Genomic DNA, 68,098 nt, shown 5'->3' with positions numbered 1-68,098 from the left:
TTATATTTTACAGTGTTTTTTACATATGTTGCTATAGTGATAACAGTAAATTATGCAAAATTACATGCAATTAACCCTAAATCCAACCCTAATCCTATAGTAAGTACATGATGCTATAATCATGTTATAAATATAAAGATGGTTTACAGTTATTTAAGTGGATGTGGCGCAGTTGTCTGGTCCCGTGTAGAGATGGTGTAATGGGCTTTGTTGTCTTTTGTCGTGTTGCGTCACCCCACTCACGTCCAGTGTAGACACACTGCTACACTGCATTACTCAATAACATTCAAGTAAGTTGCAAAACACAATCTTTCCGATTTAATGATCCATTCAATTTACATTTAAAAATGCAACAAGTGTGTTCAAGTACAATGTGAAACAAGCACTTGGATCATGTATCTGTTTCTGTCACATTTATCAGGTAAAACATCACTAAGCCCAGTGATAGTCGTACAGTAGATTACAGTAGTCATACAGTGTATTTTGTTCAAGTTTAGTTCAGTCAAACATAATGTTTAAAACGTTTGATGATCAAATCCACAATTAGAGTGTTATTTTCTATAAACGTAATTTTTAATGGCAATACCAATAAATAAATAACAAATAATTGAGTGAAGCATTAATACAATACTTCAAGTATATGCAATATGGTTTATGTACTTTGCTGTTGTTGAGTTTTGAGGGAAAAAAAAACTCAAATATTGTGTAAACAGCACATGACTTTGTTTGGCTAAATGTGTTTACAGTATGACTAAAATAAAGACTGACTACTAATAAATCCAACATTTTTAGTTTGTAAAACAGGTTACTTTATTGGTAATATCTTAAAAGCATCACGTGTGTGAGGAAAAACTAATATTTCTTTCATTATTCTCTGAACATTAGCATTATAACGTACAGAGATGATTTTATGAGAAATTAACCGGAGATTTACAGGCAAGAGACATCCTACCATACAAATTGTAATGAGATGTTAGTGGCATACAGCTATTGCAGGTGGACATCGCACACATTGGCACTTTTAGACATTTGCACTGGTAATCACTGTATTATTGCTGTTTCACCGGTTAAAACACTCAATCTTTCATTTCTCTATGGACATCTAATGAAAGCTCAGAAGCCACGGCTGCGCATTAACTACACACATAACCAGAAAAACACATATTCCCAGTGACGCTTTGTCTCTGCTTCTCTGCGGGAGAAAGAGCCACTTAAGCGTCCCGCTCGCAATGTTTTAAGTGTGTTTCTCTGTCTAATTGGGCAATTTGCTCCCTCAATATTGCCTCTATAATTGAACCCTGCTCACAGAAAATGAAGTTTGATGCTGTATGTCACCCTTAATAGTCTTCACCCTGACTCATGCAAAACAGAAAGAAACAGAAGCAGACATAATAGGAAATAACACAAATGAAAGCAAGTAAGGGCCTGCAAAACGTTTTCTAGGAAGAAATTCCTGGACTCTTAACAGGACAGATTACTTCAGAATGAAACATTTGTAACCCTTGTGTCCATCAAATCACACAAATGTGTGTGTGTGTGTGTGTGTGTGTGTGCGTGCGTGCGTGCGTGCGTTGCGTACATGTGTGTGTGTCATGATTATGAATGTGTCATGTCAGTCAATCTTATGAACACCCCTTCAAGTAAAGTTTTACCAAACACATTTATTTTAAATGACCTGAGACCAGATGTCGCTATTATTATACCCGACCCGTGTCCGAGGCACACATGAAACTTTTAGACCTGAACTCGCTGGGGTCTCGGGTTGGACCTCGTGAGGACCTCAAGTGTGCACTACTGAGTTTATTGAGACACAAACAAACATTATTGTTAATAAACAATACATAGCAGGTGTTTCACTTACAGCTGATGCACTGAGCAGCATTTTGAATTCTAAAGTGATGGTTTGGTAGATTAGAATAGATCTTGTATTGTTCAATAGGGAGGGTTACTGCATTACGTTTTAACTGCATAGTTAAAATTTCCTGGGAGATTGGATTATTATACTTGTGAGTACAAGTTAAATGAATTGCTATAGTGACATAAGAGTCAGTGAATAATGAATACATTTTCATTTTTAGGTGAACTACTCCTTTTATTTCAACATCGGTCTCACCGATTTTGAGCTAAACTATGTTGACAGTGCTTTTCCCCTGCCACAGGCGCCTTTGTAACCTCACTGATTGATTTTTGGCAAATGTCAGGGTTTTCTTAAAATGACTTAACACTTTCCATCAGGTGGTTATAAATCAAGAGGGCAAAAGTGAACGTCATACATTTCCTAAAGATACATAACCTTCAAAGACATCCCAGGAAGTTTGATTGCGCTGTAGAAATTTATCATCCTCTAGGGTTTCTTTTACACTCGGAGATCCGCATAGCCATCAGGTTGATGCATTATTTATCTGTCCCTGTCATTAAGGGACATATTTCAAATCCTTTATGACAAATTGTAAAACACTGGGAAAAGGAATCGTACATTGCAGATTACTAAGAGCCATAATTCGTTCTATTTTGTACCTAAAAAATGTAAATTAAATGTTCACAGCTTTTATCACAAGGGGCTGCGTCCTTGAAAATCTATACTTGTGAAATATGTGTTCCATTAAGTAGACAAATAGAGTGCAAAGACTCTTTCTTAATTACCACCTTGATGCAACTCTTTGGCTATCTTCTCTTAAATTGTACTTGTGTTTTGTGTGAACCTGACAATGCATTATATCCTGCTTTATAGATTGCACCGGGGTGGTAGAAAAGCGCTTTGTCTTGTCGTAATAACCCGAGTAAGCACAATCCAGTATAATACAGCTGTAGGCGAGTATTTTACTCTTTAACCATCGCCTGAAAATAATGTTTCCTGCATAAAGCGATAACATGGAACAATATGTTTAAGTTTGTGGGCTAATAGCATTCTGTAAATATGTACAGTGACAGCTTTTTATCTACCACAACACCAGCTGTAGTCATGAGTGGGCACTGGCATCATTTATGTTTTTTAATTAAGAGGTGGTACTTATAACCACAAAAGAAAGCATGTATATGTACATTCATGCACTGTCAGAAAAAAAATGGTTAAACTATGTACCCCAGCTGTCACTGCGGCTGTAGCCTTTAAATAAAATACAGCTATGCACCTGAAGAGTTAGTACCCTGGAGGCAGTGCCGTGTTTACCCACCACCCAAAGCACACAATTGCATAGGGCCCCGCAGGCTTGGGGGGGGCTCCTGTCCACAAGCGGTTAAGTCATATACTGTAAGGGCAGTTTCCCAGACAGGGTTTAGATTAAGCCAGGACTAGGCCTTAGAAAAACATTACTGATTGAGACAAAACAATGGCAGTAATATATTTTAAGTTATGTCAGTGCAAGTTGTTTTAAGTTAAGACATGTCAAATATGCATTTTAGTCTGGGACTAGTTTTAAGATTTCTTTTGACATCAAAATGTCACGACTGGGAACAGGAGGAAGGACACAATTGCAGAGTTTTACGATTAGATGGCAACATTTATTAACTGAACGAGAAACAAAACACGAGGAGTATAAATAACAGGCAGGTAGGTAACACAGGAATGTTAAACAAGGACCAGGTACAGACATGGTAGTAACGAGACTGATACAGTGGTGAGCAAACAGAAGACAGAGGTATATATACACACAGACTAAATGACAAACAGGTGTGATGAGGCAGGTAATTAATCAGTGAATGTCCAGGTGACAACAATCGGAACAGAGACAAGACATGACACGGGTTAACTGTGACATTACCCCCCCTTAAGGAGTGGCTCCCAGACTTTTGTTTGTTTACGTTGGAGTGTCTGGATGCCACTCCTTAAGGAGGGGTAATGTTACAGTTAATCCGTGTCATGTCTTGTCTCTGTTCCGATTGGGAGGATCTGGGGGAGGGAGACCAAGGTGGAGCTGGCGGAAGCCGGGGTGAAGTTGGTAGGGCAGGGAGCTGCAATGAAGTCGGCAGGGCACGAAGCCGGGACGGACCTGGCAGTGCAGGGAGCCGGGGTGAAACCGGCAGGGCAGGAAGCTGGGACGAAGCTGGAAAACCAGAGCAACCATCTCGGGAACCGAGGCAGACGATTCGACCCTCCTAGGAATCGACGGGGATCCGATCCCCCCGGAAGTCACCTCCCAACATCTCGGGGAAACGGGCTCGCACACAGTGGCGACCAGCCCGGGGAAACAATCAGGCATGGCGTCCGTTCCGAACCCCGAATCGACCACGGCGGTGGACCTCCCAGGAATCAGAGCAGATGATTTGACCAGCAAGGGAACCAACTGGAACGATTCAAGCCTCGAAGGAACAAGCTCGTGTGTTACGGGCACCACCCCGGAGAATTAATCGGGCATGGCGACCGCTCGCTTGAGCCCGTCCTGGAGTTCCTAGCGATCCCTATCGGTCAGCTACACGGGACATCGGGACTATGCAGCTTGCGGGACCCGATGTTCACTACTCCCGCTCAAAAAAATATTAGGGGAAGCACTCCTTTATGAACTTACTGCATCCTTTGAATGCTGGATCATTGTCATTACTAGTCCTGTGTTGGATGTTCCTGTTTGACTTACCTGTTCATTGTTTTATTCCTTCGTGTTTTTGTTTCTTATTTATTATAAAATGTTATTTATTCATTGTGAACTCTGCGTATGCGTCCTGATTCATGTTCCCGGTCGTGACACACAATGGCCCTCATTTATCATTCTTGCGTAGAAACGGGTGTATATGTTGGTGTAAGATTATGCTTACACTCCTCTCACCGCCTGATTTATGAAACTGTGCGTACCGATGATATTCAGGTGTACGCAATATCTGCCCTTCATAAATGCCGCGGCTGAAAACGATCGTCATTAGAATAACAAGCGCATATAAATTCAAGTCTCCACCTCCCCCACGCCCTCATTTTACGACATTGACACATGGAAGATGGCAAGGAAGACAAACCGGGGAAGTGGAAAGAAACAAAATTTTGTTTTATTTGGGAGTTTAAAGAGCGGTATTAAAGACACATTAATAATTGCATGCCATTTTGTAATATTTGTATTATTATTTGTATTATTAATGACGCTTAATTGATATTTAGAATGATAATTATTTATTATTATTATTATTATTATTATTATTATTTACTGTTGCCTACATCTAAATTATATGTCTGCTTAATGGTTCGGTTAAGTTTTTTAAAAATAATATTTTAAAATGATGTAGTAACTTTTATAGTGTGTTTTTCTGTATTTACATACAGTTGTTTAGCTAAAATCCAGTTTCATACGGAGCTCCGGATATAATTCAAATTAACAATTTGTTTCCACGACATCCACATGTTTTACTAGGCTAATTCATAATTTGAAGTAATAATAATTGTAATAGTAATGACGAAATATTATAATAATTAATCCCAAGGAACAAACTGTTGAATATTGGGAACGAATTTTATATTTATGGCCATACTTTAGACTTAATAAGAAAAAGAAGTGTCCATAATGTAGCATAAAAGATAATTCGTGGCCATGATTTTGGCCGCTAACATGCTCGCTCTGAAACGTCAGGTAAAGCGCCCAGGCTCTCAACTGAAGGAATACATATGCATACAAATCAAATGCTTTGGTAAATTCTCTCAAATTAAACATTGAAGTCCATGTTGCATAAAAATAAACACTGAAGTTTGTAAGTAGTATGTTTTTTTTACAGTGGGTCATAATATATCATATATTTTAGTTTGTCAGTGCGTTTTGTGGTGTTAGGAAGTGTTTGCGCATTTCTGCACTAACTCAAAATGTGCGTACACCACCTCCTGAGCAGGTGTAGGATTTGAGCGTGCCGTACGCCAACGTCCATATTGATAAATCTCAAAGTCACCGTGGTTTTGGGTGTACGCCATGTGTACGCTGGAATTTTGGTGTACGCACTTTTGATAAATGAGGGCCAATGTGTAGTGAAAAAAGTCAACCAGACAACGGACTAAAAGAAGACTCAAGACTTGCTTAAGGCAGTGGTTAAAGGCGGAGTCCACGATGTTTGAAAGCTAATGTTGATATTTGAAATCACCTAAACAAACACGCCCCTACCCCAATAGAAACTGGACCTTCTGTTGATAGACCCGCCCCACACATACGCAACCCGGCAAGGATGTCGGTTAGTAGACACGCTCCTTACTGCTGATTGGCTATAAGTGTGTTTTGGTAGTCGGCCCGTCTCCTTTTCCAAAGCGTTTTTCAAACATCGTGGACTCCGCCTTTAACTTTAATGCTGAGTTTAGACCGAATGATTTTAGTCCTGATTTTGACTCGCGATAGGTTTGGAGAAATCGTCGACAAACACGTGATCTGAGAGGATCGCTGACAAGTCGCTGACACCCATGAGATATCTGGCATGCTAGATTCAAATTCATGCCGTATGAAATGTGTTCTGACTGGAAATAACACTGATTTTCAACGTGATGCAAAGCCGATGTACCGGCCTACCGAACGCCACCATTTACCTATTCACATATATTATTTTAAATGTTTTAAATCCCATACAATTGTATAATATAGTATCTAATATATAGTATTTCCTCTATAAAATCAGCTATGTCTGTCTCTCTCTCAAGGTTTTTTTTCTTTATAGGCTCTCTCCTCTCAAGTAAGTCAGGTTTAGGGCGTCACCCTAGGGAGTCAGCTGACTTTGGCTTAACTTAGCACCCCCTTCTATAGGTTACATTATTACTACGCTTTCTAGTACGATTTAATCTTAGCTGCTGTACTCTGCTTCTTATGTTGTCCACCAATTTATCTGTGTTTTCCCCTCCTTCTATTCATGTAAAGCTGCTTTGAAACCATTAAACCTTTGTGAAAAGTGCTATAGAAATAAAATTGAATTAAATTGGTTGGTTCCCAAACTAATGGGCGTTATTAAAATAGGGGCATGGTAAGCATAGCTTCAAAAATATGTTGCGTTTATTCAGGCCCAAATCTAAGTCAAATCTAAGCCAGAACGCCTATCGACCACCGCTACTGTAAAATATGCACGTATGTCCATTTAAACTCAATTTTGGTCAAATGTGGATTACAACATTACACTGGCAAGAATATGGTTACATGTAAAGATGCCGTACCAAGTATGACAACGCTACATTCAACTGCTTTTGAAATACTGTGTTTTTTTCACTTCCTGTAAAGTAACCGTTTTGAACATACGTGAGTTTCATCGGGCAGCGACGATATGCTTGTTTTATCTCACAGTAATTTTGTTTCTGCAATATGAACAGAGACTTATGTGATTCCCATTATAAATTCAAGCAATAACCAACTTACAACGTCGTTTGCTGGTGTTTATTAGTCCAGTTTGTTAGATCAGTCTGAATCATAATCTAATGCTTTCCCATTGTTTTTCATTTAGTTTTTTTAGTAAGATTACACACTGAAGATGTAGTACTGTATTACACTGTTTTAAATACATCCGATAAGGAGTTTGCATGCAAAGGATATATCTGAGAAGGGCTTGAAAATATTTTTCTGTACAAAAGGGTGGATAAAGTTTGACCTTAATTCTGTATAATTTTGAATAAGATAATGAATACTATTTTTTTAAACCAAGAATGTTTTGTCTTATAGCCTACCAAACTTTACCAATTTTGTGTTATGTTAAGCAGATCAAAATTAAATAAATCCAATCTATATATGTCTAACTTAATTCTATATACTCAGTATTACTGTACTGCAATTCACAGGAAAACCTTAGGCAATGTTGGGGCAGGGGGGTCCCATGCAGGTCCTTGGACTTTGCTTAGGGCCCCCAAAACACGTCACAAGAGAGATTATTAGTATCTCAAAGGTACATATGGTACCAAATGTATACATATGTATACATTTTAAAGAATACATCCCCAGTGACACCTGGGGTACATTTGAAGAGTTTGTTTCCAAAATGCAATAAATCCATTTTAACTAATTTGGGCAAAAATGTGTTTTCTACACAAAGAAAGTGACAAGAAGAAAAACACAAATTTTCTGTTACAAACTTTCACATAGCATCTTTAGGTTATAATAACATTTAAAATTTAAACCCATAATTTGATTTTCAACGATTTATTATAACTGATTATTTTTCTGCAAAATGCAATAAATCCATGACAAGTTAATGTTTACGATGTTAATATGCATACTTGCTTGCTAGAATTGAATACTCCCGCTCGTCTTCACATGTATAAATATAGTAAAACATGTTTAACTACAGTAATGTTGTAGTAACTAAAAACATTACAGAATCTTCAGGTCACTGTGCTTCTTTATATTTTATCATGCAAAATGTAATGTGTGTACTAAAGTCCAATCTATAGTCCTGCGTAAGGTCTATGTCGTAGCTACGCCGGAGGTTATCCGTAGGTTATTTGTAGCCTCTGCGTAGCCTGACATGCAACTCGCCAAATTTTTAAAAGCATGTCAGTTCTACACGGACCACAAGCGCTGTGATTGGGCCACTAGAACCCCTCCGTCAGGTAAAAAATGTGTCATAGGTTTTTCAGTTTGCGACCGTGAGAACAAAGATGGGCCGAATTGAGGAGTGATTTAACTCAAACTGCAACAAAAGTCACTGTTTATTTACTTCCATCACCGCTGTTCTTTTCAAAACATACAAAACAAGCTGCTGTTTCTACTTCATTTGCGGGTTAACTGAGCAAGCTGCATTTTCATTGGCGGTTGAGCTGCTATTTTGGTTACAAGCGTGGATACTGACGTAGGACGTACGCACAATAATTATGAACCCTTAATGTGTGTGTATTAATATATGTATACTGTATATAGTGAAGGGAAGAGCTCAGGAACAATTAAACTGCAACTGTACATTTGAAAATGTTTTATTGCTAGCTTATTTTAAGGAAAGTGTAGTGCATGAGAGAGAACAACCAACCTTAGTTCACCTTCAAGAGACCAAGGTCCCTGGTCCTCCGCACAGTTTTTGCCAGGTAGGCAGATACATGTTGGATATGCTAATAGTATATAATCAGTTTAGTATAATTTTGATCCCTAATCTCCTATTTTCAATGACATACATAAACATGTTAACCAAATAATACAAATTAGCTCTGTGGAGAGATCCTTTTCAAAAATGAGGTTAATTAAGAACCAACTCTGAAGTCTCTGCTCAGATGAGAGACTCTCAGACTCTCTCCTCATAGCCATAGTAAGGGACATCCCAGTGGATCACAGTGAAGTCATAAACATCTTCAAGCACATGGCTCACAGAAGATTGCTGTTGTAATTAGTTTTAAAGAAGCCCTGAATAGTTATATATTATCTAGAACTGTCATTAATAGTGAATAAATATAAAGATTTTGAGACGATTATTATGTGCTATTTATTTATTTGGAAGGGTGGTTGCCCTTTTTCAGTTTCAGCACATGCCCCTCAAAAGGTCTGTGCACGGCCCTGGATGTGATAATTTTTTTGTGGAATTTTGAATTTTTCTCAAAATTAACTTTTGCTGACTCTGTCAACTTCAAACAGGTGTAGTTCTGTCATGTTTTGTCATATTCCAACAAATCATGCATTGTTTTGAAGTTTTTAAATATAAAATGTCAAAATATTATTCATTTTCATAAATTTGCTCATTCCGACTCAATTTGGCAGCACGGGTCACAAATAATGCAGCAGCAAACAGAAATGGAGAAAGAAAAGGGTCTTCTGAAAGGAAAATTCATATACGATGGTTCTGTCGAAAATGTAAACAAGCTGGTGTAAACATACATTTGCGTAAAGCATCTATCATATATTTGTCCACACCCATGATGATTAGAATATTAAAAACTTAAAGAAAGGTCAATTTAGAACAAATAAAAATGTGCAATTAATTTGCCATTAATCGCAAGTTAACTCATAACAATCATGCGATTAATCTAGATCTAATCTATTGACAGCCCTAATATATATACATACTGTAAACACTGTTGGAAAATGGTCAAAATATGTTAAATGTGAAGCACAGTATATAGTACAGTATTTCAACAAATCGTAAAAGTGTTTGGTTATTGGCCCGGCATACCTTAGACACACAACCCTAGAGGTAAGACATGTGCTTTTGATTTTAAATGGTCATTCACAGGCATTGCGTGTCCTTTCTGGGCTTTAATGGCAGTACATAAGGGCATAAATGTTTCTTGCATTTGAAAAAAATCTCACTTTTAACTCATTCCCCGCCAGCCATTTTTTAAAAAGTTGCCCGCCAGCATTTTTTGTGATTTTCACAAGTTTCACAAAATGCTTTCCAGGACAATTATTTTTCTAAAAATATATAAACAGATATATCAAATGAAAGAACAGACCCTCTTCAAACAAACATTAAACAAACAAACAAAACAGGGAATAAAACATTTCATCCTTCTATATTTTTTCTTAAATATGGGTATTTTTCTTTAAAAATATTTTTTTTGCAAAAAAGCTGAAATAATTGCATTTTTGTGAAGGAATTTGTTAGACATCAGATTCAGAACTATTAACAAAACATACACAGAGTTTAAAATGAGTAAATAACGTTTTGGCTTTAGTTTTTCTATAAATTTGGTAAGTAAGCTATCTAGTGGATAATTGCGATATTGCAGATTAAAATAAAATTTCTTCAGAAACACATTTTTTCCCAAATGTTTTCTCTTAAATGACGAGATAACTTGTCAATGGTGGGGAAAGAGTTAATTTATTTTACTCATCTTTTCTATGTGTTGATTGGGTAATTTCTTAGACGTGCAGGGTTTTGAAACAATAGACCCAATAATTATAACAGTTATACAGGTCTTATAGCATTTGAAGTTTTAAAATCATGTACATGCAGATGTTGACAAAAAGATAAGGTTATTTGAAGTTTCTGCTTTAATACAATTTTATAATTTAATAAAAATTCAGCTTTAGCATTTGTAACCTTCAATTTTGTTAATTGTCTCTTGTAGTGTAAATATTGTAAAATGTTTATTGTATGTATGTATGTTTATAGCACCAAAAGTGTTTCTTTGCTCGTAATCATAGAAGAACCATTTTTAGTGCCATATAGCACCGGTGAAGCACCTGTGTAGAACCATATAGGGGCCATATAGCACCACATATGGTTCTACATGACTATACACCTATACCCTGATGTTACATTCTCACATATGTGCTGGATTATTTTGACTTGATAATTAAACCTTGAAGGATTTGCCCTATGACTGATTTTCTGTCCCTGTCAGCAAGATCTCCAGGCTCCCTCCCTCTCTCTCTCTACATGCCCATCTCCCATCCTCACGTGTCCCATCCCCAGAGACCAGACACCGAAAAGACTCCCTCTCATCAAAAACACACAAATTGGCCAACAACACATCTCCTGAGACAAACTGAGTGAAGCTATCAAATCATCTTTCCAGCAAGCTTTCTATTACATTTACATGTATATGCACTTCGCAGACACTTATTTATATCTACTTAAAATGCATTCAGGGCTTACATATCATCATGCACAGTATTACAGTGCAAACATTCCTGGGATCCAAACCCATGACCTCCTTGGGGCCCTATTTTAACTATCTAAGCGCATTGTCTAAAGCGTACAGCCCAATGTCTAAATGGGCGTGTCCGACTCCACTTTTGCTAATTTAACGACAGGAAAAATGGTTTGTGCGCCGAGCGCATGGTCAAAAAGGGTTGGTCCTATTTTTTGATGAGTAATGGGAGTATTTTGGGCGTAACGTGCAATAAACCAATGAGAGTCTCAGCTCTCATCCCCTTTAAAAGGCAGTTGCGCTGGCGCTATGTCAAATCCCTATTTAGATGACGGACTTTGTAAACTGAAAAACTAAGCGGAGGAAGAAGATCCCCAGTTTAAGATTAATGTTAAATAATTGTGTTGTTTTTCACTTGTATTGAAATTGTTATTTTTTTCATTAAAACCTTTAAAACCCGTTTTCTTTTAGTCATGGAAGTAAAAAAGCAGGCTTATAATTGCTTTAAATGTATGGCTATCCAATATTATAAAAAAATAATTTACAAGTATGTAAGACAAGGTTTGTACTCTAAAAATACTTTATTTGAAACAAATAGGACATAAATAATTTACAAACGGCTCTCCGCAAGTTTCAGCACTTGGACAGCATCAGTTTTTTTAAGCATTATTTAAAAATGTTTCTCATCTCACCATATCCACAGGTACAGAGTCATCATATACAATAAATCCGTGAGGTAGCATTAAAAAAAAAAAACATTTAAAAACAGATGCATTTGTTTAAAGCAAAGCATTTATTTATTTACCAGGCTACAGGTGAAGCAGCTCTTTGCGCCTTCTAACGTCTCATAATCGGTCCTCATTTATGTCCAAGAGACTCAGTAATAATCTTTTACATTCAATCCTTTAATCTTTCATATTTAAAAGCATTTTTGTGCTGCTGCGCATTCATGTAGGCTATGTGATTAGCAAACCCGCTTTGTTGTCCCGTTTATAGGCGCATATTACTAATGCGCTCTTTAAATAACAAAAAACATATTGCGCCATTGACTTTAGACTTTAGACCAGGTTTTTGTTTTGTTTAAACAACGTGGCGCTAAACGTGAAAATTCTAATTGCGCAGGGTGGAAACTAGCAAAAGAAACTTTTTGTGCATTGCGCTGGGTGTAAGATAGAGCCCTTGGTGTTGCTTGTGCCTTGCTTTACTAGATGAGCTGTATATGTTTGAGATTCAAGTCATTTTAGTCTTACAATATATACAAATATTTTGGTTGAAGACATGCTGTGTTATGAAATTCCCCATCAGAAGAACACACTTGACTGGACGCTGCTGTAGAGAATATATTGAAATAGCACTCTGATATATAGAGATTGACTCAGCGAGATATTGTGTAGCCACCTACTGCACTTTTGGATTTGCTCAGTTTTAAAATCCGGAGCTGAAGGGAACATTACCATGGTCAAAATACAAATTGTGACATCCTTGTCGCCTTTGTGCTGCTGTTTCGCACAAGATTTAAACAAGACAAGCGTTTTGAAGAGAAAGTTCACTCTGTCGCATAACTCATTTGACAGTCAGGAAACAGCAGTACAGTATTTTAACAGTCTTGTACAACCACTTCCAATAATGAATAAAACAATATGAAGCTCTTCAGGAAAAGACAGTAAATAATTTCTCATTATGCAATAGCAGACAAAGAGGACGATGGGAACAGAGGAAGAGGTCAGAAAGAGAATTTGTCTATGAATAAAGGCCTAGAAGTAGCGCCTCTGCAAACCGGCAGCATTTTCCATCTGTTTGTTTGTGCCTGACAGGCTGTGATTAATTATGGTCCTGAAAATCTTACGGCTAACCTGGTTTCACTTCTTTAGTAGGAGACACAGAGACGCAAAAAGAGGTACATTATTTTCAAAATTGCATGTTCATAAAAAAGCAATATCTTGCAAAAATAGAAAACATTGTGACTGTATGCGGTTGCCTTAAGTGATGCTCTGAAACAAAGTTGGGCTTTGTTTAATTCCTTAAACCTAAATATGAGCAATAATAAATGTTCCTCGAGCACTTAGTGAGCATCATTACTTAGAAATCTGTTTAATTTCTTACCTATAATCTGTGTTACTCGCAAAGCAGACATCATGCATAATACTGTAGTATCTTATTAAATATGTATGTGAATAAATATATAATAGAACATCGCCACATCAAGCAAAGTTGTCTCTTTCATGCTGTCTCTTACTGAACATTCAAAGTGATATATGACATGGGGGTTATTAATGTTTCAGCAGATCACACACATACTGTGCTTGAGATGTCTCTTAAAACCTCCATAAAGAAATTTTCTAGCGACAGAGTTTGCATCATAGATACAGATCATGTTTTAGATGTGCTTCATTATTACAGTAAAAATGTCTGGTTTATATGCTTCACATGCTTTGCATGCCACCTAACCCCGTGGCATTTGGTATCTGGATTTAAATATGCATAAGTGCGGTATTATTTATAGTTTGTGAAAGTTGCCTACTTTCAAGTTTCAAGCTAGTTTTGTCAACAAGCCTAAGCATTAGGGTTGTGTCGAGATAAGCATAAAATCGAGTTTGTGGCAATACCTTTTACAGTGCATGCATTATATTGTCTTTTACGGCATGTGCATTTTTTGTTTATGTTTCCAATAATGTTAGTTTGTGAAGTCATTTAAAGTCTGTTTATCTGTTGATCATTCACTTGTGAAGTATCTTAGCAGATTAAACCCTGACTCTGAGTTTACATTGCTCAAGAATTACAGTGGGGCTATTTTTTCTATTGTAAAAAATTTGAGAAATATTAAAGATTTATAAGGATTTAAACATTGTTTGCCCAAGCGTTTTCGCAATCTTAAATGAAAGTAGAAATAACAATCGCGAATCGTGCTGGTTTTAATACATACTGTATAATGTTTTTGTTTTATAGTTGGATGCTCTAACAAGGACGCTAATGAGCTTTTAATGTCTGTGGCTAAAGCACTTCTTGAAGTTTAGAAGTGAGGTTTTCTTTTACATAAAGGTTTTCATCTGTTACAGAAACGTAATAAAACAATTACGGAGCCTGAACTTTAAATGCCCGAATGCATTCCTTCTTTATGTTTTGCGCCAGACATACAAAAACACTTGAAGAGTTTCGTTGCAAACCGAGATAACCACCGTTTTTTTAATTGTTCAGAAATCTCGTTTTTTGGTTGTGCATTCCAATTAATTTCAATGCTGCAGTTGGTTTGTTTTGATTTAAACCTTTATAACTTAAAAAATACAGCTAAGTAGCACCATAAAACAATAACATGATAACATAATAATAAACATGTTTTGACAAAAATGTAAAAAAATGGATTTATCTCGTTTTGCAACGAAACTCTTCACTTGTTTATATTGATATTATTACACAACATACTCTCAATGTCAGAAAATACTTTTGACTTTTTATACTTTCTGTGTTATTCTGGGAGTTCTTGTTTGTTTTGTGAGGGTCCAGTAAAATACGATTATATGCTGCTTGGAATAATTTATTATTTAGCTGTTTTCGCGCTGAAATAGACTTTTGGTGGTTGGCCACATTTGGACAATCCGTGCATGGATTAAAAAATGATCATAACACAACGTAGATGTGCTATCACTTATTTCACAGGAGCGGAAACACTGAAGTGCTATCTTGGCTGCGAATTACCACGCATCACTCGCGGATAACTGAAATTGGGTATAGAGGGGAGACGTGCGTGAAGCTGGGGTGGTTGGTTGCCGAAACCACGCCCACCTAGCTCGACTCTAGTGACAGCAGTGGCAGTTCACCTGTCACTCAAGTGACCACGCCCTTAATTATGCAGAACTTTATAATTTAAAGGATGAGTTACAAAAAAATTCACCCCCCTCACAGTTGTCATGAAGGGCTAAATTAGCTATACAGACCAAAAACACTTTTTGTACCAGGCTGTAAACATATGAAGAGTTTGGTTCCAAAACGCGATAAACGCCATTTTTGAAAAAAATGAGTTACTGCCAAAATCAGTATTATTTTAGGTCAGTAGTTAAAAGTAAATAATTAATTTTACGCAAAATCCAATATCCGCCGTGTTATTCTGTCATCTTTTCTCCCTTTTTTCCCAAAATGCGACAAACGCCACTCCTCCTTTTTTACAGAACGCAATAAATCCATTCCAGAAATTACAGCCCACCGTTCACGCAATGTAAACAAACAATGGCTGCGCGCTGAGTACATGGAGTCCTAGTTTTCCTCATCTACTTTGTACTTCGTGATCAACAAACAAAACAAAATAATACTTTAATGGCATTGATAAACCTGTGATGATTTCTGTGATGGGAAAAATTTTCATCAACATCTAATAATTTACGCGAAGCACTCGGGAGACTGGCGCTTATCTCCCGACAGCATCAAGTTTCTCATGCTAACACATTGACCCCAGAGGATCTTATGAAAAACTTTACATTATTTTACTCAAAGTCAACGAAAAATCGAGAAGGACCAAAACATTTTACAGCTGATCGCTGTGAAAAATGCTAAGCAACGGAATGACAGTGATATTAATATGACAAAGTAAGTGTTTTGATTAATGACATTAATGTTTATTTTTTTAGTCAGTGTGTACAACTAGTCAACTAAATGAATATAAATTGGCAAAGATGAATGCACATTTGTACATTGAATTAATAGATTTCTAGCATTTTGAAACAAAAACTGTCATGGATTTATTGCATTTTGTGGAAAAAATAATTTGTTTTTATAATAAATCTTTGAAAATCAAGTTATGGATTTGAATTTTTTATGTTTTTATAACCTAAAGATGCTATGTGAAAGTTTGTAACAGAAAATAGTGGTTTTCATCTTGTCACTTTCTTGTTATAGAAAACACGTTTTTTCCAAAATTTGTCAACATTGATTTATTGCGTTTTGGAACCAAACTCTTCATATTATTTTCTGCTGTAAAGTTGGGCATTTTAACATGAAGGTCTATGTGATTTGACTCCATTTTGGAGCAAACCTCTAGTGGCCAGTCTATAAATTGCAGTTTAAGTTACATCCGTATTGGCTTCATTAGAGAGATCGGAATGTTGTACCTTGACATATACATTAAACACCTGTATGGGTATGATTTATCATTTAAATTAAAAATTAAGCATACTATTTGCTAATTTGGAGTGGTTTATGTTTAAATGAGTTTGATTGGTTCTTCTGAAATGTTTAGTCATGGTTTTGGCTGACTGAAACATCCCTTCACACTCGCTGGAGTGGTACTCTTTTAAAAAGTACACATCTGTACCTAAAGACTCCATATTAGTACTTTAAAGATACATATTAGTAGCAAATGTATACATCTTTACCTAAATGGTACACATTAGGACCTTTTTAAAAGGGTACTACCCCTAGTTTCTACAATTATCTTTAAGAGTGTGGAGTTTATAAGTGACTGCTGTGAAAAAAAAAAACATCTCAGTGTTTTCTGCGTCATCGCACCACTAGAAAAAAAACGATAGGGGCATTTCTGGTGTCTACTGTACATAATAACATGCAGTGCTCCTGCGCAGGCGGCAGGCAGCATTTGACGCCTCACACTGGGAACGGGTTGTGCTTTGGCTTTCTGTAAAAATATGTTTGCTTGTTTTCAGAGAATCTCGAACATTCATTTAATTTTTCTTTTGTTTGGCAAGGTCTATAAACCACCCTTAGCTTGAAAGCCATAACCGACAATAACCGCTATCTAAATAAGAGTAAACGGTTTGAAGCAATCCAACATTCTGTCCTTTAAACCCACTGTCTGCTCTCCCAAGTCATTGCCAGGTGGTTGAATATAATAAGCCATTTGACAGCCAAGAAAACTTCCCCCCAGTGGCGCCTGCTGATGGCTGAACTCTTTAATTGTCACCCAGCTGTCATTTTTCAGCTATGTTATGCTTCTCAGGAAGAGGAGAGCTGCAGGAAAAGCTGAGTATAAGATGTTACTCTGTGAATTGCCAAGGGGCTTTTGCATCTCAAAATCATCTTTAAAACTCAAACCTGAGACTGATTGTATCTCTTGGAATGAACCACTTAATATCTTTCATTTAGCATCACTGCCATTGGTTGAAGATGCTTAAGCAACAACAGGTGGGTTATTTATCTAGAAGCATACTGTAAATTCATGTTTTTGCATTATTCATTTTGTGGTGGGCAACTTGCAGCAGTCAAACTTGGTTCCCAAGGTGAAGTAGCTGATGTGAGCCTGTCATTTCGGAATGAAGGTTAAGATATGCTTGAACTTTTCTCTTGAAGCTGTATTATTGATCCCATCAGTGTGTGAAGGGGAGTTGAAAGAGTCGTGCATTGGTATTTGTTCTCAAGAGACGGCTACAAAGACAGTAGTGTCTTTCACAGTAAACTGCTCCAAACGGCGGTGCTAGTGCTTATTGGATCTTATCTGTTAAGATATCATAGTCATGTTGTATTATTAAACAGTATATTAAAGTGATTTACCCAGATGTATCAACATTTCTATTAACCAATCAGATTTTATGGTTAGATGATTTCACTACATTTCCTATAAGCTCTATTTATTTTTTCATTTCAGGTGTATTAAAGGGATACTACAGGCAAATATCAAAATTACATCATGATTTACTCACCCTCAAGCAATCTGAAATACATGTGTCCATCATCTTTCAAATGAACACATTTGGAGTTATTTAGTAAATGTCCTTGTTTTTCCAAGCTTTAAAGCAACACCAAAGAGTTTTGGTTCTTTGCTCCCCCTACAGGTTAGAAGCGTAATTGTCCATTACCCACTGTCATAAATACTGAGGCATAGCTGGCTCTGATTGGATTGTAGGTCTGCCGTAAAGCAAGTTTTTGTAGTATTCACTCGGACTACAGGACCGCTACCCGACGGTTGGAAACTTCTTTAGTGCGGTTTTGGCCGATAGAGGGCTGCAAAGCGAATGTGAAAGTGCTGTTCACCCTGTTTAGAGTGGATGAACGACTGAAACTGTTTTGGAAGCGTTATTTTAAGGTAAAAAAAACTTTGGTGTTGCTTTAAAAAACGGGATCAGGGAACAACTTCTAACTTTGAAGCATCAAAAAAGTGCATCCATCCTTCACGCTGTAATGCACGCTGCCTTCTGCGGGTAATCCATGCAAACTTTATAAACTGTAATAACTAGCTTTTGGTAACAATGGCATCTTGGACTCACACGATTCACAAGAGAGTTTTACCGTAGTGAGCATTGGTTGCTATAAGTATGTCGCGCAGTGATCGTGTGAGTCAAAATCGCAACGATTACACGCAGATGACCTTTATTAACCCCTTGGAGCCATGTGGATTACCTCTTTGAAGGATTAATGCAAAAGTTTTTTCCTGATCCCTGTTTTCTACTATTATAGCTTGGAAGAGCAAGGACATTTAATGAAATAAATACAAATGTCTTAAAGATAATAAACATATGTATCTTGTATTGCTTTAGGGTGAGTAAATAATGAGATAATTTTGATATTTGAATGAAGTACCACTTTAAGTTGGTAAGAATCAAGGTAGGGCTACACTGTCAGAAAAATTGTTTAAAAATGGTTCCTATCTGTCACTGTGGTGGTCTCTTTTCAAAAAGTACACATTTGCGGTTAAGTATTAGGGGAGAGAGGGGTAAGATGTCACACTTTTCACGCTGTCTATCATTTACTGAGCACCATACATCACAGTGGTATAAATCTACCAAATGAAAGAAGGAAGTCACATATCTTGTGTTCATTCCATTTTCATATCTTATCTCAGTACAGAGTTGTAGACTGTTGAATAAAGAATGTTCACTTGTGGCAATTTGCCCCATCAGCGGGTAAGTTGTCACACTAGGAGGCGTTTTCCTGGACAGGGATTACTCCTAGACTAAAATAAATGTAAGAGCTGTCCAACCGGAAAACAACTTGCACTGACATATCTTAAAACCCATCAATGCCCTTTGTTTTGCCTCAAAATGCACACAAGTAATGTTTGTAGTAAAAGCATGTGACAACTTGCCCCAAACTGAAATGTGTGCAAATGTTGGCTAAATCTTAGGGTTAGCTCAACATAGCATGTCAGCTAAAGTATCAGAAGACACATTATTGTCTCAGATATCATGCAGACAGTTTACTAATTCTCTAAAGATTGGTAGTTGATAAGTAATTGCAATGTTACTTATAATTAGTAAAATGTCTAAAGTGGACTATCGAAATAAAGTGTTACCTGGAGGTATGATGAACAGTGTGACAACTTACCCCACTCTCCCCTACCTATTAGTACCTGAGAGGTACATATTGTATGTATGTATATATGTATATGTATAGGATATTTAAAGGGCACTGCCCCAGTGACAGCATGGACAATTTTTGTGTATAAATGTATGAAACATATGTCTTGATTTCTGTGGATCAAGAAAGTATTATTACCTGGGATCATGTCCTACTTGTGGGACTAAATAAAGAGTTATAAGAGTTAATTCACAACTTCTTTAGTCAGTTTCTAACATCTCATCCAAGTTTAAACGTTGCATCTTTATCTCCATAGCATGAAGAACAGTTGACGCTCTAGGCTACTGTCAGTTTGTTGAGTAAATCTACGAGTACGCTTAAAACCAAAAATATATGAATGCGCTCACTCTAGGCTTTTCTCTGCCATTTTAACTTAATTATGAGAAACAGTAATTTTAAGTTTTCCTTTTCTCTCGTTCAAATAGAAATAAAACATAACTTTCCCGGTTCCCCATGACTTTTATGACATTAAGTTAAATCACTAAGGCAGAAAGTTGTTAAATAAAGCAAAATAAACAGTATACTACACAAATGTTTTAATTGCCATGATTATCACATATACATCTCTTTCTTTACTTATTCACACCAATCCAGCATCTATTGCTATATTCATGCAGAGAATTGGTTGATCCACATGTTAATTCATACACAGGTTGGGGGAGAGGCAATTTGGCTAACTTGCATGGACAACATGCAAACTCCCAATACAGTCTCCTGAGGTTGCGTACAAATAGCACGAAGTGCAAAACTCGTGCAATACACACGCCAAACTCCACCCCGGCGCGCACACGACACGCAAGTCCCTCCCATTCACCCAAACGGGGCATCTTTTTTTGTCGTTTTATTTCTTGGTTTCTCAATTTTTTCTGTTTTTTAAACCATTTTCACTTGGGTTTAGGGTTAGATTTCAGATTTTCTTAATGAGGTTATTTAATATACAGGTTTCTCCATGTTTTTGTCCATATTTAAGCCATGGTCGCTTGGAGTTGGGGTTAGAGTTGGGGTTTGGGTTAGGATGTCATTTTTATATAACAAAAAGTTGTTCTAACCCTAAACCCAAGCGAAAATGGTAAAAAATAGCAAAAATTGAGAAACCAATAAATAAAACGACAAAAAAGATGCCCCGTTTAAGTGAATGGGAAGGACTTGCGTATCATATGCACGCCAAAGTGGAATTTGGCGTATGTATTGCACGAGTTTTACACATCGTGCTATTTATACGCATTTTTAGGAGACTGGGCTGAAACTCCACACAGAAAGGCCACCTGACCTAGCCGGGGCTCAAACCAACGACATATTTGTTGTGAAGCAATAATGCTACCCACTGAGCTACTGTGCCGCCCCATATACATTTCACTTAATGAACTGCTTGCTTTCTTTACTGTAATGTGCTTATTACATGAGTTTAAGTGTATGCGTAGACAGTGATACCCCTTTAACTTGATATGCAAAGATTAAACCAACTAACAAAAAAGCATTCTTGCATGGCAATATGCAATTAGAAATTTAGTTCAAGGAAGTCTTAATGTACGTATTGAACCGTGCCCTCATAGTCCAGTATTTTTTGCCTCATTACTTTGTCCAAGTGGTTTTAAACATCACGGTTAATAGGTGTGTTTACTTGTTCTGAAGAAAACTGCTGCAATCTGGGTCTTAACCCTAATTATATACTTACCTGCTAAAAGCGCTTTAATGCGGTTTTTAGGTCCTCTGCATTGCCGACCTTTTCTTTTCAAAGGTGAAGAATAATTCCCATAAGCCACTATCAAGTGCTAGTTAATGCTGCTTTAACCCTGTGAAAGGACGGATGATTGGGTCTATCGATTCGCCATTTCATTCCCTGCAATTTCTGTATCTCTCTTATGAATTCACACAGGGTACAGGTGCAAGATCATTGTCGAAAATCTGCTTTGGCTGTGCTATTTTGGTTGAAGTATTGTATAATATAGCATGCTAATTTTCATTCATTTTCATTTGTGATGGTACTAACAAAGTGACACGGCTTATAAACCGAGCTCGCTTTTCGTATTTTAAGTGCTTTACCCAGAATGCTCTTCATGCTGTAGACAGCAGCCTGTGCCGTTTTAAAATAATAACATCCCTCAAGTATACATCTGGTGAAGTGTTTGTTCGATCAAGCGTGCACTCGTTGAAAAATGCGCAGTCTGGGTCAGATTATTGTCAAACGATTGATCGCACGTCTGTGAAGTGACAACGGTTTTTAGGTCATCTGCCCGAAAACTTAAAGAAGCTGCAAACTTAAAGAAAGTAGGTCACCGCTGTACTTCAGGCCCAGTTCGAAGGAAGTTCTGCCAGTCGAAACCGCGTGCCCAAAGTCCGCAAGCCGCCATTTCCACGGCTAAGCAGCGACTGACCAGACTGGTGTCTTATAAAGCAGTAATCTTTGTGTGACAGTAAAGAACAGAGCAGAAGGACGAATATGCGTTGTGACACGCATGCCTAAGCCGTCGCCCCGGGGCACGGAGCTCCAGCGATTGTGTTTGAGCGCAGTCGGCCACGCCTCACCGTGTGCCCAGACTTCAGTCAGCGAGAGAACAGCTGTCGCCAGCGGAGCATCGGTTGGAGGAGCTTGCGCGTTGGCACCATGTGTCTGACTGGCAGCGGGTAAGTGGTCCAGGCACACAGCACAGACGGACATTTTATCCCGAGTCAAAAAATAAGGAGTTGTCCGATTGGTCAGACCGCTAAAATTTAACATGCAGCAGCACAGAAGGGCTGGAGGTATATTACATACAGTAGCTGTCCTACTAAAAAATAAAGTGACTTTCAGGATGTTTTTGATTCTCTCTATATTGGCCAGCATTTTAACACTAAATCAACTTTTGTTTTGCATATATGTGGAAATTGTCATATAGTGTTACTCCATATCAGCTGTGAAACACACAAATGTATTAAAGTGAAAACAAATCTGCATAGAAATATATGTTGGCATGCTAACTAGATGCTAAAAATAAAAAATGAGTGCTCTAACATTTGCATATTACTGTACCTAGAAATTGGAGTGACTCATAAAATCCTTTTCCAAATGGGCAGTCAGGGAATCATTGAAAATGTTGCTAATCACAAATCTAACTAGAAGTAAATGACACATTTTAAAATTTGTAAGAAAGTGAGATTTTGCCCTTTAATATTAATTTTGTGATGTTTTTGTGAACTTCTATATTCAGTTATTCAGTCCTGCTCTGTGATTTTCAACATTAAAGAAATATACTAGTCGACATTTCAAGTGGATCAAAAAAAGCTAATCAAAGTTGTCTTAAAGGTGCAGTGTGTAAGTTTTAGAAGGATCTTTTGTCAGAAATGCAAAATAAAACTATATTATCAGTGGTGTATAAAGACCTTTCATAATGAACCGTTCTGTGTTTATTACCTTAGAACGAGACCTTTTTATTTACAGACACCAAGGGTCCCCTTACATGGAAGTCGTCATTTTGTGCTGCCATTTTTCTACAGAAGCCCTTAAAGGACAATTTTTTTTACTAAGTTGTCTCCAACAATGACATGTTTGTCCGGTGGCGGCTAACATAGCTTCTCTATGTGTTTCAAAAGCAATTGGTGAGCCGTGGACTAAGCCGTTGGTTGCAATTTGCAACCTCACCACTAGATGCCACTAAAATTTACACACTGCACCTTTAAAACAAGAACAAGTATTGTTTAAAATTTTAGACGACTTTTAGGAAAGGTTTTGATACACTTGAAATGTTGACTAGTGTAGTTCACTCAAAAATCAAAATGACCAACCTAGGTTTATGTGACTTCCTTTCTTCAACACATTCACCATTACATTAAAGTCACAATAAAACAGAAGTACCGATTACCTTATTTTCCCCATCGTGACTGAATCAATGGAAGTTGGGTCATGTTGCTATTTACTAATCGGTGCGATCTTTTCCCGGACCCTGCCCACCCTGTGACTGTAGTAAAGAGAGATTGGAGAGATTTGAGATTTGCATTTTTGTTTAAAGATAATGGGTCTCATTCACTAACAATTGCATTTGTTTTTTCGTATTTATATGCACATTTGAACTTCTCATAAAAACTTTCCACCGAATTCACAACATCTACGTATGTACACACATTCATTTTTATTTGAATATTCTTATGTTAGTGAATTTGAAGTGTTCTGAATGAGGGGGTTTGTGCACGCAGTTGGTAATTTGCATGATACACAACCAAACCGGCTCCACAAAAGGGTTTTTTGCGGTGCAGCGCTGGTCCACAGAAAACTTTAGAGTAGTTTGTCATAGAAGCAAAAGAGCTTGAAAAGAAATCCATGATCATATTTATTATCTGTAAAGTTTCGCTTTGCATTTTTTATTTGGGAGGTTTTGCTGCACTGGAAGAAGCCAGTGTTGTCCACCGACCGGAGTAACATTAAATAAGTATTGAATGCGTTAACAAATATGACATTTAGGCTAATTAATATGACAGAGATGCGCATCTGTATCTAAAATAAAACAAACAGGAAATCAAGTGATTGGATTTCTCATTACATTTACATGATGTTTACATTTAGGCATTAAGCTTTCAAATAGAGATTTAAAAATTGAGGAAGGAAAGTGTAAAGTATGTTTAGTAAAAATAAGTAGGCTATAATAATATCTAACATAATGTATATAATAATAATAATAATAATAATAATAATATAGATTATGTTTAATAATATATAACACAGAAAATATTTAAGCAATATCGCTCTCGGAGTCGTGTGATATAGCTCTATATCGTCACGGCTGTGACTAGGCCAGAGGCACGAGGCCGCAGGCCGAGTGCCGGAGGCAATCACAGCCGTGACGATATAGAGCTATATCACACGACTCCGAGAGCAACACTGCTTTTATACAACAGTTCGACGGCACACGTTTGAAAAACGAAAACTAGAAAACAACAACGGAGTTATTTTAAAAGCCTTTTTGTTTGGGAACTACTTCTTCCGCCACGGATTTGAGGGCGGCCAGAATGACAGGTAAAACTTTCGGCTGCTTTGAAGCTCATAACAACTCAATGGACGGAAAAGCCGTTACTTTATATTACCATTTCTTGGTCACAAAGTGTAGTTTTAAGATTAGTTCAGTCGAGAATGTATATGTATTATATTTAAATCTGCAGTCGATTAGTAAAGATAGCGCCTGTTTGAACGTTTGCTTATTGAGATTCGGTACGAATGAGAACCAAAGCATGAGAGGACATCAGTGTTCACTCGCACAGCTGACAACCGACCTCTCTGGGATACATCTCTGAAAGAGATCCCCTGGCTCACATGTTGGCCTTGTTTGTTTATGATCGTCAAAATGAGATCAAATCAGCAGTATTTGGTGTCATGATCAAACTATTTCTTGTTTTTTAATTCATATTTAGTGTCTTTTGTGTTGTTATTGTTTTGGCGCGAGGTAAAAGTGAATAAAACTACTTGTATAACGTTACTATTGCTTTCTCATTTATTCTTAACGTGATACGAGCACTCGATTATTATTATTAAACTTTGTTCTTGTCAGTACTATATAAAACTGTTTTTTATAAGTGTCAGAGAGATGTTTTTGCATGCTGCTTATAAATATATCAGTGGCGATATCTCATAACATGTTTTAATAGTCAGGTCACGATAAAGTAAATGATCAATGTCCACATTTAAAAGCTGCGGTGCTTACCTGCAGTTCCACGGTGTTTTCGCGTTCTGATAAGAAATATAGCTCCAGAAAAAAAACGAGTGTTTATATTCCTCTTTCCAAGCGTTAATCATCCACACGATGTGACAAGACATTTCTCCCATTAACTGTAACGTAACATCCAAAAGCGCTGATCTTTGAAGGAATAATAACTTCTGATTGGGGATTCACAGACTGATTTATGAGCTAGCAAACTAATGAGACACACGGAGAGTGATTCAAACAGCGCGTCTGTGTTTTTCCATTCAGAGATGAGCCTGCTTAGGACCTCCATTCACTAGGTGGCGGAATGATACGAAAGGTGAAGCGGTTACAGTGCCGATATCAGTACATTATCGCATAGGTCTTAGCCAATCAGATTCGAGAACCAGAAAGAACTGTTGTATAATATAATATAAAATATACTTCAACATTATAATAAACATTATAATTATAGCCTAGTATTTGATTATAGCTTACGTGATTTTTGTGTATGAGTGGTTTTAGGTTTTCTTAAATTTTTGCATACATTTAGAAGACATTTTAATACAAAAGTTTTTGTTGAATCACGATTTGTTGGTGAAAACATCCGTACACACATCTCACGCACAAATTTGTGCGTAATCATGCTTAGTGAACGAGACGCAATGAGGGCACATAAATTATTTAAAAGTCATTTTAAAAAAATATCACAATATTCCAAAATAAATTACAATTTTTAATTTCAATTCATTGTGTATTTACATAATAATGCTGTCTCTTTTTAGCTCTGTATTGGCATTCAATAGTGACCACTTGTTTGAACCCTATGTATCACCAGAAAAAGGAATCCATATGAATGCAATAGGTTAATGTATTTTGTGCATATTTGTGCACACCGGCTCTACATCAATACATAAGATGATCATTAGTTCTCGAGTATCTCGTGACGGTCTGTTTCTTGACGCATATGAGAACTAATCAGGAGACTCGCCAAAACCACTGATAGTCTTACATACCGATATGGAGGCGACTGCTATGATGTATCACTCGCTCAAAATGTGAATAGTTTTCTTTGTACCCAAAGAGTGCATGATGGTACTAAATTTGTACATATGCTGCCTAATCTTACGAGAATACGTATGAAGTGAATTGTACAAAGTCGTACGATTATCATAAAAAACAATTATTACGCCCCACCCCTAACCCCAACATCACAGGGGGAAAAGAAAGTCGTGCAAAATAGTAAAATGTGGTCGTACAAATTAATGCATATGAATACATACATATAAAATATATACAAATTGCCATGAGATTGGGTTGACATATCTGTTTCTAAAGGGTACTGCTGAAGGTTGGGTCATGTTGCAATCTTTTTCTGGGCTTCGCCCACACGTCATACCCCTGGAAATACTTTACTAATACTGTAAGTAAAGAAGGGAAGATTTGCATTTTTGATTAAAATTTATGAGGGAACGTGATATTCATGTCATAAATTGTAAAAAAAAAAATTCTTTGTGACTAATACATTTCTAAGTACTAAAGAAAGTTTCGCACAACCACTTTAAATACAGTATGTGTAGGAAAGTAATACAACAAGACAAGAACTACACAATTTTTTTGGGGGGGGTCTGTGATTATCATAGAAATGGCTCATTTAACCTACTAATCTCTTTTTAAGAGCTCTTTTGTCATTTCCACTCAAAACACATGGGCACACATGTTTCACATCACGGCAAAACAGAATGCTTTTTTGGGGTCATTGAAAAGATACAGTGCTTGCTGTGTATAAATATAAAAATAAACCAAAGGCATTGATTTGTCAGTGATCTGATGACAGTGCTCACTGAATCGCATCCATAATTTATCATAAATTATCATAAGGGCATCCTGCATCATGACAGCCTTACTAACTGCACTAATTGCATTTTATAATTACACTTTCCAGTACTGAGATAAACAATCAGAGAAAAAAAACACAGCCCTTTGTATTTTAGGATGTTTTTACACTTTTTGGTGCACTCCTATTTACATGATTGACAACTACATTCTACAACCGAACTCACACCTGTGCTTATTAAAACAAGATGTCACAACTGATATTTATAAGCAACACGCAGAAAAGACATCTCTCTGACTCATTTTTTAAAAACTGTTTATGAACAGTTATGAAAAACACTTTTATTATTATAAGACAGTGCTAGTACAGTGTTAAGATTAAAAAGAAAATATATTTATTATAAATGAATAAATAAATAAATATATACATATATACATATATATATATATATATATATATATATATATATATATATATATATATATATATATAATGCAGACCTAAAAAGTTTCCTTTTAGTGAAAAGGAAGGGAGGAGATGGCAAGCTGACAGATTTTTTTTTAATAATATGCAATTCAGACTTAATAAATAATAATAAACAGTGGCGGCTCTAGAGATTTTCTGATGCAGGTGCTATGGGGATGCTCAACACTTCAATGTTCTCTAAGCGAATGCACGCGTTTTAGACCATAAAACATTTTTTGTTACATACAGCAAACATCTCCTCACTATCTGCTTGCTGCCTGTCCGCTGATCAAACTGTAAAAAAAGCGATCTTTGTAGACAGCCCAGCCTCCACAAACTGCAATAATAACAAACTGGCCAAACCTACACCAGAAACCATAACAAAGTGTTCTAACCAATAAACGCCAAGAAGGATTTGGGGGTTGGGTTTGGGCGCGTTCATGAAAGCACGGAAGGGAGGGGGAGGAGTTAACTACGCTCAGTTAGTTTGAAAACACATTTCAAAAATCAACACACAGATTCGCTTAGAGAACCTTTAAGAGAAGGTGCTTTAAATTTTGGGGTGTTTCATTAAGGAGGTCGCATCGGACCACCCTTTATACACGCTTACACGCCCGCATTAACTAGCCTATACTCGTTTCATGTCTATGTAAAAGTATTCAACCCAAGGGCTATAGATAGAACATCCATTAGCCTGCAAATTTATACCTCTGATACTAATCTTTCACAGTTCTGTCACATTCTAGCCCAGAATACAACGGAGCTGCATACGCAGCAACAGACACTGTGCATGCTTCGGCTCAGATCATGAAATCACACAGCCAGTTACCAAAAGGGTGACCATACGTGCCATTCTTACCGGACGCGTCCTGTCCAGGATTTCGGGTGCATCTTCTGGAAGTCGTATTTGTCGGCCGCATACGTCATAGAGGATTATTATTATTATTATTATTACAGAAAAGCAATGCTTATGTTTTAACTGTATGGCGTATGCGGTCAACAAATACGACTTCCGGAAGACGCACCGAAATCCTGGACAGGACGCGTCCGGGAAGAATGACACGTATGGGCACCCTATAGATGTAACAATGCAGAGCCAAGATTTGTGCTTTAACCACCAAATTAATTCAATTTGTAATAGTCAACAGAGGGGAAAATCAGGCACTTATCATAGACATCTTCACTACAAAACAGCATCATCAATGATGTTGACGCAGTCAAGGGTCCTCGTTCTCTCCGTATTCATAGCCAAAAGTGCCAGATAACTGGTCCTAGTGTGTCCACTGCTCTTCATCGGGTAGTTTTTGGTGTAACGTTATCCATTTTGGAGTATTTTACTTGGCTTAATTTCCAAACTGCCGTTCACTTTTGTAGCCGTGCCCACAGCTTCGCATGACACACGTGTGGGCCAGGGGCAAAGCAAACCATGCAATGTCTCAACAATCAGTAAACATGTCTGTAAAGATTGCCAAATGTAACCAAAATTACTTTTAAATACATTTTTCCTGACTTTTATTTTGATGCGGTCATCTGTTATGAGTAACCATGGAAACAAAGTCTTCGGCTGTGGAAGAACCGCGTGGGAACAACACAGAAGCTGAATACTTTAATTCGGAGGCTCAGAACATAACATTAGAAATGCGTGGTTAAAGTTTGTTTTTGAAGAAGTTCCAGCTCGCGTGGGGAGTGTTTGATTACTTTGTGTACCTCGGATTCATTCAAAGAAGCCAAAAGTTGATGCTGGATTTGCTGAGAGACTGTGATTAAAAGCACCACTAATATTGGATCTGACAAAAATGACACAGCAGTATACACAGTAAGTAAAACATTTTACTTTATTGAAGATAACGTTACTGCGTTTCACTATTGCTTTGTAAGAGATGTCCTGTTGTAACATTGTGTCTAAACATGTATGTTTGACTGTTTTAATTTACTAAAAACAATAAACGATTAATAAAGGTGCAACACTTAACAATACGACTGTAATATAACGGTAGAAATATACAAAGTTAGTGATAAGGAAGGACTTACCAGCCGCAAGTTAGATTCTGATGCCCACTGTGTTGTATACGGTATTTTTAGGCGTTTGAAAGGTCAAACACTCATCAAAGCTTTTTATCATTTAACTGTGGTATGTAACGTTACGTGTATGTAAGAGCAACCTCACAGGCACAATATAATAGTTAGTGATAAGGATTTATCAGCGGCGGTTTAGATTCTGATGCGCGCTTACGGTGTTGTATACAGTAATTTAGTCACGTCAAGCCACTAATCCATGTTACAAAATAGCCTATTACTTATTGCTTTTGATGTTTTTGAATGTAAAAACCAGGCAAACATTAAAAGTAAACCTTAGACAACAGTATAAAACAATAAAATCAACAAATTCATGGCCCCTTTAACCGGTCATGTGTGTGGCTCGTCATGTCAAAATATTTGTTGCCGTGTTATTTCAATTTATGTGCATCATGCGTCATGTCAAAATACATGCCTGCTGCAGATGCTTCGAAGGGGTTTATGATAAACGGTACGTTCATATATACTAGATACTGGCTTAATCTCGTTTGTAATCAGAGATTAGTGTTAAATTAGTGTCTTGCGAGTACTTTGTGAACGTGTCTCTTTTATCATAAACCCTTTCGACGCATGTGCAGCAGGCACTTTTTTTGATATGACCATGATGCACATGGGTTCACAAGACGTATCAAACACATATTTTGACATGACGAGCCACCCACATGACACACCGAACACACATTTCCTGCCCCTCGGAAGAGAAGTTACCGTCCGCCACTGCTGTTAACAGAAACCAATGGGGGAGGAATTGAACTTGGATTCGTGCCATCCACCTGAACCTATAATTTGAAAGCCCACTTATTCAACTCTCTCTGCTCTCCATCTGCAGGGCTAAGTCATTGATTTTGCCCAGAAATACTTTCACAGTTAACAAAGTTTCCTCCCATCATTACTCTACCAGAGGCTTTGATTCTAAATGAAACAGGAGGGGCTATTACACACCAAACAAAGAGCTGTAATAACTTTGCTTTTGAATAGGTTTACACTTTTGTTCTTCCTTGTCACTAAAGTCCTGATGACATCAACATTTGAGTTTTCTAAACATTGACAAAATAGTTAGATATACACATTCAAAATGGGTCTTTTGGTACGTTCAAGTCCTCCTGGGTTATTTGTATTCATGAGCTGGTAAGTTGTGTGCATGACATCAGGTGTGTTCAAATTAATTTTGTTGGTGCAAGATGGCAGTGTACCTTCTTTTAATGAATTACATCAAATTACGGCAAGGTTTGTTAACTCTACTTACAAAACCATAAAAAAACAAAGAAAGCACTTCAGACGTGTTTTGCTTTAATTTATTCAGCCACTGTAAACTGTACACTGTTAAAAATGCACACTTGGTTTTACAAGTCAATTCAACCTGCAATAAGTTGACATAACTTATAAAACAAGTTGAAATTGTTTAACTTAATTTAAGTTAAAGTAACACAATAATATATATTGATTTGACAAAATGCTGCATTTTTTACTGTAACATTATTACAATGCTATCATATTTTGTACAGACTGCTTATTTTGCTGTAAATAAAAAGCCTTGCAAACATCAGATACAGCATTGCTTCTATTGGTTCTGCCATGTTTCTCAAGGACACGCCCCCTTATAAAGTCAGTGCATAAAGTTCACAGATTTTATTGCTAAAAACAACATTAGTTTGTGTATTTGGTAATGTGTCATCGTGGTTTATAAAAAACACAACATTTTCCACATACCGTACATACCAGATTTCCCTGTCTTCCTGAAAAGCACAGATTTTGTACAAAACTTTTTGGGGACATCAGCAGGAAATGTGACGCTGCTTACCATGTCTGAAAGATTCGCTCACAATGCAATGCTAACAGGGGTTAACTTACAGGCTGTGAGAACGAAACAAGAGGAATTATAATAATGTCGGTCTTGTCTACATCACCAATACCAGGAAGTAAACTGTTGCCTACAATCCATGTGTTTGTCGAAGTCCAACAAAAGAGATTTGCGCTGGAGATGATAACTCGAGTCATAGTTAACTTTGGGGTTTATACCTTTTGCATATCATTAACATGTACTAACACACACACACACACACACACACACACACACACACACACACACACACACACACACACAAACACACACACCAAAGAAAATGTAAAAAAGGTGAATCGGATGATATGTGCTCTTTAAAGAAAATCTCAGGTTTTATAGTGATATTTACAACTTTGTGGTGGCTTCATGCACGTTCATTTCGTAAATACAATAAATCCGAAATGGCTTATACGCATCATTTCTCTATATGGACCAAAGCACGTTCTCACTTATAGGTGTGTACAAACTTTTGTCCAATAGAAAATCTCCAGATTAAGTATGTCTCTCCCCCAATACAACCTGTCAATTCACGTTGTGACAGGCTGTAATATAATCTAAAGACACGAGATAAAGCTTGTGGTCGTCAAACCAGTTTATGGGGTTAAATATTGTAAATGTTTTATATAATCGTGTTAGTTCATCCATAAAAAGAAAAGAGCATGTAATGATTTTGATTGCATTATTATAATGATACTTTAATAGCCAATTCAGATCCAGCAAACTCTTAGAGATTTAATTTCAATTTCTGAAGCATAATTGCTATAAAATCTTAACAGTTGGCACAAATTACCTACCTGACCTTTGCTCTTATATCATTAATAGCCATGAGAGTCCTAATATCGGTAGGTGGCCTTCCCAGATAGCACACGTACGTCTCAGATACGTCTTGTAAAGATCTTTACATCTGCTGACGATCGTCTTTAAATAATACGTCTTCCATATCTCTACAAGACGTATTTAAGATCTTAAAAAAAATTCTAAATCCTACCTGCCTGCAATGCATCTCCGTTTGGTCTTGAATCCGATCAAACGCAGACGAATCAGCAAAGACCTCCAACTCATTTCATTTTTTAAATAAATGTCTTGTTTAATTGTTTTAAAAATATAGTTAACGGGTTTTTAAGGGTTGGCATTAATTTTGAAGCAAAAATATAATTAAATATAATTAATAAAAGCCCATATCACGTATAATAAAAAAGCAATAGACATTTTGCGTTTAGTCCAAAACGTTAAAAAGGCACTTAAAGCACCATGCACAAGAAAATGTGATCTCATACTCTTTCTGACTACAAAATATTAACAAATACAAAACACACAGGAACATTGCCAACAGCCACTGCCCCTCTGACTGTTGTATCAGTCTGAAATGAAAAAAAGTTATACATTTAAATAAAGCAATTGCCAACAAGCTGATTATCTTAAGGTGACCCTGCTTTAATGCTTACTGCAATTCCTGCTTAGTATAATTACTGGGTGTGACTCATATTAAGTGTGTTTGTCAACAGTTATATATCTAAGGTTGAAACTTTTAACTTTAATGTTTATATATAGATGAAGAAACTTCATAAAAAATTGAAAACACAATACACATTCATTTGACCAGGTTTAATTCAGCATCACAGCATGAATTATATTGACTAGTTTGTTTACCAAATTTGAATAAAATGTTTAACCTATGTGCTGATATGATTACAGCCACAGTGTAACAAAAAATACTGCAAAGCTATTGATCACATTCTCATTACATTACTTCACAAGACCCAAAGCTGACCAGGACACTTTAAGAGCACTTTAACGTAGTAACTGCTGAAAGAACCATGTAATACTGTGAATATAATGACAAACTGCTCCATAACACTAAGATGTGACTTTAATTACAATACAACATACTCTTACTCATACTCAGGGTTTTTAAACTGTGGGTGAAGACCCACTTGTGGGTCACATCGTAAGATAGCGTGTGTTGCATTGTAGTGATGGTTTGTCCAATTAATTATTAGCAATGGTTTTGATATACTATAAGATAACACCTGTCTAAAGCCCATAATACACGGCACGATTTTTGGCTGTCCCAGATGAAAGATTACCAATCGTGAAACAATCGTGGAGATTTCTGTGATCATGGCTCTTAATTGGTGGTCCTATCTCATACAGTGTGAGAGGTTTAAAGACGTCTGTTTTCCCAGTCCTGGGACCAAAGACACCTACGATAGTTTTATGACAGTGTAAGAAGTTCAGCATGATCAACGCACATCAACAACATGTTTGCTTCTACGACCTGCATACCTGTATTTGTTTACCACTAGCGCATGCTGATGACGGATGTTGCAGCCTCAGATGCAATAGGTGTCTTCATCGACAGTCTACTGCTGAAGTTTAAACAATTCTTGTCACACAGTGTGATAAGGCCTTATTGGATTGCAAAAATCCTGCTGTGTATCCTGGGCTTAATATGTTGTGAAATGAAAAGTTTGGAAACCCCTGCTTAACACAAAGTCTCATTTGAAGTTTATAAGAACTTTTGCAATAGACCGACACTAAACGAAACTGATGGCAGATAAGGTGTTGGGATGACAATGGGCCAGAGTTGAATCTGTGCATCTTAGCAGATCACAGGCAGGTTTCTCCTGAAGTGCTGCATTAAGAAAAGAAAGGAAAAAGATGTTAGAACATTTTTAAGGAAATTGAAATAATTCTCACAATCAATATTGGACTATAAACAATAAATTATTACCAATGCAATAACATGCAAACAGACCTGTCAACCACCTAAATAATAGATACTATGCGGTAGGCATGGGCGGTAGGCCGTCTCCAAGGTATGAACTGTATTTATACAAAATTCATTAAATCATTAAGTCATGTGATTGATTTGATGTTTACATGTAATATACATTTTGAAAATATTATATTATATATAATTTAAAGGCTTTATTTTTACCTGGCATTTAAAAATAACAAATTTTAGTGTAGCAATGGCAATACCGCAACACTGTAAAACCATGGTATTTTCTTATACCGGCCCATGCCTACTACGCGGTTGTACCATGTGTTAGAAACATCAAGATTCTCAAATTTTGAGGGCTAGTGCAATAACACAGTTTTGGCTATTCTTCATGTTCTCTAGGGCAGTTATTTTGCACCAGTGACAGAAACAGTGACCAAATAATTCATTACCTTATCTACATGTGAAGGAAGATTTTTGGCCTGCACTTTCACAGCTGGTAAACATGGATTGTGGTGGCCTAGTGACAGAATGAAGAAGATCAGTTTAAAATTTGCTTTACAACCAGAGTTTGCATTAAACTTTCTCAATGTCTGTCATTTTGACAGACACGGGCTGTAAGAAAATTGTATATATGAGGCAACTGCCAAACAATTACAACTAAACTCAATCAAATATCTTAATGTGCCTGAACTCAAATCTTGTGGTCTATAAAGTGGGAGTTTATCTGTGTGTAATTCAACCATCATGTTAGACTGAAGGAGTTGCAGTTATCATTAGATTTCATGACAACACTGGACAAATTACTTCTCACACTCAGTGTGACTTGAGACAAAGGATAAACAAAGACATTGAGTATGTTTACATGCACATAATAAGAGGACAATTATCTTATTATGATATTATAAAAATCAGCTTATGACATTAACATGTTTCAAGCGTTTTAATTTACTTTTATTTGTGAAGTTTATCTATCACAGGTGGAGACATACGCACATACGAAACCGCAAAAAAGACGTTAAAATCTGGGTTAAGAGCAAAAAACTACCTGCACCAATCAGTTTTTGCCATTTATGGGCTTTACCCTATAAAAGAAAATCGTTATATGCATTTAAATGACCTTACACGTTATCAGTTTATTAAGCGTTTAGACAATGTAGACACACTTACTGTGCACCAAGACAAACAAATTGGACAACACGACCACTCGCGGTGGCTTCACTCAGAGGTTGGAGAAGACAACCGGTGGACTAAACATCAAGCCTCTGCACGATTCAGGTACGTGGAATAAAATACATTGTAAATAAACATTATTAAAACAGATTGTAAAGTCATTCATTCAAAACTTGCTATGACCTAAGCCTAAATGACTTAATTTCTTTTTAGAATTAAGACAACCTTAGCAGGAGAGCCCCAGCAGTAACTTTCTCTCAAGCAGATGAGCAATAAGTTGCTTTGTATGAACTTGATTTTTGCAGGCCGATACCGATCACCGATTTGTTGTCTTCGTGATCTGCCGATACCAATGCCGATACCGATTTTTCAAGCTGATATGCAAGCTCTTTGATGACTGTAACTTTTAAAAAATTTTCTAGATAAAGTAATACCACAGCTACACCTTTAAGTGGAACATTTTTATAGCATGCTGCTTATAGCTAGTGAGAAAGATAATCTAATTGATCTACCATGCATATCCTTCAAATAACTTAACATAACAACTGAACATGTTATTTAATATGTACATCATTAATAATAATTGTAAATAATATTTAATATTTGTGAAATTATATACTTGTGAATTCATATTTGCAATGTTTATACATTACCTGTTTTTAGGTAAACAGATTATCCATCAGTGGATGTCATGCAAAAAAATAGCCTCAAGGTCAGCTCTGTAAATACTGTAATCTGCATGTTTCCGAGCACACGTTTACCAGGACACACTAATATTAAACAGAAAAACAACATAAATCAGTGTTAAACACAAACAAATTTTAGGTCAATTAAATAAGGTTTTAATTTTCAATCAATATAAAAGAAATAAACGTAATAAAACAATGTCAGTGATGTAATAAATATGTGTAAATTTACACGCATCATTTATTAAGCATTATAAAAAATCCAGCAATATTATTAAACTTTGGTTATTTGTTATTATCCCTGCATTCAAATTGCAGGTTGGAGCAGGAAGTTAACCCTTCTGTCTCGCAAGCGCGAGCTGGTCGCGAGGCCATTCGTACGTCATGTGAGCGCCATTTTCATCATATGACCGTTATTTCCTCAGGCACACTTCAACATTTTCTTCGCATTTAACATCATTATTAACATGTAAATAATATAATTCGTAAACATAACGTTTATGTTCATTTATAATATGGTTTTTTTTGTAATTGTTGGCTTTAAGTTAATTTTTCTGTCAGTTTGTTCGTGTTGGTAAGTAACTTAACGTTATTAACGTTACGTCAGCCTTTTGTCATGTATGTGTTGTTAGAAACTGATAAAAATACGAATTAATTCACAGATATAAATAACTTTATAGCTAATACAAGTGATAAAATATATTAACTCAATTATCAAACCACTTCGCTAAGGCTTCTTGTGAATACAGGTCGTTTACATAACGTTAGGTTAACTTACTCCAAGCAAGTCGGGCGGGAAGATTGATACATTTTATAACTCAAGTAACTTTAAGTTAAACAGGGGCTGGTCTAGGCTAACTTAGCTAATGTTTACCCCACCACCGCTGAGAAAAGCGGTTAACGTTACATGTTCAACGTGCCTTGCCTTTAGGATTTGCAGCTCGATTTTGGCTTGCATTGATAAACGTTACAAACAAACAAACCAAAAAAACAATGATCATATACGACAATCAATCTGTAGATCCACTACATGCATAACATAAAGTTGGTTACTTACCTCTACTGATGAAACTCCTTCGTCAGCGTTGTAACTTCACATGTTGGTTTTGTTAAATCACAAGAGGCCAAAGATCGAGGTGAAAAAGAGAAATAAATCGTTCTGCGATCGTTTAACGCGATGAGACACGGAAGCCTTAAAAACCACAGGCTACTCCAGCCCAAAGATTAGTGCAGCCCTTGTGTCCGGCTTCACGTGGCTTAGCGTTAACCAGTATGACATCACAGTACCGCGTGATTACACTGTTTCGTGGGCTTTTGAATCACTCTCGCGGTACTTCGATGTCTGCATGAAGTCAACCACCCATGCTTGTAACTGGGGTAGCGTTTGTGCGCTCCGTGATTTAGGGTGTAACAAAACAAGATAATTACATTAATTTAATATTATCAATTAGTATTGTAATAAACCTTTTTAAATGTTTGTTAATGATTAAGTGTCATTAACAAACTCTGAATTAAAATTCAATACTACGTAAATTTTCCTTAAATCATCAAAACATCCAAATTCAATGAAAAAAACAACAACAATGTATTTAAGATGAGACACATTCAGCATTTATAATTTTTTCTCTTTTTTTTTTGACTTTGTTCAAAGTTTTCCACAGTAGCCTGTTAACAGTAGACCAAAGGTATGATGATCAATTATAAATGCAATATGGTTGAAAGATCAGTAAACAAACAACAAAAAGGTAATTTCTTAATAGAATGTCTGTACATTTTTTGCTTTTGTTACATATTTCATACATCAAAATCCTTAAACGTTAATAATTATGTTTTCCAACTTGTTGCAGCTTGACAAAAATGTAGCTTGAAGGAGAAGGGACAGCTGAGAAACAAAGTCCTGGTACGCAGACGACGATACTATAACACTGACAAGAGTATAATGATGATGGAGACACAAGCCAGAGAAAGGGTGGACCAAACACCAGGCCAGAATTCTGCACGAGTCAGGTAAGCAATAATGAGTTACACCAGTGGTTCTCAACTCTGTTCATGGAGTTTCACTGCTCTGTGCATTCTGTATGTCTCTTTGATCTGACAGACTGAGGCTGCATCCAAATATCACTTTGTGCATCATATCGTGCATCATGTTCTGGATGTAAAGCATGAGACTTTTAATTGTATGTTAACATTTCTATGGTGTTCACTGCATTATTGTTATGCATTTTGTGAAACATCTGCAACATTGTGTCGTTTATTTAGGGACTACTGAATAAATAATACACTTTAATAAAGCTACATACTCAAAACAAAGAGCTTTTTTACAGGAGCAAAGAATTCTGCATCTAAAAGTTTGATATAAGCAAATGTTAATTTCAGAGTGTTCATTTTATTTACAGAAAAACTTAAAAACGTTAAATATAAATTAAAAGTAGTAAACAAAACACAAATACGTTTTGGTGCAAATTGCTGGCACTACCTGGATTGAAATTTTTACACATGCTAAGTGTGTCCCATCGGATGAATAATTCTACATGCACGCTTGGGGTCTTCACACCCACTAGAATACTTAGGCCAAATACAAAAAAAACCCGTAATGTAAGTAATCTAGTGCAAAGACAACAAGTGTGAACATTTGGACACAGCCTCAGTTCAGTTCATGAAGATCTCTACTAATGAGCTGATGATTTGAATAAGGTGTGTTAAATAAGGAAGACATACAAAATGTGAATAGCAGAGGACCTCAAGGAACAATGTTTAGGTACAGTTACACTGTATAAAACATTAACTAAACAGACAAATGATTTGTCATAGCTTCAATAAACAAAAGAATGTCACCTGCATTTTAGTTTCCAGCATTTTTCCACAATGAAGCCAAACTGGAAGAAAATAAGCTTCTGCTTTGCATCTGACATCAATTCAGAAACCTGCAAAAATAATCACAAGAGAATGAAGAATGTTTCAAATATACATAGAAATAAGCTCTTAGGAGCGGCATGGTTTACAGTAAAATTATGGGGTACTCACACTATGCATGCTGTATCATACCAAAGTATGTTTTACCTCCAAAGTTTGATGTGACTAGTGTGAGCGCTCCGTACCCTACTACACTTGGTCTCTGCAACAGTCCAGTTTAGTTCATGGTAGGGGGGCATATTTTGAAACAAATATTTTCAAATTATTTGCGACCCTTACAAAGACACTAATTTCCCACAGCCAGCAACAGCACAATGTTTGTCTGACATCACAATCTTACTCTTATAATAACTTTATGATTGTCAACAACTACTACTTTAGACTGAACACCAGTGGGCGGAGCCAACGATATAATGATGTGCTGTGTCTTTCTGTGGGGGAGGTCAAATGAAAATTAATCTAGCTAGTGACATCACTACTCCAGCCATTTTACATTCGTAAAAGAAGAATGCTGTCTGCGATTCACTTATGTTTCCATGATTGCAAAAACTTTTATCGAAGTACATATACAATTGTTTAAGTGTCATAATTAAAACATGCCTAAATTGGCAGTGACCCTGGCTTAAGTCAATACAAAACTCAAGTGCAAATCATGACACTCACATTAACTGTAGTTTTGCAAATTATTGTAACACCGATATCAGATATGAATTGTGTCTTATGTAAAAAGAGCAGAACAAAAAAGGAATATAGTCAAAAAAATATGATCTGTGCATTAAGATTTGCAATGTAATTGTTACGAAAAAACTTGGTTATTGCTGGAATCATGAATGATCTGAATAGGATTTGAGTTTGTTTACTTGTGAAACTTACCTGCTCCACCATTTACAGCTCCAGTGGGTGCAGATCATCATACAGATGGTTCAAGTGTGGATCCACCTAATATTCAAGGTAAAAGAGCATTTGTTCACAGCATTATAAGAAAACATATCACTAGATATTACATAATAGATGTTAATGTCTGACTCTGATCCATACGAAACAGATTTTCTGTCCTGGGACACTCGGCTAACCAGCAAGAAAGAACACAGAAGGTTAACAAGAATCTGACCTCACGTTTTGATCAAAATTATGGCATTACATTACACATTTAAGGACTGTTATTTCTCTGGCTGATTTAAAAATACACAAAAGTTCTTAAAAAGAAGCAGCCCTGGTTATTTTGGCTTGTTAAACATAAACTATATATAAACTATATAGACATAACTATTGCGACGCCTCCTTCTAATAAACGGGTTTAAATACTTTACTTATTTCCATGAGCACAAATCTTAATGCTACAGCATATGATATTCTAGAAAAACCGTTTGATGCTAAATTTATGGCAAGAGTTTTGTCAGGGCCCTTTTCAATACCAACTTAAGAATGACCCTACAAACAAAGTAAGGTTCAAACAGAAAATTAGTGATTCAGTCTGGTGTAGAAGAACTTTGACTGGTCTGATTAAAGCCCAGACATTAACTTAGCTAACATCTTTGATATCTCTCAAAGGTTTTTAGCCAAAAACTCATCACCTAAACCTATCTATTACTTGTACAAGAAGCTGTAGTCATTTCGGAACAGAAAAAGGCACTTACAAAACTGTTGCAACAAAAATCAAAACAAAATTCTTTGTAGTGGTATTATATGGTATAGCATTTATATTTGTTTTGATTGGACATACTGGAATAAATAAACATGTTTATTAGAATGAGGCCTCCCAATACTTCTGTCTAGTGTATTTGCCACAGACAGGGTAACGCAATCCTTAGAGTGTGCTTCTTTGTAAATGTGACAAATGAAAATGACCTGATCCATCATTTCCAGCTCCAGTGGGCATCCTTTATCCATCCAGACCCTCATACAGATGGTTGGAGTTTTGATTCACCTAAAGTACCATGCAAGGTAAAAGAGCATTTGTTGACATAATTAGGAAGAAAACATAAACGCATTGTTCATGGCATTTAAATACAACATAACACTGTGTAATACTACCTTTTCTGTTCAATCCATAGAGCACTCTTTTTCACTCTTGAGACCATGGTGTGACCTGCAAGGTCGAATGGAGAGTAAGTTGCCTAAAATAAATAAATAAATAAATGTATTTAAAATCGTCATTAGCTAAACATCAACATGTCTGAGGCAGATGCAGGTCTGATAATCTGTCCAACATTCAAAACCTCACAGTAAATCTACAGTCTTGAGTACCTTTTTAAATCGATGTATATATGCTCATTATGAATTTTAATAAAAAATACTAAATGTATATAAAAAGCCTCAATCAATTCAATTATTTTTTTGATATTGCAGCTGTAAACAAGACAATCTTGGAGTCACCTGCATTCACTGGTCCAGTTGTTAGTCCAATTACAGATGGAGATTATAGAAGAGGATGATGTCTTTTCTCCAACATCTTTCTAGACTGATAAAAGATCTAGAAAGGCTTGAACAAAAGTTAACAGAGGGGCTTATATAGAGAATGGTAAGAACCATTTTATCCATCAAACTTTTTACCAATTATTGTAAACATAAACAATATTATAGGGCTTAATTTGTTTTAAACATTACTTCAATGTACTGTATCTGTTTAAGGTGAGCAGCTACACATAAAAGAAGAACATGGAGAATCTGCCCAGAGGTGTTAAACAGCAATGCAGCTATACAACTAAATTGATGCAGGCGGAAACAATGTGTGTATGTTATGTCCAAATGTTGTTATGTTCAAATGTTTTACAATTTACTTAAACAGGTGGACCTGTCATTATTGCATCAGTCAAGTACAACTAAGTAGGTTAAGTTTACATATCAATGTCAATAAATATATATAAATAAATATCAGTTTTGACAGCAAACATAATAATGTAAAATAAAATAATAATTACAGCTTTTTAAGAAATTTACACGGGCTCAAACTATCAGTGAAATTAACTATCAAAAACCTAAAATAACCACAGACACGCGAATAAAATATCTAACGTGAACTAGCTAGTTACTGTACATACATTGCTTATTATCAACGAAATTTCTAGTTAACTGATCCCACACTCAGCATTATTAAAATGTATTATTACTACATACCTTAAACAGATGTTCCCTTAAATCGCCAGACCAGGACAGGTTTCTTTCTTGCCGTTCTTCTTTTGCATTAAGACGTCAATATAAGTGCATGGTGTAGCACGAATTTAACGCAAAGACGCTCATATTAATAATATACACGATATTGACGATTAATACGGATGATTTTATCTTTGTTTGACATTCTAATCAGAGTTATATTAAGGAAACAAAGAAAACATATGACATAGTTTGTAAAATTAATTTTTCCTCATTTTTTGTAATGGTTTCTTTTAGAATGCAGCTGCAGATGAAGAATCCGTCCGTCTACCACTGAAGGAGACGCGGAAATTCCTTCCAAGATGTTCTTTGCCCGAGGAAGCATTTGATTAATTTAAAGATATTGTGTTTCTTTGTATGTTACAGAAAAACGTTGCTTTTTTGCATACACTCGTGTAAATATGCATCTTATGAATGTTTTCCTTTGTCTAATTTTAATAAATTTTACGCAATCAACTGCCTGTTTTATTGAAAATACTGTTTTAATTGTTGTCAATGATATATTGTAATAATATGTGTGTATAACTGTGTAGAAGATGTAGTTTAGAGCAATTTATTTTTAATGATCTTTTAATCGTCTTTTAAAGCTCTCAGAAACATCTTAGAAAGAGCTCGATTAAAGCTCTTATAAAGATCTTTTAAAGATCTAAGAAACATCTTGGAAATATCTTAGAAACATCTGCTAACCATCATTCTAAATATCAAGCGTCTTGAAAAGATCTTAAAAGCGTCTTCAAAACGGCTGGGCTCGTACGTCTCAGATACGTAATTCATATGGGCAAACGACCTTTATAATACGTTTTCCAGACGGAATGGAAATCTGAGTGATAACCTCGCAGATACGTATCTGAGACGTACGTGTGCTATCTGGGTTGTGCTTTCGGATATCGCTTCTATCAATTACACAAAGAAAACCTAGAATGATAAATCCAATTACACACAGCAGTTATATGATAATCCAATTTTACATTGAAGCTAATAATTTCTTTCTATATGCAATTTCCCATGATTAAAAAACGAGTTTGTGTTAATGGGTTAGCTGCCCTCTGTAAAGCAAAGCCTGTCCTCATAAATGCATGCAAGCGATAGTAGCCTCATTTCCAAATCCAAGTTTCAATCCCATTTTGTTACTGCGCTGTCATCATTTCGTGAATCATTCTGCTCTAAACTGATTCTGACAGTGCCATAAATTACCGAATACTAGATGTCTTTCATGTGGGTGATGATGTGAATGATATCTCAATGACAGGATGGCAAAATGACTACTGGGAGACATTAGCCCAACTCCTCTCGGACCGGTTTCTACCCATCTGAGTCATCATACAGTATGCCAGGCTTGGGAGATTAAAATGCATTTTGTTCTCAAATCACTTTTTGAGTCACCTTTAGGGGTAAACTTTGAGTCATTCGGCTTCACAGGAGTGATTTAAAAAGTGTGGGGTGGGTTAAATATCATCAGCTTGGTTCAGGAGTTATAACTAGCTGACATAACTTTTGCCCAGTGGCTCTTTCTGAAAGCCAGGTAACTTCATTCTTTAAGCTTATTCATTTTATCCACTGCAGATCTGGTCGTGTCTATGTTTTTGTCAGTAAAACTTTTAAAATAAAAAATAATAATAGAAAGCGGTGCAGGACGGAAAGGTACAGTGAAAGACTTTCTGCACACAATAGCGCTTTATTGTCTGTTAATTAAACTAGACACATGAATGAACAGCATTGTGCTGTTGCATAATTTAGCATTGCGAGAATTAAATTTGACACTATTGCTATTACTTTAATATATCAGACTAATTACTATTAATTAACAATGAAAATTGTGAGGAAAGGCAATCAATTAAAACTGAATGAGAGAGACATTAACACATCTTGGTTGTTTATGAGCTAAATTAGTTGCATCATTTTTATACATACTGTACAGTTAATATGTTAAAATGAGACATTAGTATTTCACAACACAATGCTGATGGGTATATTAACAGTAATTCGGTTTCTTGACATGATGTTTTGTTGTTTCTGTGGCCGTTAGTTGGCAAGTTTAAACTGTTCTTGTTTTTCTATTTTTACATATTTGACTTTCTAAATTAATACAGTTCAGCAAGTCGATAGCATTGCACATCTGTCTGCTACAGTTTGGCAAAGAAGAACGGAGAGATGTGGTTTCCATCATTAGAAGATATCTGATTGCTTGGCATACAGTGCAAAGGATATCTGGCCTTGTAAGTTGGCTTTAACAATTTACCTCCTGGGTGGTTGTCTGTTTTAGGCCTATTTGTAGTCATGTGTTTGTGAACTGCTCTTGTGTACTCGCTCTTATTTAATTGTAGAATATATTAATTTGAATTTTTTCCTCTGCTTACATACATAAAGTTAAATAAAATATGTTTGAAGAAAAAAAGGTATTCTGTTTGGTTTTATAAGCTAAGTTTTATTATTTGGTCAACATGTTTATGTATGTCATTGAGAAGAGGGGGAAATAGGAGATTAAAGATCAAAATAGGAGATTATACTATACTATAGCCATACCATTATCATATTCAACATGTATCGGCCTACCTGGCAAAAACTGTGCTGAGGACCAGAAACCTTGGTCTTTTGAAGGTGCAAATAACGGCATTACTGAAAAATATACTAAATAGACCACTCTATGCAGTTGATTTCAGAATAAAAAATTATGAACCAAATAATCATACAACTCCCTTGACTAATTCAAGGCATAAGATACATACATATACAAGTAATATCCAGAAATTGTAATGAGTGGCAGGGCAATACTGTACATACTTGTATCCTTTAGACGTTTCTCGTCTTCTATCCAGTTTTCCTAACTGGGCATCTGATGTCTAAGACCTTTCTAATCTGTAATGTTTTTGGTGTTAATGTAGGCTAGACATTTATCCGCGTGGGCTCGTCTTCTCGCGGGTCTGAGTGAGATGTGTTGACTTTACCCGGGCTGTGTAGTTGAACGACTGAGAGACGTCATGCTAAAAAGCTGTAAAAACAGACCCTGCATTCTGTATTGTTGTCACGGGTGCCCTTCACATGGGTGAACACTTGTTTAAAAACTGTTCACGCTTTGTCAAAAACTCCATTTGGTCGCAGTTTGGAGCCCTTGGTGCCCCCTGATTGCCCACTCGCCCAATCCCGTCTTTGGATAATTCGGCTCAAATTTTTTAAACATGCCCTGTTGTAGACATACTACTGTTACTTTCTTAATGAGACAGCATTGTACTCAAACAAAAAGATATGTATTTACCGTTGCAAGACGTTCAGCTGCTCTGACTGCTGTGGAACTTGAAGCCCGCTGCACTCAGGGGGCGGAGTTAAGAGGTTTGACTGACAGTTTGAGCGGATCCAAAAAGATTTTGTTTTTTAATACATTTTATTTGATAAATATATTAGTAAAACAGACAGGCAGACGTAAATGGTTAACAATAGCATTGGTTTATATATTTAAAAAATTATAAAACACCTCCAAAAAAGGGCACTTCGGAGTGTAAGGACAAAAAGGGTATGTGTTCTGCACAGGTTGAGCCCTATCTGTGCACGTGCCTGTTAGGCACGACATGAAGAGAATTTCAATGCAACTCTTTCAGCTGTGACTTATTCACGATACAGCATAGTTCTTTTGCTATATTGTTTTTTTTTACGGTTACCACACAATGCAAATATTAAAACCACTAAAAGCCTTCCGTCCACTCATGGCCATCAAAAGCAAGAAAAAATGTGGGTGTGTCCAAAGCATTTAGTGGAGTAGATGCCATTTTCTTGTAATCTGGTGCATTTTAATTAATACATTGTTTTTATAGCCTAAAAGCTTTGCTTATCTTGTTGTGTCGTGTGACTCTAAATGAGCCAAGTGGAATTGATTTGAGGAAGCAGCAGCGTGGAAGTCCATGCTGTAGCTAAAACATGAAACAGAGTTTAATGTATTATGGAATTCATGTAGTATTGACTGGCGGCCCTCTGACTGTAAACATGTCCATGTGCTAAATTAGAAAAAAAACGTGAGTGGACGTGATGCTGCATAAACGTCGTTGTAACTTTGAAGCATTAAATCTTCAAAATACACAGTCATGCGGCACATCGTTTATGAATTTTAGACAACAGTTTACTTCCTGTTGACGTGGACATGACCGGCATTATCATAATTCCTTCTGATTTGGACTCACAGCCTGTAAGTTAACTCCTGTTAGCATTGCACTGTGACCGAATCTTTCAAACATGATAACATTTCCGCCTGATGGCAGAGGTATTCAAGGCCAATCACAACGTACAGATTAGCTGGCCAATCGGGGACACAGAGCTTTTCAAATCGGTTCATTTCAGGAAGAGAGTGAAATCTGGAGCTACAAAAATGTATGATATATGGAAAATGTTTTTTTAACCATAAACCATGTGAACACATAATACCAAATACACAAAATAATGTTGTTTTTCACAATGAAATAGGTGCTCTTTAATAAGACGCTATGTATACAAGGGGTAATGCAATGTGTAAAAGTGATGATATGTACAGAAAATCTGAATTTACATAAATATTTGACGGCATAAAAAACAAAAAGGGGCTTTGATGGACTAAAAATAAAAACTAAACATTAAAGCACCATGAATATTATAAGTCATCCATTTTATCTTATCTGATACATAAATCTAATGAGTTATGAGCAGCTGTGACATCTTTATGTTTTATTATTGAATTATGATCAATGATTATTATAAGTAAACTGATGAATATTTCAAGCATGTGACTCTCTGTGGCGCATGTTTGAAAGAAAAAATGTGCTCGCATTACATAGATGCTGTCATATAACATCACAGCAAGAAACTACATGAGCAAAAAAAAGAGATCATTTTCTTTTTCACTGATTCTGTAAAACCTCTGTCAGCCCTGATATAAAAAACATAAAACAAAAATGATTATATAAAGCAGATTGTAGTTCTATTTGTCTCTTAGCACAGAGGTGATCTTGATGAGATCATTTTCAACGGCAGCTGCTGAGCTTACCACAGCAACTTAATGTAAGTTTATACTCAGCAGACAGGATATACGGTAATGACACAATGCTCACATCTATATAAAGTCTCTCTAATGGGATTTACATTGTAGCAGATGGACAGATGGGTCTCTAAAGGCTTGGGCAAGGACATTGTAAGGTTGTCTATTTCCATGTGGCTTTCTGGTTTGATACTGACATTCAAGATGTTTCCGATCTGCGTCCTTGCGGAAGAAAAGACTTTGTTACGACCCTTCGAGATGCAGTAATAAGCGCTGGCGTCCCTTGAACGTACTGCTCAATAATTCAAAACCCATGTATGTTCCTATCATATCTCATATCATTTGCCATTAGAAATCACAGCTCTCCTTCATCTTCCTCTCTGGAGATGCACATCTAATGCTTTCATGCTATTCCTGTGAAAAAGAAAGTTTAATGCAATGAAAGAGTTTAGGACACCAAACCAGCCACTAGTTATAAAATATTTTTCACCCTTGTAAACCGGCTAAATGTATTATTCCCCCAAAATGCTTGAAGAACTGTAGATAACAAGAAGTAATCATTATTGTGCGTTTTGCAAAAGAAATACAATAAGCTCTGTGTATATCTCTTCGATGTACAGTAAATATGGTATGCAAATGAGCCTTTACTAAACACGAGAGTTAGTAGAAGTTAGTAGAAATAAAATCCACCAAGGTAATGTTAAACCTATAGTCACTATTTTTCTTTATTATCACACCAACTATGGTAAAGTCATTCTCAATTCCAAACAGAAAGGCTGTGAATTCTCAAAACCGGCAGGGCAAAGTAAATTAAGCCGTGATTTATAGGCATTGGGCATATTTTTCCATTTTATTCCTGCCACCGTGATATATGAATGTGGAGGTATTCATGTTAAGTGTTTCCTGGGGGACACATGTGTGTGAGTAAACTAGATGATTTATTTATTCAGATCAAAATAAATGCATCTGACCCTACCCGTTCTTTCTTGTGAGATAATAAAGTGGTTTTCGCTAATGAAAGTGAAAGCATTCTGGTGTCCAAGTAAGTTTTGACAGACACCTTTTGCTGGATTGCTCACATAAAAAATATCTGTAGATATAATGCGCTGTCTCGGATTATTTCAAACAAAACAGTGGCCTGTAATGACTTCCTCATTAGCAGGCCATTACTGAACTTTTCTTATTCTCGTGCTGTGAAGCTTATGCAAGTGGCTTTGATTGTCTCTGTCATTTTGGTAACCGTTGGAAAGGGAGGAGAGTTTTACACTCAGAATCTTAAACAACAGAACTTTGTATGCTGCGTTAAAAGAAAACGTGATTGTTTGTGAATTAGTCGAATAAGTGGCATAAGCATTTTTCTTCATAGGGATTTCAAGAATTGTTAAAAAAGAGAGATCTGAGCCATGAAATAATCTAATCAGCTCTAAAACTAAACACAAAAAAACGTGTGATTGATTTGAATTATGTGTACTTAACTCTTTCCCCGCCATTGACGAGATGTCTCGTCAATCAAGAGAAAACGCTTCCCCGCCAATGACGAGTATTTCCGTCTTTCCGCAATACCACTATTATCCTCTAGGTGGCGCCATTCCGCAACTTTTTAAGTATTGCCCTATGGCAAGCTGCTGCATGTCCGTGTCTGTTTTAAAGATCGCTCTGAATGGGATCTCTATGAAAAGTCCGTCACAAAAATGGAATTATTTGCTCAAAATGTGGTGTTTTTGCAGAAACCTACCCATATTCAAAAGCTGATTACAAAAGAACCGCTGAAGGTAGGATGAAACGGGTTTTTTTTGTTTGAAAGCAGAGGGTCTGTTCTTTCATTTGGTATATTGTATGTTTATATATTTGAAGAAGAACATTTTCTGAAAGGCATTAAACTTTGGTGAAAATCATGAAAAACGCTGGCACTGGCTGGCAACTTTTTTTAAAAACGCTGGCGGTGAAAGAGTTAACATAAGAATAAAATTGTTTTAGATATACAAACAGAATAATGGCGATTTATACATATTTATAAAATGGTAAGTTCCAACCCTGATTCTGATTGGTCAGTAGCTGTGTTTTATTTATGATAACCAATGATTTTGTGTATCACTAAACATCATCCTTAGCAACGTAAACATACACTGTAAAAAGTTGGATCAAATAAAAATTCAATTGGTGACACCTATTTTTTTTCTAGGGCTCCATAATGACTAATCGCAACTAATCGTTTCTAGAATAAAAGTTTTTGTTTACAAAATATATGTATAATATGTGTGTACTGAATATAATAATTATGGTCCTGGGCTGGGTTTCCCGGTAACGATTGAACTTAGCACTTAAGAGCGCTTTCTACGAGCTACTTAACGTTGTTCATTTGTTGTTCATTTACGTGCGTTTCCCAAAAATGCATGTATAACGATCGCACGCAGCTGGGTTTTAAGTGCTACTTACGAGTCGATATCTGTTTGTCAAGTGCTGAAATGTCACCAATGGAATGACTCGAATTTGTAGCAGAAGCTTGTTTTTTACTGTAGCCTAGATGAATTATAGCAGCAATTGGTAGGAACAATTATCAATTTGCTAGTACCAACTTTTACAAAAATTGTACCAAATACGTTTTCCTTCTTTATTAATATATGTTTAGTCATTTAAATTTTATTTCTCATTTGAATTTTAAATATATTATATTAAAGTAATTTAAACAAATAAACAAAGAAAACCACAATAAATAAATATAGCCTACATTTAGAACATTACATTATCGTTATTGCAAGAGTGCAATTTGCTGGTTGTCCTGCAGGTGACCTTGTAACTTTGTTGTCTTACGATGCACTTATGAATGAACGATTACTCCAGACCACTCGTAGATCTACGATGATTTTCAAGTGCTACTTAAGCTATGAAGCTTTTGGGAAACAGCCCGTAATTCTAAGATGATTCGTACGATCGTTTTTACGATCTACTTAGCCTTACGATGCTTTTGGGAAACTCGGCCCTGGTCCTGTTTTCTTTTCTGGACTTTGTTTGCCCAAATATCAGTTTGCTGCATGAGGGCCAGGTGATAATGTTCTGGAATGTGGTGTGGGGGTATAGGTGATATTAGTGTTATAAATAGAGGACAATAAGCTTACCAGACAGTATTGTGTGAATTCTGTGAAATGGGTGATGGGGCGAATCCTTTGAACTATATAAGTGTGATTGGAATTGATTTGCATCAAGACTAATAAACATGGAAATAATAAGTATGTTTTTATCGTTTTAATTTCAGAATGCTACTAGCCAGGACTGTCTTATCTTCGATGCATATGATGTTATTTATATCATCCAAATTTGGAATAAAGACTTTAGGGTGGGATTCTGATATTACTGATGAGGAAGTATGTGATGCCTCTGAACTGAAAAAGAGAAATTAAAAACTACCCATATGATGATTATGTAGACATCACGCCATTGATATTGCTAATGATGCCATCTCCTTCCATATACCACTGGAGTACCTCCGAAAGTTTGCGTAAGAAGACATGATCACAGCTCTGACAGATAAAACCAATGAGTACAGTCTCCAAAAAAAGCATATTTCATAAACAACCAAAAGGGAACTACTAACTTAAACTTTTGTAAAAATCATAAAAATGCTGTCCCTTCCTGGCAACTTAAAAAAAAAATCTGAAAGAGTTAACGCCATTCCTGCATCTATGGCTATATTCATGGCAAGAACTGGTTAATCCATAGACAAGTTGAATCAACACAAGCTAATCAATTCACACATTGGGTGAGGGACTAGAAATTTCCAATTTACCAAACTTGCATGTTTTTGGCCTGTGAGAGGAAACCGGAGTACCCAGAGTAAACCCATGCTGACACAGGAAGAACTTCACACAGAAAGACCACTTGACCGAGCTGGAGCTCAAACAGGAGACTGTGAGGCAACAATGCTACCCACCGAGCCACTGTGCCACCTGGAAGCTGTAATTGAAGTTAAAAATCCCACTGACATCTGTCTTTCGGCAAAAGCATATGCAGCAGTCTCTGAGCTCATGGTAGGTCTGGTTTTAAAGTTAAATGTGCTACCTTTAAAAATCAATTTTCTTTAGGTAGAAAATGAATGGGATTATTTACTTCTGGAACCCTACTGCTGTGCTATCGAGCAATCTGCAACACTTTATACCCCAGAATTCATCTGCACTTTATAACACTGAGCAGGAAAAAATAGCAGCTATTATTACAAAGCCAAAGCAAAATGTTTTATAAATGATACAATGTTGTCCATGATATGAAGTGTGAACTTACTGTTAAGCCACAATTATTGACCTATTAAAAAATTATTAACCTTCAACTCTCAGTGTTGGCATACAGTATAATATCCTTTCATCACACACACAGTATTTGTAGTGTAGGTTTACACTAACTCGACCTGCCCTTGCCCCTTTGAGAAGCCCACTGGCAAACTCTCCAAAGTATCTGCTTGTTGGTGGGTGGCACATGATGTAATACTTATGCAATTGAATGAGAAGAACAGAACAATATTCTCTCTTACGGCCTGAAATAGGCTGCGTTTTCATTGCATCCTCGGGCTGTGCAATAAAATACTTCTAAAAATAAAGACTTTATAATCCTACTTTCATTCACCCAAATAAAAGCAGGGGCAACTCATAGCTCTCCACAAGAGCAAGCTAAAGTGAATCATATTCTTGTGAAGAAAACCGCCTGGTGTATTCTTGGTTCTCTTTAAATTCACCCAGCAAAGTAATGCTGAAATAAGTTCTTCCTTTAAGGTTGCGAGAAGGCAAAAAATATATGACCTTCCTGTGAAAACCCATCTAATGTCAGTTTTTCAGATTTACTGTTTACTAGATAAAAGCATCCTACATCATGTAAAGAACCTTCACTGAAGTCTTTAATATTGGGTGAGTAAGGTCATGTCAAAGATTGAAATCAAATTTGGATGCTCCAAATCAGAAAAGCATGTTTCTGTGTCTGATTCTTCACCCATGACAGCTATTACCAAATTGGTGAATCGCTCTGCATTGTAAACAATATACATCCTGTCTGCAAATGAACTGCTAATTTACATTAGTCCACTCCCTTGAGCCCACCCCAACTCAAAGCCTAGCATCCATCATCCAGTAGTTGCTTATATACATCAGTAACCGGTAGAAGTGGAGTTCTTTAATGTTCTGTCAGTTTAAAATGCCACAGGCAGCCTAAAGCTATGTCACTGCTCTGTGACATTTGACACAGCGAATGCAGAAATGTTCAAAAACATCACGACCCCTATGTTAGTGCACTGCACTCAAAAAGCTTTTCACTTGTCAGAATATTCAGAATGTTCTTGTCAGAGAGGTACCAATTTTTATATCAAAGCATTTTAATATTCAAACAATGGGCCACATCTGTAACTTACTGTACGACACGCTTTTTGAAGAGAGCATCAGTCTACTGACCTTTATCTTGCACCACCTAAAAATCAACTTGTGTCAGATTTAGCAGAACCTTTTATCTAAATTGACTTGCTGTGCGATGAAAGCAAACATTTTATGTCGCCCTTTCCTGGAAATAAAACCCATGACCTTGGCATTGCTACTGCTTAACACTACCAATGCACGCTACAGGGATCTATTATTAAAAGGGCACATTAAACCTTTATGGTTCAAATAAAAAAGTCATTGTTTACTCACCCGCTACACTGTCAGGAAATATCAACCCTGGCTCACTTGCCATACGTATATCTGTCTACATTTCTGCATAACCTAAAAAATGTTACGTCAGGTACATCACTGCATCTTTCAATGGTGTGCCAATGAGAGGTGTTTGTTTTTTCTCCATTTTGATGCAGATTTCTTAAGTGTTACGAAACTTAGACTGATGGGCTGTTGAATTATTTGAAAATAATGCACACCCAAGGTAATACATGGCAGGACCAGAGGACCGGAGTCAATTATTCTGCCTATACCACGGTTACACCGTGGAACTGGAGTAAATTATTCTGCCTATACCACAGTTACACAGAAAGACCGGAGTCAGTTATTCTGCTTCTACCATGGTAACACAGCGGGACTGAAGGACTCTAGTCAATTATTCTATTTATACCACGTTTACACCGTGGGACCGGAGTCAATTATTCTGCATATACCACGGTTACACAGGAAGACCGGAGTCAATTATTCTGCTTATACCACGGTTACACCGCGGGACCGAAGGACTATTGTCAATTATTCTGCTTCTACCAAGGTTACACAGCGGGGCCGAAGGAATGTTGTCAATTATTCTATTTATATCACGGTTATACCATGGGACTGGAGTAAATTATTTTGCCTATTCTGCCCTCCAAAGGCAGAGTGCAGTATCTACGCAAACACTGAAACTGAGAAAAATGGCTTTAAAGTTTTTACACTAGCCAGCCAAACATGTTGTGGGTAGATTAGTGGTAATGCATTCATGTAATGCCTTGTTAGGAAGAAATTTTTATAGAAAAAAAAACATGACCACCGATGTGACCCTTGACTCTCAAAATGCAGATACTGCACTCTGCCTTTGGATGACCTTTAACAACTAAAGCACTATTGCAAAAGCACAGTGCAGTATCTACGAACTAAATGTGTTCACTCAACTTTTTCTCATGCTTCTTTATACATTTTGATTGTTTTTAATAACTGTAATAGTTTTATTGATGTTTGCATGTTGTGAATGCTAAAAATGCTCCTTTTACCACAAAGAGTATTTTACTCATTTTATTAATTTTTATTTATTAATTTACATTATACGAGGTTTGCTTTAAAAACAGTAGTTAAAAATTAACACAAGTTAAAAATAGAAGAACATGTTTGTCCCAAAGACATTATTGTAACTAACAGTATGCCCATTTTAGTTAATTTTCATGTTGTCTCAAAGTAGCACAGTTATGTAAACTTAGATATTCTTAAGATTATAGCTTAAGAAGTACTAAACAAAATGTTTTAATATTAAGTAGCCTACAAAATTAGTTCGTGGAAAAAGAGCACTTATTATGGAAGTGTACTTTTTCACCTAGCGTGCTTTCTGCCGGCCCGGCTGCGCTCGTCAGGTTGACTGGGCGCCGTTAACTTTGCCTAACAATATAACTTTACCAGACTCTTATCAAACAAAAGAGTAACCCCTGTCAATACAATTGGATTAGCTGCCTAAAAAGTGGAGAGATGTTCGAATCAACAAACACCAATGCGACTAAATCGGATTATATCATTATTGTCGGAGGATATTGCCTTCAATGGACGAGCACAGGTAGGTCAAAACTTGCTAGCAGCTGGCTAGTTAACTACTTATAAAGCTGTAATTTGCCTATGTATGAGTTATTATCTTGCTATCTTCCTTACCCGTATTTGTTTATTTGCGTTTTAACGCGAGTTCAACCATCATTTGGACGTGGCATTGTGCCATGGTTGGTTTGTTGTTGTGTGTTACGATCGGGGAAAACCGCAGTATCTGCTGTGTCAAAGCCGGGGAAACAAAGCCAGAACGCAGTAACGTCACTTACTGCGGTTTGCCTTGGTATTAGCATGGATTTTGTAGTTACTGCAATTTTGACACCCTCATTTCTCTGAAACGGGACAAAATTTAACTAAGAGACTTTGTCATAAGACAGAACAGATGTCATAAAGCTCGTTTCAAGCCTTAACTCCATTTTGACCAAGCGTGTAGTTACTGCGCTTTCGCTTTGGACGGCAGTATACTACGGTTACACAGGAAGACCGGAGTCAATTATTCTGCTTATACCACGGTTACAACGCGAGATCGAAGGACTGTTGTCCATTTTTCTGTTAATACCACGGTTACACCGCGGGACCGAAGGACTGTTATCAATTTTTCTGCTAATACCACGGTTACACCGCGGGACCGAAGGACTGTTGTCAATTAATCAATTTATACCACGGTTACACCGTAGGACCGGAGAAAATTATTCTGCCTATACCACGGTTACACCGGTGGACTGGAGTCAATTGTTCTGCCTATACCACGGTTACACAGGAAGACCGGAGTCAATTATTCTGCTTATATTACGGTTACATTGGTTACGGTTACTGCCTATATTAAGGTTCAATTATTTTGCTTATACCACGGACATTATTTTGGTGTTTATTTTAAGATATTTGAAAAGGTTAGTTGCATTTTACAAAAACATACAGTAATCAACACCTGTGGAACATTTTCTTAACATACCGTGACCGAACACAATCAATCCTGACAGTAACAAAATCAGAGGTTTATTCACAACAGTCACACAAGCATTGTAGCCTTGAAATAAGTTCCTTCAGTCTCTCTAGTGGACACTCCAACCGAAAGATGCAGCGATATGTACCAGGAGCAGCGCATTTTAGGTTATGCAGAAATAAAGGCAGAGGTGCGTAATTCCAGTGAGTAGCATGTGTAGCAAATATGTCTTTGTAAGCCATACGATAGCTTTGTGTAAGAAACTGACTGAAATTGGTTTCTCTTCTGTTCTCTTTGTTCGCATTGGTTCTCGTGGGTCATGTGACTAATTGAGAGATGGGTTAAGAAAACTTGCAGTTCAGCACATTAGGTGTATGGCGGGTGACAGAAAGAGCAAGAGAGAGGGAGAGAGACAACCCTATCATACACCCGATACAAATGCATTTGCACCCATTTGTGTGCCCATGGGCGTGCTGGTCTGAAAATGAGGTGTTTTTAGGCACGTTACTATTTTGAGGTATCTAAAATAGACTACGCCATTGACCAACTAAAACCTGGTCTAAAATAATTTGCGTAATATTGTTTTTGTTTTTTTGAAGAGTGCACCTATAAATGGGATGACAACGCTCTTACACTTTGCGTAATACACACACATGCCTGCACAGCAGCACACAAATATTTTTAAATATGAAAAATTAAAGTGTTAAAATGTTAAAGATTATTATTGTGTCTCTTTGGCATATATGATGACTTGATATTTACAGGACTTTAAAAAGCGTAAAACTGGATGTTTGAAGATTTGATTGTGTTTACAGTTTGCAATATAACATATAGGGGCGGTTTCCCGGACAGGGATTAGACTAGTCCTAGACTAAAACATTTTTAAGAGCTGTCCAAACTGAAAACAACTTGAACCAACATATCTTAAAATACACCAGTGCCCTTTGTTTTGCCTCAAAATGCGCAAAGGTAATGTTTTAGTAAGGCATGTTTGTTAAAACTAGTTATATTTCCTAATTAAACTAAGGCCTAGTCCTGGATTAAGCTAATCCCTGTCCGGTAAACCGCCACATAAAGTTCATGTTTCACATGTAAAAAAGTGGTATTTTTCACCCAATTTACTTAACTGTATAGCGCTGTTTCCCCTGTCCTAAATAAGAGCTGATGTCTTCTTTGTTCTATGAAGTACCTCCTTCAGAAATAAGTTTCGAGTTCTGATTGTGTAGTTTGTTTAGAGTGTTGTGATTCGATAGCAGCTTAGCTTGCCGTTAGCTTAGCTGGTGACTGGTGTATTCCTGTGGGCGGAGTTTAGTCAAAAACTGTTCTACATGACATCATTAAAGCAGGAAGTAGAGGGCTGTAGTCCAAACCGGCTGTTCGCTGTAGGCTTTGAAAGGGGAATTCTCGCCTGGCACTGAACTTTAAGCTTTATCATTTTACAGGTATTATTTATGCTATTATAGCGACATTACACATTAACTAGGGTTTAAAAAATAGGATCAGAAAGAATGTGACCTATAAAGTAATGTGTTTTTCAAAACACTCAAAATTTTGTTTACAATTTTACGGTTTGTTACAAAAAAAGTATTTTAAAGTGCTTTTTTTTACATTTTTGTAACTTATTCCTGTAAATTTATTTTTTTGAGATTACAGTGATCATGTATCGATACTTTTTCAGCTATTAAAACCAGATGATTGTACTTTTTACCTTTAAAGAGAACCAAAGATTTAATTTTCAAAAATAAACTTTCAATAAATAAAAACAATGCACATTTTTGACGGTTTTCTCGGTTTACAGTTTATTCCCTTACAAATTCTGTCATGTAAATAGACCTTTTGCGAGTCGACTTCACAGTTACTTCACACGCGCAATGTGGTGGCAGAAAAACAGTGGAAATGAATGAGACACGAGTGAAACGAACAATATAAATCAGTTGAGTGTCAGAATAGGAATGCCAAAATAGATGGCCTTCATTTTTATAGTATACCGTCGTCGAAGACACCATTTGAAGATAAACGTAGGTGTTTATGGTTGCAATAAGCCCTCAACCGGACAGACTGGAGTGATGAAATCATCTGAAAATCTTTCAATAATTAGAATAGAAAATAATTAGAGAAGATATTCGGTGTTCTGTCGAAGTCTGATCCCTCTGTGTGTCTCTAATAGCGTTTTTATTACGTTACGTTTATAATTTATTTAGAAAGATTAAAGATTTGAATGAGTTCATAATATCAGTAATATTACCATTTATTAAAGTTTTCATTTTTTTTTGTTTTCTATTACTTCTTTTTACCTTCTATCTTAGCCTATGTCTTTTTCCTGTTTGTTCTAAATGATGATGTTTACTAATAAATGTATAAACATAGCACACACACATGCAATGTAAAGTGTTAATAATATATAAACAGGCCTATACAAATTAATTTGTATGTAAACATAGTTTTAAAACAAGCATGTAGGCTAAAAATATAAGGAAAAATGATGAAATATTTAATAAATGATATTATACAGAATACATGATAGTATTGCTTGTCATGATCCTGCCAGTCTGTTATAGTTATTCATAGTAGTTAATGGTCATGTGGCAGGATCGTGGCGGTACCCATGTTTTGTGTGACAGCACATGGTCTTTTGTTTGGGTAGTGTGCTGCCTTGGCTTGTCTCTGTCCCCACCTCTTGTCTCCTCGTTTAATATTCATTATTGGTGAGCTTCCCTTGCTATCTTGTTTAGATTTCTCTATTTAAGGCCCCAGTGTGTCTTGTCCTGTGCTGAATCGTTTTGTATTGTTTTGTGTGTTTTGAACCCTTGCTCCTATTGTCAGGAAGTCAAGTCAAGCTAAGTCTAGTCTCGTGTTGTGTTTTCTGTCTTGTCTAGTTGTTAGAGTTTGTCTGTTGCCCCCTTGTGGGCTTTTTGGTTAATAAACCCCCCTTGAGTTCAATGTCACAGGTCAGAGAAGCGGACCGCCCCTGTCGCGGGTCACGCTCCTCCTATTTCCACTCACAACATACATCAGGTAAAGAAAGCTCCTTAATACTTCATAAACAACATCGGGGTACTCACACTATAGATGACACTCTGCTATTCTGTTTTCCTGTTTAGCTCACCCACCGCTGTAACTCGTCCTCAACGAGGCCTTTAGTGAAGACTCTTCAATATGACTGCTCCAACACCGTCAACACATGACAGCACATCCGCATCACAACGGTAAGTTTTCGTTACGTACTCAGCCCAGTCGATCGTATCCTTGATACGTCCTTCACTCCATCACTAGCGAACTCTGCTCCTTCTATGAAGATTCTACCCAGACCTCCACTCTCTCTCCACCGGGTCGGTTTCCGTGGCCACACAACAACACAACACTACAGCAACCGCTGCTCCTGTACTATACAGCACACTCCTTTCCTTCGCCTCTCTCGGCCCCGCATTCTTTCCGCTCGCTTTCCAAGCGATCCCCGGATCAATGGCGCTCTAGGCTCTTCTCAGGAAGTGTGGGTTGTGGTCCGCCCTAGGCGGAGCGGCACTCGCCCCGGAAATCCAACTCTCCTTGTGTGTTGCTGCAGGTTTATACTTCCCATCTTCCTCCCTCTTCCAATCACGCATTACCAACATTAATTCTCCTCACCTGTGGCTCGTAAGGCTCTGATTGTGTTGCCACAGCAACCAGGAAGTACTGGTGTTTACAATTTAAGGCCTGGGCGGAAACCATCTTCGGGCGGAACCAATCTTCTCTGCTTTTGGTTCCGCCCTATCATAGTCACCCTGTGACATCAACATTACCTGCACTTGGGTCCCGTCTCTCTGTAAACCATGACATTGCTTTTATAAGTACTTCAGCGATTCATACTGTAAAAATAATTGATTACCAATAAAGAACAATACATATACATGCACACATATCAGTAGCCAAGCCATTTAAACTTTTAATTTATTTAAGTTAAAAAATAAACGTAACTTGGTGAAAACGTTATAAGGAACATTACACTTAAGAGAAATATTGGCGAAACAGACTTCTACAGAACACCGGATCCATAAAAACCACAGTTTAACGACAAAACACTTTATACCGGTATTGCAGAGCTGTCACTTTCTGCCACCAGTTGGGCTCCGCCCACAAACAGTGTCATCTCTGTTTGCAAACACACAAAAGGTCTATAGAAATCCGGCATGGCGCGAGCGCAACTGGCTTTAAAAGGGGATGGGAGATGAGACTTTAGTCTAATTTTTGTGTCTAATTCTAATTTTTATGACTAAAGCACGACTACGTCTTTTAACTGTGTATAATCTTTCAACAGGGTATTCGACAAAGTACAACTCTTACTGTTTGCTCCATCAAATCAACAGAAAAATGAAATTTTTGTTATGAATGTTTTCTCTATAAAAGACTGTATGTAGCAGACACGAGTGCCTAGTTGATTTAATTTTAAAAGAGCTGAAATCAATACACAGCAAGATTTACCAGAATACTACTGTTGAATTGAACTGCTTCTATCAAAACACACTGGACAGAGATTAATTAAAAAACATACCAAATACCCCTGACATTGTGATGGTAAATGAGGCTTTGAACTCTGTGTTTGTCATGCTGTTGTTTTGATCTGTATCTGGATACTTGCTATATTTCCAAACTGTTGAAGTACCAACCATTGGTTGAACCCATCGATCAACTTGATTATGACTGTAAGTTAATTACTTTAGTATTTGGAAGTCTAGGTCCCCTCGTGTACACAATAATGGGATTACAGGACTGCAGTTGAGTGGATTGCAAAAAAAGGCAGCAAGAATCTGTTTGGTATCAGCTATTATAAGGAGTATGCAAATATGAAAAGAAAGATCTTTTGTCTATCCTTGAGTGTTAAATGTTGTAAACATAAGGACTTGTAAATGTGTGTTAACCACGAGTGCCTGTCATTCTGCAAACTGGTATTTGGATTATGTGTTTTGTTATTGGTGATGTGGATCCAAATAACAGAAGAAAATGTGTACTAAATGGATTTAAAAGACAATTTTGTCAAACATTGTACATTGTTCTCTGTTTAACTGTGGTTCCTCCTTTTTTTAACTATTTAAACAACAGCTGTCACTTAAATGAAGTAGATGTTTGGGCTTGTTGATAACATTACACATTTATTACAGCAGTACACTTATAAGTAATGTTACATCTCTTACTAGGAAACTGATTCCCGGCTCTAGCTTTATGAAGGTCACTCCAAAAAGAAATCAATAATCATTATGCATCCCATTTATAAAAAAAACCTTTGAATCTTGTATTGCATATATCATTAATTAAATAGGGAGACTGGGTGAGAAGGTTTAGGGTGTGTGTTTAAACTGGGGATTGGATTTAAAGTAAAAAGCTGAAAAGGATTCAAGGCATGGCAATAAATTAAAGTCGATAAGTGACACAGCATTTCAATGCTAGATATAAACTAATTTATACAGGCACACCACACACACCACAAATGCATTCTCTACAGTGAAGCACAAAACAATGGATGATATCATGAAAATTACATGAGGCAATGTTTTCGTGTAAGAATGTTAGAGATGTCCCTGATGGTGTACATATGCTACATTTTCACATATTTAGTTAGAGGGAAAAATAAACAACAGATACTGCTGTACTATTTTATTTCAAGTTTTGTGTGGAAAATGCTAACTAAAGTATATGCCTTAGCGACTAACACACAACACACTAAACAATGGTAACACATAGTCTCACATGGGACGGAAGCATGCATCTTCTTTAGAAATAAAAGACAATAAAAACTATTGACATATTGTCAGGTTAGTTCCTGCTTAGTCTACTGGAGGACAGTGTAGAGACTGATTTTAGAAAAGCTAAATTCGATCTGCTATTGTGGATCTTCCATAAGGTCACGTTGAGTTTGTTAGTGCCATTAAGCAAAATAAATTGATCTAATGAGTTATTTACAAATGCAAAGCAGGTAAACGTGTGGCTCAAACATCAGGGTATTGTATAGCTGATGCAATTTCATTGTTTTTCACTTGGGCATCTTGAAATGCATGAGGCAGCAAAAGGTAAGACATGTATTGATTGTATGGCTCAGTATAGAGCACAAAAAACACAGTGTTCAGAGATTTTTATTATAAAGTATGTTAAGTCTAAACAGACAAGATGGAGGAACAGGATGGTTTAAATACGTACCCAAATAGCAATTTTCAATATAATATTTTTTTTCTATAGCATGCTCCGCTCCATTTAACTTGAAAGTTGTTTCTGCTTGGAGACATGCGATAAAAGAATGCTTGAAGTCGTCCTTCAAAGCGTCCCAACTGGGACATCATGCAAACATGCTGAAGCCCAGAGATAGCCTACATACACAGTTACCCAGTCACAATTTAAAGGGATAGTTTAGCAATAAGTGAAGCTGAAATCTAATCGTTGCATCATATTAATAGCGTATGCACACGATTATGGTATGCATGTCATTAATAAGACAGGAAGATCATTTTTCAGTTGCACTCGCGACCCTTTATGTGAGGCTTTTGAATTGCTAGTAATGTTGTTAACAATTTTCAGTTTCTTGCACTGATCATTTCACTTCATAGACCTCAAAATATCCCCACTTAAAAAAAAAAGGTACAAGAAGATACATATTGTTAATATGTATACATACATATTGTTACTTCAAAGATACACATTTATACCTAAAGGGGGTCGCACACCAGACGCGCAGCTCAGCGCCGTAAAAAAAAAAAAACACAACACATTGTTTTCTATGAGTATATGCGCTGCGACTCAGGACACTGCTTAAATCCCTGTCGCGCCACAGAGCGCCACTCACATTTAACATTAAATAACATCATATTTGTCCCAAATACTTAGCGATTAACATTGGCTGCTAACGTATATTTTGCATTTTGAAGTAGACCCTCTCTAACTAAGCTCGCACTATTTAATGTGCACTTCCAGTGTACAATACCTCCGAGTTGTCCTAGACGTGACGCAACGCTGCGCCGCTTGTCCGGTATGCGACCCCCTTTAGAGGTACAAACTGGTACCTCATCTATACCAAAATGGTAGGACCTTTTTAAAAAGTACTGTGTTACTGTATTTCTCTCTTAAGCAAGTTTGCGGTCTAGAGTTTTAGAGACAGAACATTAAAATGACTAAGTGGGTAGCCACATTAAGGCCTAAAATACATCTCTTCAACTTGAGAGTGCAGGGAGAGCATTTAAGGAACAGGCAGAGACAAAAGTTTATCGTGAGGTTTTCTTTAGTGATAAGAATTCAAATATATAACAAAACTTAATGTCAATCAGTGGCACCTCGTGACTCCTCATCTGAGGGGCGCTAATTCAAAATAAGTGTTCAGAAGTATCATGTGTGTGGTTCCCTTTTCCAAAATATGTGTCCTGCCTGTCGAGAGATCCTGTGTGCATCATGTGTTTTGTCGAAATAAGTGCCTGCTGCACACACGTCAAAACCGTTTAAGATAAAAGAGACGCTCACGTTCACAAAATACACGCAAGACACTATCTTAACAGTAAACTCTGATTACACATGAGATTATGCGAGTATCTGGCAAACGCGAGTGCTCTTTTATCATAAACCCTTTAGCAGCCACATATTTTGGCATGACACATGATGCACACACCATCTCTCAAAGCGCAGAACACATATTTTGAAATTATGAACCACACACATGACGGGCTACATACATATTATGACGAACTTCGCATCGTGCGCCCTCAAAAAATAAGTCACCAGTCGCCACTAATGTCAATATAAAGAAGAAAATAATTCCTAAAATCCTTTCAAACATCCACAAACATATATTCTCAAATTATGTACAATATAAGAAAGCCGTGCTAAAGCAATGAAAATAGGGGATTATCATGCTGATACCACTTTCAGCGATCTTTGTGCACGTATACTTCCGGTAAATCGTAATGCCAGTTCTGCTGGTCCAGAATGAACAGAAAAGTTGTTGAGAAAGGTACATAAAGGAAGTAAAAGTCAAAAGTATGCACTACAAATTCTACTTAAGTAAAGTACAAATACGTGGAAAATTAACTTAAATACAGTAACAAAGTATTTGTACTTTGTTAACTTACATTCCACCACTGCCTAACAGGATGTTAGATACCTAACCTAACTGTGCCGAAAGTGGACATCCACAAAGTTGACAAGTTCTGTCCACGAAACCCGGAAGCGTGATAATCCACTATAACAACTACCACCTAGGAATCTAATCTAAAAAGAAAAAAGAAAATAACATCTTCAGCTTAAGACGCCACAGACTACTCCACAGACTAACAAACCAAAAGTAAAAAGGTTAGTACGTTCTCATAAACTAGTGTGATTAGACCATGAGTGGGCATTCCTGGTCCTGCATAGTTTAGCTCCAACCCATTTCCAAGTCATCCTGCAGCCTTTAGGCTTGTTTGACTTTATGCAGCACTGACGAGAGCGATTTCATACAGAGATACCATACCTGTCAACCCTCCCGTTTTTCCCGGTTTTCTCCCGTATTTTACCATTCTTTCCCGCCATAATCCGTTTAAACGATATCCTGTATTTCCTGTAAAAGTACACTATTGTCCCCTTAAAAGTGCATATTGGTACCTCAATGGTAGGGGAGAGCAGTGCACAACCTAACTTTTTGGATTTGGCTCAATCGTTCAAAAAATATTTGAGTTTGATTAATTATACTTTTGCACAAGCAACACACACACACACACACACACACACACACATCTCTGCTACAAATGAACATCTGAAGTTTGTTTCTAGTACTTACCATTCTTGGACAATTACACCAAACATGACAGATGTGCAAACGTTACAACTTACCCCATAGATGGGGTTAGTTGTAACACTTGCTTAAAATTAAGTTTGCCTGAAAATATTTCAATACTTTTTTGTCCATATACTTGAAGTGGATATTGTTTATATATCTGTCTATAATAGACAAGTATCCACACTTTTCATCCCTTATCTAACCATAGTTCAATTATAAATGGATACAAATGGCTAAATATTTGAGAAAAGACACACACAATTATGGGGGAAAAATTGTTTATATGTGACCCAGTCTGTAAAAACCACATTTTGAGATAATGAAAATCAAAGTCTGATTTTAGCCATTCATTTCATTATGAATGTATTATTCATTATTGTTTTAATATTTGACCTTATTCAATCAATATTAAAGATATGAACAAAATTACATTTTGACATGATTTTTGATAAGACAGGCATATTTGTTTTGTTGGCAGCCAGCAATCATTATTGTGTAGCATATTTAAAACAATTGCAAGAATTACACTAATGTTAGTGGTTTTCATATCGTAAGTGCTGAGGGGTTAGTTGTAACACAGCGTTAAAATTAACCCCGCTGGGTGAAAATATTTTCAAGCCCACCAAAAAAGTTGCTAAGAGCTGCAGACATATTTCAAAATGATGCTATGTTTTAGTCAACAAGACACTGATTGATATGACATAGCATTGGATTTGGTATCTTACACACACCCAACTTAGAAACCGAAAAAAAAAACATATGATGAAAAAAATTACTTACATGCTACAAAACACTCTTTCATCAATAACTTTCTGGGAAAACATTATACATTTCCAATAATTTGCGGGAGACCATATTTTGGCAGCATGAAAACAATACTGGAAAAACAAATCGCTCAACTTTGTGCAACAATGTAAACGGTCTGTGTTACAATTAACGCCACTTTAGTTTGTGCCCTTTGCACTTACTTATCAACTACCAATCTTTAGTGTACAAGTAGACTGTGTCTACTTTTTATCTTTTAACTCTTTATTGTGATGATCCCTCAACAAACATTCAACTGTCTATAAGTATCTTTGCAGGGGGAATGTCAACTTATTTCACTAACCCTAACCTCTTCCCTAACCCTAAACCTTACAGTCTACTAATATACTTATGAGAGTTGACATAAAGTTGTAATATAAGGAAGTTCGATGACATGTAATTATTTGTTGATAGTAGAATGTCTAACCTGGACTATCAAAATAAAATATAACTATCAAAAAAGGTACCATCGCAGTGACAACTCAGTGTCCCTGGCGTGCTAAAATCAAACATTTGCTGAAGCAGGTGTGCCAAATATGATAAATCTTCTGTGATGGTTACACAATTGCGAAACAAATCCTATTGCATGGCATTGTTTATCTTTCACAATCTGATTGCTTGCATTGTTTTGTTGACAGTCACACAACCAAATTCCCAGCAAAAGTCTAAGGAACGTCTTTATAGTCGGATCTAGGCGAACAAGCAGGAATATCCAACAGTTTGGAAAGCTGAGCGCAAGCAGAGTTCAACTGCAATGTTCAATAGAAGCAAGTGGAAATTCAAGAACACCGCATTAATAATCTGGTGAGCAGGCTAAGGGTGTTGGTAAGGTTAGAGGAAGAGAAAAACGTGTTGAGAAACCAAAACTCAGAAACAGGCTCCCATACTGATTAGGCTGGCACATACTGATGCCATCCATATGCAGGCTGTAAAATTAGCCTGTGCTAGCATAGTACGGCTGTCAAGCCATATGACAATTAATTAACACAGTAAAAAGACAAGCTCAATGTACAAGCTTGTTGAGTGGCTGTTCTCTTAAAAAGATTTGTCAGTCTAGTATCCTTCTAGATGTCATTGAAAGGATGAAGGATGAGGCTGGCCGAGCATCATTTTCTTGTTAGCTGGATGGACATGAGACATGAGGCCCTGTAGCAAAGGTGTCACAGTAAAAAGTATATATAGAAAGACTAGATCAAAATTATTATAAGTACAGTGTGAAGCTTACACTTTAGATAGATGTATGTGCAAATGCAATGTACAGGTTATGGATGCATCAATATATTGGCTCATCGATATTTCCAGAAAAAGCATCATAACTAATACTGTGTAAATATTTTGAATTAGGTCAAAATGACAACAGAAATGCAGTTTGTTCATGCTGCACTTCTAGGATTTCACAACATAATAATTTAAACAAAACTACTGATATAAGTAGATGTCATAGCATTCAAATATTGGACATTTTGTATTGGTGCATCCTTATATACATAAGAGACATAAAGGGAGGTGGTTAAAATGTCAGTGATAAACTGCCTTTGAGTGATCCACAAGGAGAGCCACTGCACAAACATCAAAAGCATCCCCATCCCTTTCAGCATAAAGTGCCACCAAACCTGCAACTGCCTCTGCTCTGTTGAAAGCCATGCAATCCCATCAGGACCCATGCTTTCACCCAGAAGCACATGTGATGTCAACCATCAGACTGTCTGAGTGCTTTCTCGACCACCCAAAGGACTGACAAAACACTGCAATGGATTTCCTTTTGGTTAAAGGTCAACTGCGAACACTGAAATAGGGGAGAAGCAAACTGCAATTGACCAGGGAAGTTTTGCAATTTGCTGAGGACAAAGTGGATTGCAAAGATCAAAATGTCTCCAGACATCATGACAGTGAATACATCAGGTAGGATTGGTGCTACAGACATAAATGATAATTCCAATCACGATCCTTGTCGAGGTTAGTTATGTTATTCCTTTTCTAAGATATCAGACAAATTATGTTTTGTCTGGTTTAGTATAAAATTACACCATAGGATAAAATATATCATAGGCTTACACTGAACAGGTGATCTGAGACATATCTAGAGACAACACAGAACGTAGTTGTGGACAGAGCCGGACAGTAACGAGGTACATTTACTTGAGTACAGTACTTAAGTACAATTTTGAGGGATCTGTACTTTACTTGAGTAGTGTATAATTTTTGGGGAGTACTCATGACTTTACTCAAGTACATTTGAGAGGCAAATATTGTACTCTTTACTCCACTACATTTCTTTCCATAACCATAGGTACCCGTTACTTCTTCTAAAAAATGAAAAAAAATCTTGGAAGCCCTCAATTTGTTGTTTTCCTTTTCTCAAACGTGATTGGATTGTGCAGGTGCCACTGATTGGGACTGCCTATCAGCAATCACCTTCAGCTTTCCACCAAAGTCACCATGGTCAGATTTTTAGATAAGAGACGAAACCATGGACGAAACAATGGATGAATGTGCCAACCCATGGCCCCACCTCGCCAGACTATTTCAATTTTCTGAACAAGTTAATGATAGTTTTTGCTTCAAGTGTTTGCTGTGTTTACCAAAAAAGAATTTCATCACCGCCTACAGATATTTGAGATGTGCGTCACTTCTTCCTCTGCTCTATTATTTGCTGTACACAGCTGTCAATCATCTCACGTGGTTCAACATGTACTGTGGCAGTAGTAATGCAATATTTAGAAAATGTACTCTTGATACTCAAGTACTTTTAAAAACAAGTACTTCAAAACTTTTACTTAAGAAGACATCTAACTGCAATACTTTTACTTGTACTTGAGTAAAATTTAACAAGGGGTATCTGTACTTTTACTCAAGTACTGAAGTTGTGTACTCTGTCCGCCTCTGGTTGTGGATCTTTTTGACCAAAAAGCAACCAATCAGAAAAGCAAAGCAACCCATTAACAACAGTCTAGCAATAATCAAAGTCCCTTTAGCGAAGTCATGCCACTACACTGAAAAAAAACAACTTGTAAAATTTACTTAAAAAAATCCTCGTAACAATTTGCACGAACTTTTTTTAAGTAAAATGTACTGCTTTTTTATAAGTAAAACTTACCT

At 36.7% G+C, this 68,098-nt stretch overlaps 2 long non-coding RNA genes across 12 annotated transcripts; one reads left to right on the top strand and one right to left on the bottom strand.

Annotated features, from left to right (window-relative positions):
• Positions 1–33,200: 33,200 nt before the first annotated feature.
• Positions 33,201–42,504, bottom strand: LOC129446197 (uncharacterized). 8 transcript variants are annotated; one of them, XR_012357909.1, is made up of 10 exons: positions 42,225–42,504; positions 41,484–41,589; positions 41,142–41,224; positions 40,956–41,034; positions 39,981–40,046; positions 39,030–39,118; positions 37,252–38,188; positions 36,162–36,278; positions 34,788–34,855; positions 33,201–34,245 (listed from the first exon to the last, which is right to left on the bottom strand). It is a non-coding gene; the product is annotated as an uncharacterized lncRNA (long non-coding RNA). The 8 variants fall into 8 exon arrangements; XR_012357911.1 differs by having other exon boundaries at positions 41,142–41,196; XR_012357912.1 differs by lacking the exon at positions 42,225–42,504 and adding an exon at positions 39,255–39,309 and having other exon boundaries at positions 41,484–41,624.
• LOC129445907 (uncharacterized) lies at positions 36,328–42,716 on the top strand. 4 transcript variants are annotated; one of them, XR_012357919.1, is made up of 10 exons: positions 36,328–36,768; positions 37,846–37,939; positions 38,042–38,201; positions 39,999–40,058; positions 40,153–40,201; positions 40,974–41,051; positions 41,162–41,215; positions 41,457–41,628; positions 41,739–41,840; positions 42,498–42,716. It is a non-coding gene; the product is annotated as an uncharacterized lncRNA (long non-coding RNA). The 4 variants fall into 4 exon arrangements; XR_012357916.1 differs by having other exon boundaries at positions 36,332–36,768; positions 37,846–38,201; XR_012357917.1 differs by lacking the exons at positions 36,328–36,768; positions 37,846–37,939 and having other exon boundaries at positions 38,064–38,201; positions 41,739–41,836.
• Positions 42,717–68,098: the final 25,382 nt, after the last annotated feature.

The sequence above is a fragment of the Misgurnus anguillicaudatus genome, chromosome 16 (assembly GCF_027580225.2).
Source record: "Misgurnus anguillicaudatus chromosome 16, ASM2758022v2, whole genome shotgun sequence".
NCBI lineage: Eukaryota > Metazoa > Chordata > Actinopteri > Cypriniformes > Cobitidae > Misgurnus > Misgurnus anguillicaudatus.
The sequence above is the reverse complement of the archived record's forward strand: the minus strand, read 5'-3'. Positions and strand labels throughout refer to the sequence as shown.